Here is a 72089-nt window from a genome sequence, read left to right on the forward strand (position 1 = left end):
CCTGCACCAAAGAGCAGGGCCACGAGGTGTGGTCACATCGTACTAATACGACAGCAGGAGCTCTCATACACTGCTGGTGGGAATGCAATACGGTACAGCCACTTTGGAAGAGAGATGGACAGTTTCTTATAAAACTAAACATACCCTTCCCATACAATCCAGGAATCGTGCTCCTTGGTACTTACCCAAATGATGTCAAGATGTACATCCCCACAAAAACACTGCACGTGAATGTTTATAGCAGTTTTATTCGTAATTGCCAAAACTTGGAAACAACCAAGATGTCTTTTGGCAGGTGAATGGGTAAACTGTGGTACATCCAGACAGGGGAATATTGTTCAGGGCTGAAAAGAAAGGAGCTACCAAGCCATGAAAGGAAATGGAGGAAACTTAAATACATTTTCTAACTGAGAGAAATCAATCTGAAAAGCCTACATACTGTATGATTACAACTATATGACAACCTGGAAAAGGCAAAACTATGGAGACCGTAAAAAATCAGTGGTTGCCAGGGTTTGGAAGGAGGGAAGGATGAACAGGTAGAGAACAAAGGAGTTTTAGGGCAGGGAAACTATTCTGTATGATACTATGATGGTAGGTACATGTCATTATACATTTGTCCGAACCCATAGAATGTACAACACCAAGAGCGAACCTAATGTAAACTATGGACTCCAGGCGATAATGGTGCGTCTGTGCAGATTCATTGATTGTAACAAACATCCCACTCTGGTGGGTGATGTCAATAGTGGAGGAGGTTATGCGTCGGGGGGGGCGGTGCGGAGGCTGTATGGGACCCCTCTGTACCTTTTGCTCAATTTTGTTGTGAAATCTAAAACTGCTCTAAAAAGTAAAGTGTATTAATTTTAAAAATTAACAACATCCTGCTTATGGGCTGGATGTGGCCTGAGGGTCCACTGACTGCCAGCATGTGACCCCTGAGAAACTGACCCTACCTCTTCAAACCCAAGCACCACTTGGTTTCAAGACTTCATCTTTCCCAATCAGTGTACATATTAGGTCAGAATGTGTAGGTTGTAGTCATGTCAGAGATGCCTGTACCTACCTATCAGATGCCCTGATTGGCACAAAGTAACAAAAGCAGCCTTAAAGAGGTGAAACAGTTCTGGGCCACAGCCCAGGCACCCTGTCTGGGGTTAAGTGGCCAGTCTTAGGCTTCCTGGAATAAAGGATAGATCAAGACCTCATCACTGCCTTCTTGGACCCTGGAGTGTCTAGACTGGAATGTTTGGGGTAATTAAGGAAGTAATGGGACACCTGGGGCAAGCAGGGACCATCGTCCTAGTCTCAGGGATGGAGACAGGGGGCCTGGTCCTGCTGCCTGGAGCCTGTGGAGTGAGTGGTGTCTGGTGGTCCATGACTCAGGGGCGTGAATGCTGCCCCGAGGACCAACATGAAGCTGGCTGGAAGGTTTTGTAGAATCCCGAGCAGAGACCAACAAATTCCACCTCCAAGAGTTCCTTCTGCGTGGGTCTCAAAATCACACCAACATACTACTTCATCTATGCGGTCGAGGTCAACATTAGCTGTCATAAATCATGTTGATAGTATGCCCTCTTGATAGGGTGTGATGGAAATGGTACTTTACCTCCATGATCTCTCTCCCCAAGACCTACAACTCCAGTCTAATCAAGAGAAAAATATCAGACAAATTTCAATAGAGGGGCTTCCTGCAAAATACCTGACCAGGAATCACAAAAACTGTCAAGTCATCAAAAACAAAGAAAGTCTGAGAAACTGCCACAACCAGGAGGGACGTAAGGAGACATGGTGACTAAATGTTATGTGGTGTCTTAGATGGGATCCTGGAATAGAAAAAGGACATTAGGTAAAAACTTTAAAAATCAGAGTAAACTATGGACTTTAGTTCATTATCACGTATCGGTATTGGTTCATTCATCGTAACTCATGTGTCATAGGGGAAACCATGCAGGTGGGAGGGGGTGGTGTAGAAGTCTCTGTACTATTTGCTCAGTTTCTCTGTAAGTCTGAAACTGTTCTAAAACAATTAAGGTTATGAATTAAAATCTATTAATTTAAAAATTCACACACACACCATGAGGACTTTGGGTCTGATAGCTTGGGCTTGCATGCTGGATTTAATAATACAACTTTTGGCCATGTGACCTTGGACAAATCGTTTTAACCCCTTTAAGCCTCTGTTTCATCATTTGCAGTGGAGGACTTTTCAGCTCACTGGGCTGTTTGGAGAGTAAAAGAATACATTGCCCTTGAAGGGCTTGATCAATGTCTGGCACATATGTGGTGCTCATTAAATGATAAGGATTATTGTAGACAGATATTCACTTACACATGTACTGGAGTTTTATGGGGGTGAGGTTTGTTTTTATTATTCCATTTTATTATTTTTTAAAGCAAAAACTGTCATTTAAAAATTGTCATCCAGTTCTGTTGCTAGCAGAAACAGTCTTTTGTGTTCAAGCCAAAAGCACTCGAATTGTCTTCCTGATTATGTGGACGTCAGACAAATAGACACTCACTCTTGGGGTTGACTTGGGACTTTGGTAGGGGGTCGCTATTTGTCTTCTTTGTAGCCTGGGCTTCATTTTTTTTTAGGGGACTCAGTTTCCCCACCTACCTTATCCACTGTGCTCACCTGGAAGAAGGTGAGTCAATCTGCACACAGGCCAAGAGGACCTCTGAAAGAAAGGCGATTGAGACCCAGACACCTCTGAGGTTCAAAGCTATGAGAAGGCCTCTGATGGGAGTTGAGCACTTTGATGAGAAGCTCCTCATCCAGAAAGGAGTTCTGGCCTGGGAATCAGGGCACAATACTGTGGGTGAGGAAGGTGGTCAGGGTGCCAATTCTGGGCATAGTCCCTTCTGGCCCAGCCACTGGTATCACCTCCTTGGGCACAGAGACCCATAGTGGCACATACCACCGGAAGCATGGGATTTCCTGTCCCCATCCCACACTGAGAAAGACTGACTGGAGGGGCCTGTGCTATCGAAGCGATCGATGCAGCCGACAAAACTGGACAGTCCTGGTTTCCTGGGTGGTGGGTGGTAGCTCCTGCCATGCTACATGGGGTGAGAGGGACTTCGCATCAGAGTCTGTCTGTTTCTGCAGAAACACCATGTGGTGACAGCGGCAGCTGAGGCCATGGTCAGATTTCCTTATTTCCTCTTCCAGAAGACAGTACTCAGGTCTTACCTCCTGGACCAAGTAGGTCCTGGACCACTTGCTCATAACAGAAGGGCCACTGGGAAAGAATGGCTTTTTCTTAATGAGCAGAAGATGCTATAATTTGACCATTAAGAGAAATGTGACCTCATTTTGTGCCTTGAGCTGGAGAAATGGACACACTGGTTACCTGCATGACTTTCCATACACACAGATACTTTTTTTTTTTAATCTTATTTATTTACTTTTGGCTGCTTTGGGTCTTCATTGCTGCACGTGGGCTTTCTCTAGTTGCGGTGAGCGGGGGCTACTCTTTGTTGCGGTGCATGTGCTTCTCTTTGCGGTGGCTTCTCTTATTGTGGAGCACAGCCTCTAGGCACGCAGGCTTTAGTAGTGTGGCACATGGGCTCAGTAGTTGTGGCACATGGGCTTAGTTGCTCCGTGGCATGTGGAATCTTCCCGGACCAGGGCTCGAACCTGTGTCCCCTGCTTTGGCAGGCGGATTCTCAACCACTGCGCCACCAGGGAAGTCCTACACAGATGCTTTTAAACACATTTATAAACATGCACATGTGCGCACAGAGAAATACATATGTACACATACTTACACACGCGTGTACATACATATAGACACATATATGTATGAACATATATATGTATACGTACATACATATACACACACACACATACATATATACGTGTACACATACACGCATTCACAGACACATAGACACACTTCACATCCACACATGCTTACACACACATCCACATCAACACACATACATAAACACATAACACACACACAGATGCAGACACATGCTGCCCACTCTGCTTATTGTCTTGGCAAGAAAAGTTCTTGCCTTTTCTGCACTTGGCTTTTCTTTCCAAGTCCTGGATTCTTGGAAAGGGCTCTCAGCGTGAGAAGCTGGGGGATGGGGAAGGAACTGGGTAGTGGCAGGCCATGTGGAGAGAAGCTAATTTGTTTCTGCAGTCGACAGATGGGGTGAGGACAAATTACACAGCGGGTATTAAAACTCCTTTCTAAATTCAACAATATTTGCAAACTGATATGAGCCCCCCAGAAGCAATAAGAGAAAGTGTATAATCTGAGACCCAATTCCAATCTCTCTGAAAAGTGGGGCTATTTAAAAATCTTTATGCATGCCTTGCCTGGAGTGCATGTGTCCCCAAGTGTATATTGGCCACAACCTGACTATGGCCACTAGGAATAAAGGATTGATACATCATGTTTGTACAGAGAGTTTTCTGCCACAAATAGATATGAGACTTCAGCTATCCTGAAATGACTAAGTGTAAGGCTTAGAGAAGAAGCAGCTATTGGGTTTTCTTGTCATTGTAAAAGCAGTATATGTTTGTTGTAAGAGACTTAGAAAAATGTAAAGAGTAAAAATAAAACTCTCTCACTCAGAGAAAACTGGTGTTATTTTAAATAAATATTTATAAAATATTGTTATCATTTAAGTGTACAAACACTTAATATATCTATATCTCCACGTAGATATAGCTATCTGTACACTTGCAAATACGGTTTTATAATTTGTTTTTTCATTTAACAATAGATGCTAAACATTTTCTCATTGTGTTTAATATCATTTCAAGTAACCAAGACGACACTCTCTGCAAGCACAAGCACACAGACCTTCTCAAGATCTCAAGATTCAAGAACACTTAGGAAAGAGAATCAAACTAGCTTCCCCGCGCCCCCTTCATCTAACCACCTCCATCCCCGGAGAGGAGGAGGCTGCCACAGGGAACGTGGGCGTTCGGCATCCTCAGAACACGTGTGTACATCTGGAGGAATGGTTATGAAGATTAATGTCATGCTCAGTGTCAGAACTCCCCTTGACGTTTCCTCAGTTTATCCAAACAATTTAGGGGAGCCCTCTGGGGCTAAGGAACCACATTCTGCAGTGCAAGGCCAGCACTTAACCTCTTGAATCCTCATTTCCCCGGAGACACACGTGCAAGTTTTATTCTTTAATTGCTAAAACACTGAGGTCCAGTACAAAACAGATACAGCAAGAACTTGGAAGAATTTAAAGAAAGAATGCAAAAATGGAAAATCTGGACACACTGGGTTAATGGGAATTGTAATGTCTCTAAGCAGGTTTCGAGAGCCAGTAGAAAATAGAAGCTAAATAACAAAGAAATTAGAGTCTTTGAAACCATTATGCATATTAACCCAGATCTTGAACAAAATGAAGTACTTTCAGTGTGACTCAGAAAATATTTTGTTATTTTTCCCCCTACTATCTGAGATTTAGTTTGGTTTCAAACCAATTAACTGCTATTTAAAAATTATTTCTCTCTGTGGATAATGCATGTCATGTAACTAATGTGTCTTCCATATTGCTTTGGCTGCCAGGGGGCTCAGGAACTCAAATTACTATATAGGTCTTACATATCTATGTCGTAATATTCCCTCTGGTTTTGAGTTTTTTACCCCGATCCTGGTTTTTATCTGCTTAGATTTCTTTTTTATTGCATGTATTTCTTGTAAGCCCCCTCAAATCTTTTGTTAGATAGATTTGTAGATCAAAACAACTTGGATTTGTTTAAGAAGAAATGAACATTTCGGTTTGGTTTTGGAGTTCAGCAAATTAGTGTGATTAGCTCTGATTTGAGGTTTACAGTTCTATTATGTTAAAGTCCTTGGTATTTAATACATCAAAGAGCCTGAGAGCTTGACTTAACCTCCTGCGTGTTAACACTACACAGTGCATCGCCTGTCTGTTTCCAATGATTCTGGGGTAAGACGCTCTTGCAGATTCTATCTTGGAATCTTGCTCACCCCTCAGGCATGGTGGGAGGGATGTGTGAGCACCGACTTTCAAACACAGATGCAACGAAGAGTTTAGGAAGGAAAGTTATCCCACTGACTCCAACCTTTCCCTGCATTTTTGCTTTTAAAGAGACGAAGGCCCAAGTCTTCTGTGGACAAGAGGCATCCTTCATTGCAACGCGCTCCACGCCGCGTGACAGCGAGGTGACGTGGAGAGGTTCTTGCCTCCTGCACCTGTGCACCTTTTCAGGGTCATGAAATGAAGAAGGTCTGGCACAAGAGGCAGCAGAATCTCCCCAAGGAAGAAGAGAGATGAGAAACACAGCTTTGGCCTGGATTCCAGAGCTTTGACTTTCCACATTGGCCCCGGCGGATCCTCCAGGGGTCCTCTGGATTCTGTCAAAGACCCCTAGTTTATGCTGATGTCTAGACAGAGGTTGTTTGTGGTGGTGGAACCAGGTACCCTGGGTTCTGGGTGCTGCTAAAACACTCACTCTTAGTCTAACCTTGACAAACTCTTTACCATCTCCGTGTCCCCACTTTCTCCCAGGCCAGCTGAAGGGGAGGAGGCTGAGAGAGGGGAATCTACACACCTTAGACCTCCACTGTTTTCCAAAGACCACATTTGCCATTTCCCAGCGTCATCATTTATTAGCCACAAGACCTTGACCAAGCGACTTCTTCTCTCTCAACCCCAGTTTCCTCATCTGAGAGTGGAAATGACGTATTTCCCATGGAGCTAACGAAGCTAAAGTGTCAGGGTCTCTCCCTTGCAGAGGTCTCCTCTGAGCCCAGGAAGGAGCCCTGGCAACGTGTTCACATGTTTTAGTAAAATCTGAAAAGTAAGATATTTCCATCACAATTGGTTAAGGACTACTGTCTCCTTCCACTTGATTTCCTCTCTGTCACCGTGGTCATTTTGGGGATCAGGCTAAGGTAAAGATGCATTGGGCTACATTCGCCTTGAGTTTAGGAGAATATATTTGTGCAGGTGCCTTCTTAGGGTAGGAGTGGCTTCTAAAAATACTTCTACCTCCCCTTGAATACTCTTAACTCCCAAGACCAGGAGTCTTGGCACGAAGGTGCAGAGCCAGAGGCCTTGTTTCCTAGAGTGCTTCACACTCGAAGTGTGTGAGTAGCAGAAGAAAAACAAAGTTTGAAACCTATGGAGCAAGAGCTAGCCTTCCAATCAGCCATGTAAAACTGTAAGCAGGAGATTTGGTTTTCATAGATATCTAATTAAAACAGAAATTCTTTCTCCTCAGAAATGTGCTCGGTAATGTGGCATATACGATTATAAACTCACTATTTTTTTTTCTTCTTTCGGTGGGAACTGTGAGAAATATCATTTATTGAATTTGTTTGTACAGCACAAACCTCTAGCAGAGCTACAAACAGCTAATATGGTCTTACCTGGATTTGCATGTTTTTGCGTTTCAGTTCTCAATAAAAATAATAAATTTTGCCCAACCATGCTAGAGGAAAGACTGAATTATCTTTCTGTTCTCTCCATAGGAAATAATATTACAACCTTGTCATATATAAAGATGATCAAATATGCAGCCAAAAAAAATGAGGGGTTAAGTGTATTACAGAGAAGTAATAGGTAGCTAATTAATTAAAAATATTAAGTAAAATTTTCTAACTTTTATGATCTCTGTCAGCTTTTTAAAATGTGTGTTGTTGCTTTTCTTCCACTGAATAAATACTCTTGTACCTCATTTTTATTTCTAATTTTGTAAGCTTCAGGTCCCTCTATATCTGGATCTTCTTGGAAAATTGGTATGGTTACATCTTCTTTAAAAGCAGATGGGAGATGTTCATATGAGATTTGTGTAAATGGCTCTCCTGACCCAGGATTGGGCTGCTTATAGATAGCAGTTATTATTATGATTGTCATCACAAGAGATACTGCAGGGAAGTTTCTTTTTCCTAGGAGCCTGGAAAAATGCTTCAGTACTCACAGTGTATCAATGACAGGGAATTCATTTCATTTCACTTTAAGAGAAGCACATCTATCTGGAAAATATCAAAGAGTGCCTAGCTGCACTAGACATCTATAATTTTGTGACCACTCATCCCCCTTCATTATTTTGAGAAACGTTTCTTTCTCCACACAGCCTTGTAGTTCTAGAAGAGCAGGCTGTGTTCCCCAGGAATCTTCCCACCTAGTTGTCATGATTGACACAAACTGAACCAATTATTGCTCTTTCTTGAGATTTTTGATCTGGAGACTAGAGAGAGCAAGTCTTAGTCTTTCTACAATAGAAAATCTTGGAAATGTGCTCTTGGGAGTTGCTAGTGACCATGTTCCCAGCCACATCCTGTCTGAGAGAGTAAAGACAGAAAGCAGAGGGAAAGAGGCATGCCAGGTGGAGAAGCAAGAGTTCAACCCCCTGGTTCTTGAGGATCAGATGCACTCCTACTTTCCCACAGTAATAATGCTCAACTAATAAATCCTACAGGGCTTCCCTGGTGGCGCAGTGGTTGGGAGTCCGCCTGCCAATGCAGGGGACATGGGTTCGTGCCCCGGTCCGGGAAGATCCCACATGCCGCAGAGCGGCTGGGCCCGTGAGCCGTGGCCGCTGAGCCTGCGCGTCTGGAGCCTGTGCTCCGCAACGGGAGAGGCCACAGCAGTGAGAGGCCTGCAAAAACAAACAAACAACAAAAATAAAATAAAATAAATCCTACATTTTTTCCTGCGCTAACTTGAGTTGGCTTTCAGATGGGATTCATATCAACCTATGCCCTAGGAGTAAAAGTGAACTGGAAATAAGCCAGGCCTTACAAAGATTAAAAGTCATCCTTGAATTATCTCAATCTCTGATTACATCAAAGTGAACTTCTACTTAACAACCTTCCAGAAGCTAAAGAAAATCCTCTCTGGAGGAAAACAGCATCAACTTCAGCCTCTGTAATTTTTTTATACAATTTTTCCAGTATTTAATAAAAATTTATCAGGCAAACCAATAACAGGACTATGAGAAAAAATATGTAAAAGAAACAGACCCACAGGTGATCCAGATATGGGAATTATCTGACATGGTCTTTAAAAAACTGATGCTAATATATTCAAGAAAATATATGGCAAGGTGAAAATTTTCACCAGAGAACTAGAATTTTGAAAGAGAATCAAGTGAAAAAAATCTAAAAATTAAAAATATAATAATTAAAATTGAAAATAGGTGATGGTTTTAACAGCAGATTAGACATAGCTGAAGAAAGTTTTAGTGACCTGAAAGATGGGTTTATAGAAACTATTAGGTTGAGGTGTGAAGATTAAAAGAATGGAAATACAGAAAAAGAACATAAAACACACATAAATATGGTGAAAAGTTCTTACCTACATGTAATTGGTGTCCTACAAGGGTAGGAGAGAGAAAAAGAGTAATCTTTAAGGAGATAATGACAGAATATTTTAAAAAGCTGATGAAAATGTCAAACCGCAGAATCACTATGATCCCAAGCAGGATAAATACAAGGAAAAATATAAATAAAACTGATGAAAGCTAAAGATGAGAAGTTATAAAATCAGGCAGAGTGAAAATGACACTTTCCCATCAAAGAAGCAAACTAAGACTTAAACTGAAATGATGTAAACCAGAAGACAATGGAATAACATACTGAGAATGCTGGAAGAAAATTACTGTCAGCATAGCATTCATACTCAGTGAAAATATCTATTAAAAATGAAGCCTAAAGACATTGCCAGATAAACAACAGCAGAGAATTTACTTTCAGAAGACTTGCACTAAAAGAAATAGTAAAAGGAGCTTTTTCAAGGAAAAGAAACATCATCCCAGAAAGATGCCCAGAAATGCAGGAAGGATTGACAAGCAATGGAAGGGATAAATACGTAGGTAAATCTAGATGAAGTTTGTATAAAATAATGATAATAATGATGTCCTGTGACGTTTAAAATATATGTAAAATCATATATTTGACAGCAATAACATATAAGTTCAAAGAGGGTAAAATTTGACTTAATTTGATTTAAATAAATTTAAATGAAAGGATTTTAATTTTATTGTCCATAAATGGTAAAAGTACTGACTTATATCAGGCTTTAATTAAGTCAGTCAAGGATGCCTATTGTAAATGCTAAGAACCACTCCTCAAAAAATAGTGCAAGAATGTAAACTAACAAGATAACAGAGGGTACAATTTAAATAATAATAATAAAAGATTAATCAAAAAGAAGGCACTCTAACGGTCACCAGGGGCGCAAAAAAAAAAAAAAAGAGGCAAAAAGGTCAAGACAGAAGACTATAGACAAAATGGGACAAGTGGAGAATAAATAATATGATGACACATCCATACTCAAGTATATGGGTTAATCACATTAAAGTTGAATGAACTAAACATTCCATTAAAAAGATGATGGGAGGTGGGGGAGGGGGAACTGGATGAAGGTGGTCAAAAGGTACAAACTTCCAGTTACAAGATAAGTAAGTCCTAGGGATGTAATGTACAACATGATTAATATAATTAACATCGCTGTGTATGTGAAAGTTGTTAAGACAGTAAATCTTAAGAGTTATCATCACAAGGAAAAAATATTTTTAAAAATGTCTTTGTATTAAATGAGATGGTAGATGTTCACTAAATTTATTGTGGTAATCATTTCACATGGTATGTAAGTCAAATCATTATGCTGTACACCTTAAACTTATGCAATGCTGTATGTCAGTTATATCTCCATAAAACTAAAAGAAAAAAAAGACTATGATTGTCAAGCTAGGATTTTAAAAAGCAACAACTCTGTGCTGTTTACAAGAGACACATCTTAAAATATAAGGACCCAGAAGTAAAAAGGAAAAAAACACAGGCCATCCAAATGCGGCTAAACTATGCTATCAGCAATGGGGACTTTAAAGGAGGAACCATTACCAGAGATTCTTCATCATGAGGATAAAATGCATCATTCCACTGGAGACACAATAATTTTAAACGTGCAGGCACCTAGTAACAACATTTTTAAAACAAAGCAAAAACTGTGAAAACCAAAAAGAGAAAGGGACAAATCTGAAATCACAGTGGGAGGTCTTAACACAGACTTCTCAGTAACTGGTTGAAGAAGCAGACAAAAATCATTAAAGACAGAGAAGATCTGAATAACGTGATCTCTGTCTGCCATCTCTAGAACATTGCAGCAAACCATTGCAGGGAGCACCTTACTTTCCTGTCTCAGATTCTCTTGGCTCTAATTTCCTTGGTTGGTTTTATTATTTTTGGCTGTTTGTGTTTCCACTAGTTGCTTCAAATCTTTTTGAAAGGCGAGAGTATCAGTAAAGAAATGAAAAACAAACAGATAAATGGAAAGGGGAGGTTGTGAGTTTAGAAGACTGAAAACATAGGTTCCCTTTCCAGCCCTGTCACTCATAGCCGTGTAAACTTGGACTTAACGGTTCATATCAGAAATGAGAAGATAATAGCTGCCACAAGGCCCTGGTGAGACTTATACAAAACAGTGCATGTAAATGACAGCCCAGAGTGAGCTTGGCATCCATGGTAACTGTAATTGTTGTTATTTTTATTATCATTATGTTTGAAGAGAGCGGGTCTTTTAAATGATGAGATTCTGAACTTGAAGCAGTCTGCTGAGCCAGCATTTTTGGCTGCACGTGTCTGAAGAACAGGAAGGAAAAATGGATCAAGCTGGCATTTTCTCACAGCACAGCTCAGTGAAAAGCTGTAAAAACAGCCTGCACGTGCCCTTGGGTGGGGCAGAGAGGCAGCCAGGACAGTATCCCCAGGGCAGGGGTGGGGGAGGGGGATGGGAGCTCACTGCAGAGCCCCTGGGGCCAAGGCTCCACTGATAACAAGGTCCTTGCAGGATGTCCTTAGCTAAGTCCCTTTGGACCAGGTCCAGAGAGACCTGCCTTCCTCTGAATTTCCCCAGGGAAGCTTCAAAGACTGGGGTAAGAGTGGGGTTCTAATCACACCCTGCCAGGAGGAGCTGTCACATCCTGAGAGCCTGTGAGGTATTGGGGCCAGTGCCAGGCATTTTGCTTCTATGTCCTCTGAATTCTCAGTCTGTGGGGTAGAAACTGAGGCTCAGAGAGGCTAGGTGACTTGCCCAAGGTTGAACCATGGCAGACTGAGATTCAACTACTCATGTGTCTGACTCTTTAAGACAATTCCACTGCTCGTTTCACTAATGCAATATGTATCACACTGTCCTTCTCACACAAGATGGGAATCTGGCTTAAAAAAAGAAAAAAGCAGAACACATCCAACACTTTGTTTGGAAAACTTCTATTCATTCTTCAAAACCCAAGGTCAATGGGAAGCCTCTAGGAAGTCTCTTTTAGTGTGCCAACTTCATCATCTCTCCATGAAGTCAATCACCTCTGCCCCAGCACCTATGTCTATTGTTGGCTTTTTCATGCCGTTTTAGAATCATCAGTTTATACATCTGTCTCCCTCATCAGGCTGGAGGTTTCTCACTTGTTTTATTGTGTCTGGATCTATATACCCAGCCCTGCCAAGCCCAGTGTAGTGATGGCACAAATAAGTATATGTACAAGGGAATGAAAGGAAAGACATTAACTTTATTCAGCAAAGATTTATCTAGTCCCTACTCTGTGCCACACACTTCTAGCTAGATGTGAGGAATAAAGCAATGAACAAAACGAAGTCCCAGTTCTCATGAAGCTAATACCCTAGGGAGAAACAGGCAGTAATCAAGTACACAGATAAATAAACAAAAGAACTGCTGTTTGTGAAAAGTGCCACCTCTGCATGCCGGGACTCTTCAGATGATTAAAGATTCCTACCTTCAGGCAGATGGCTGAATTAGCAAGAGGACGGTTTGGATATTACTTAGGCATTACATTTAAAGGGTACATAGTGGAAACCCTTCAATGTCCCTGATTCTTTTGTACCCTAAAATTTTCACTGCACTACAATCGAAATAAAGCACAGTCTTATTAGAGAAGCAGGTAGTCCAGAGTTAGCAGATCCCAAAACACGCAGGACAGGGAGGGCAATTACGTGGCACTTATACCTCCACTTCCTACTGCTGGTCCTGAGACAGACATTGTTAATAGATCATGGCACTCTTTCTAGCTGAGCTTGAGGTCCAGTCTCAGCACAGCACTCTAGGCAGCCACAAACAATCAACCTGAACTGCTGAGCAAGTTGAAACTTCTGTGCTCTCTTGTCTGGGGCATTGCATCTCTGTTTTGGCTGAGAGAGTATAGTGCTGTGGCAACAGCTTCCAGGGAAACCAAATCCCTGAACCGATCTTGGCAGTGGCACTTAAAAAAGAGAAGACTGAGAAGAAGAATTGCTTTTCAAATATTTGGTCTCCAAACATATTTATTTGCAATTCCAAGTCTACTGACCATATGCATTACATCTGTTCTGGATTGGGATTCAAACAAGGTTTATGATTTATAAGCTTTAAAAAATACATCTCTAGGTACCTCCACACAAAGATGCCAGTGAAAGAAGCCTCGATTTCACCAAGACAGAATTCCCCCTCTCAGAAGCAATCAGGGTATTTAGGATCCCTTGCCATGGACAAATCCCATTGCCTGATTTGAAAGAAGGGAGAAAAAAAAAAAGCTCTATTTGGAGCTTGCAATCCCTTCATGTGAATTACACACCCTGGCTGATTTAACATGACCCACTGAGATTTCACAGCTCAGCAGAGGTTGCGCGGCTCTCCTGAGGCTGTGCCGGCTTGGATGAATTTGCCAGGTCCTCCTAGGTGGCCCCTCCTCTGCAGTTTCCTGTGAGTCCATGGCCTTTCCCCTTCAGCCCTTGAATTTTCTCTGGGGGTCCTCTGGCTTTGGCCCATAGCTGCACACAGTCCCTCTCATGTCCTGCCCCAACCATGAAAGGGAAGAGGAAGGGAACCGGCTATTATTGTGTCCAGGCCAATGGTTACCCACCCAACTCACACAAGTGTCTGGTTTTCTGGCATTCTTAGTTGTCTCATCTGTAAGATGGGAATGAAAGTAGTACTGTCTCTCACAATGATCCGATAAACTGATTCAGGTCAATAGTGCAGCTCCTAGGGACTGCTCCGTAAATCATGGGTGTGCCCCATGCCGGCCTGTGGCTGATTTATTGAATTTTCCCAAGAAGCCAATAGACTGGGCTCTCACGCATTGGGGTGCATCAGACTCACCCCCAGAACTTTGTCAGAGGGCACATCCCTTGATCCCACACACAGAGTCTGCTACTGACAATCTGAGATGGGGCCTGGGAATTTGCCTTTTTAACAACATCCCAGGTGGTTGGGACTGGAGATATATTGACTCCCTGCCACACACCCCGGGGGAATCAGTCTATAGAAAGAGAGAATCCTGTTCCTCTCAGCACCCAGCCTGGGGCTCTCAGCGAAGCCAGCATCTATACATGTTTGCTGTTGGATGAATGAATTCAATTAACCACCCATCGACTGGGATGGAATGTTGCAGAGACCCTGTGTTTATGCAAATCAGAGTCTTTCGGGGACTCCACAGCTGTCACCAAGTCTTAGTGGCTTTTCTAGCGACACTGATTTCCCCCACCTACTGCCTCCACTCTGTCCTCACAGCTGCCACCACCACAAGTTTTCTCTGTGGTTTTCCTACCTTCAGGCTCACCGTCTTCCAGCTACCTCAACACAGCCTCCAAAATCATCTTTGCAACGTAAATCTGATCACGTTGCTCCTGTTCTAAACACCTGTCTGTGGCTCCCCACTGCCTACAAGATTATCTCCAACTTAACTCCCAACCCCTCAGCATGGCATTCCGAGCCCTTCCCCATTGGACCCTGTGCACCCATCCCCGCTCATCAATCCTCACATTATGCTCCAGCGCCCCCAAATCTTTCCAGACCCGCAAACACACCTCCATCATTCTCATCTCCTCCCTGGAGGGCCCGTCTGCAATTCTGCCCAATCCCAACTCCCACTTGTCATTCAGGGCTCAGCTTAGGCTTCACCACCTCCAGGAGCCAAATTGCTCTCCTCTGAGCTGAGTTGGTTATTTCTTCAGGGCTCCCTCAGCTCCTTGTGCCGGTCTCTTTGGAAATCCGTCATTGTCTGTTTACCTCTTGTCCCCTCCATGCCAGGCTATAAACTCTGAGTGAGCAGGTCATATGTGATGGCCACATCCCTGGCTGTAGGACACGATAGAGTCTCAACCCATGGCAGGCAACTTCCTCCATCAGCCCGGCCCCTTCTTCCTCTTTGGCCTGTCGTATCCTTCCGAGTGTGTATACCCAAGTCCCCAGTTCTTGAGAAGCGACAGGATGCATCCATTTGGTGGTAGGGCGGGGTGGGAGGCACATATTTTTACCTATGTTATGCCTAGATTCTTGGAGAGCCCAGACAATGGCTTGATTGAAAGCCATGTCATTTAAACACTAAATCGAAACATATTCTTCCAAAGAGAAGCAGCTGCTCATTGGAATCTCAGAAAATCGGGGTGTCCTCCCTGTGGGTCCAGCCCCTTGGGTTGATGGTGATGACAGGAGTCGCCCCAGAAACCTATCTTTGTGCTGAGATGAGATGACGACTCACCTCTCAGTGATTTTTGCTTTCCTTTCTCCGTGAAAGGCAGTGTCAACCACCGCAGAAATGCCAACGGACACAACTTGGGTGCCCGGAGGATAATCTAGACTCTCAGGGAGGGTCAGATGAATTCAGGGGCTGGAAATGAGGGAAGGGGGTTGTGGTAGACGGAGCAGGCAGGGGTCTGAGGGGGGGCCTACTGCTCACTTCCAGCCTTTGGTACTAGGCTTTCACAAGAAAACAGTAATACAGATTTTTATAAGAAATCTCCTGGGTTTTTTAAATGTGGGCAATTAATTCAAAAACTTTGAAGTCCTTTTCAGGTTGAAGTCAGCCCGCTCAGCCTGGGTCTACCACCTCTGCTCTTCTCTGTACCAGACTCTTTACACTTCGTTTCACCTTTAATCTTCTAACCAGCCATGGTTGTTTTTTTTTCTTTCGGTTAGACCCATTTCACAGATGAGGAAATGGAGGCTAAAAACCACATGCCCAGAGCCACTGGTAAGGGGTGGGTCCTGATTCAAACCCAGCTCTGTCTGATTCCATGGCCCTGGTCCCGCCAGCCTCCGGGGCCCCTCCTGGTGGCCGAGGCTGTGGCAGGGCCTGTACTTGGGTCTCAGGCATGGAGCGTGGACAGTGGTCTGCGAAGTGAATCGAAGCTCCCAGCCAGCAGCCAGGCTGGAGAACCCCTTTGTGCGAGCTCAGCATCTGGTTGTCAAACGCAGGCTGGCTCGCATCCACCATCTGGCTCCACTTGAGAAATGGGCATTTAAACATTACAGCCGGTGGGGCAGGCAGGCCCCGAGACAAGCTTCGAGGTCTGAAAACGGAGGACGTCAACCTGTCGTAAGTCAAGGCAGGGTCAAGATGAAGGGGGATGGGTGGGGCCCGCTCCATCCCCCCTCCCTTCGTCTGTCTGTCCTGGGGCTCTGAGCATCTGCCAGTCTCTCCTCTCGCCTCCTTCTCTTCCTCTCTGTCCCCCTTCCCTGCTCCTCGTCTCTGCTCTGTCTCCCTCCTCACGCCTTTCTGGCCCTTCTCCCTCTGTCTTCCCTGCTTCCATCTCTTTTGCTCTTTTTCAGTCTGTCTTTTCTCCTCTTTCTTCTTTTCTCTTTGCCTCCTCTCTCTCCGTCTCCCAGAAGAATCTGCATAAACCTTTTACTCCTGACTTTCTTCCAACGTCCTCACACAAAGAACAAATAAAGAGATGTTACCCACAAGCCCCAAGCACTTTGTTCCAATAGAACTTTTTCTCTTAGGAGAAGGATATGCAAATCTCTAAAATTGACTCTCTCTCTGACATAGTCACGACTTGGCATCCCATGGCAAGTTAAGTATTTTTCCAAACACAGCTAAGCCGGTGTTAGAAGGCAAATGAATCCAGCGAAAAGAAGCTTTCATCTGCAAGTCACTAAGATGTTCTGTTGCTTATTCCCAACTATGGCTTTATTTCTCCATAACCCTCTCCTACACACACACTCACTCACACACATTGGCACACATGCACACCACTCCCCATACACACACACACTCACACATTTCTTATTGCCATTTCTTTGAAGAAAAGAAATTCTGTACCTTGACTCTCTGGCAAGATTATCCTACCAGGTCCTCGGGAAGAGGGAACCTGGACCTTGCTGAGTGACTTCTGCACTCCATATGACTTTCGACCTTGACTCTGGGCTTCATAGAAGCCCTGTCAGGAAGATAGTCATCTGGTCATACAGGTAAAGAGCCTGCAGGTCAGAGAGGTGAAATGACTTGGCCAAGGTCACAAAGTCAGTCTAGCCTTGAAACCTCCAGTACGGAAGCATCCCACACGGCAGTCTGAGGAAATCTGCAGGTAATTTGCTAGCCCCAGAAATAAGCTTTCAAAGACTCCATTTGACAAGTATCTCCTGCCTCTTACAAATAATGGCAGGAAGGGTGATCTTACCCAAGCCTTAATTATCACACACTCACTGTTTCCCTCATCTTTACACAGCCCTTTGATATTGGGAGGATGGGTTAGTTATTATGTCCATTTTGCAGACAGGTAAACTGAGCCTTAGAAAGGTAAAGTGACTTTTCCAAGGTCCTCGGTTGGTTGGCAGGAGGGCAGAGGCTAGAACCCATATCTCCTGTGCCTTACTGTATGTGTGTGTGTGTGTGTGTGCGTGTGCGTGTGCGTGTGCGTGTGTGTGTGTGTGTGTGTGTGTGTGTGTGTGTGTGTGTGTGTGTATCAAGATTCCCATGGGAGATGGTAGGCAGTGGCAGTTTTCTGGAGTGATACTACAGATAATTTTAAAAATCTAATCTTGTTTTATCAGTTGCTTACATCATTCATTTGATCTCTGGCCTCAGTTTCCACATCCATCAAATGGAGATGATAATTGTCACAGGATTTAACACCAGGGATGTGGAGTCACAGGACACCATGTCTGAGGAGATTATAGATGCAAAAAATTGCTTTGTAGCATGTAAAAGTTGAGAGAATATTTTTCAGACCCAGTTCCTGACTTTAGAACTTAGATTCTAGAAGGGAGATAGCAGAACATGGAATGCTCTTACTACTGCCTCCTAGTCTGTGGCAGACATTACAAATCAATCACTGCACTTTAAGCAGGCATCTCCAATTGATTGATATCAAAATGAGAGGTACAGCCTATTTGCCATCCTGGCTACAGAGGGAAAAACAAACTTCCCAGTTCCAGGCACCAGATTAAGTACCTTCTTGACCCCCCAGGTCAAACCTCAGTGACAACATGGAGCCTAATCCTTGCCCCACATTATCTCATCTAATCCTCGAGACAACCCTGCGAGTAAGTCAGACATAATTATTTCCATTTCACATGCTAGTCTGCAAGATGGCTGGGCTGCTTACCCCAGTTCACCCAGTTTGCAATTAATGGTGTTTCTATTTGAACCAGGGTCTGTGTCTCGAGGGCACACTCTTGCCAATGTTCCACACTACCCTCCCCAAACAGGAATCTAGCAGGAAAGGCAAGGCTCAGAGACTTCACCGGGGCCACCCAGAGGGCTCTGGGAGAAGTAAAACACAGCCACCCCCTTTCCGGTGGAGAGTTCTCGTTACTGCTGGAAACAGAGGGCCTGCCAGGACTGGAGTCCATCTCCCGAGAGAGGTGGCATACACTATTTTGATACTGAACATGTGCCCACGGGCCCAGTGATGGACAAACCTTTTACACATCTCAGAAATAAAACTCACAGAGTCATTTCCATCTTGGCACGAGCTGTGAGCACAGCCCCAGGAGGCCCTGGCTCTGCTAAGTCTCTCATCAGCCTAATAAGAGAACAATCATCAGAGTCAGGATACAAATTTAGCTCTAGACACTTTTTTGGGAACTCAGAGGGTTTGTGACTTATGGCCTCATTTAAAAGAGGAGCAGATTGTTGACACGAACTCCGGGTAGTTCCCGTTTTTCTCAAAGAACCAAATGGTACACGCAGTTTACGGGAGAACCATTCGGACGTGGCTGAAGTCCATAAGTGGCTAGAAAGATGCAGCAGCTTGGTCACAGGATGACCCATCTATAATTATCCTAAGTGTTTGTTTATTTAACTATCTCAATTACAGGCTTATTTAAATAGCATTAAAAATAAAAGATGAGCCCCAGGAACAGAAGAAGAAATAGAAGGTGCTCTTTTGTCTAGGTATAACGGGATGCCTGACTAGCCACTGGTTGGGAGAACAGCCATCAGATAAGACTTGGTGAAGCATTCAGAGACAGAAAAATGCTAACGTGAGCAAAACTGACCCCTTGTATGCATGTTTTGTAGTGAAGTCAGATGATCAGGGTTTGCATCTCTGCTTTGCCGTGCACTATATGTGACCTCGTGCAGGTCAGGTGACTTTCAGTGTCTCTTAGAAGCGCTGGGGAAGAGGTCTGCTGATACTGATTACCATGCACTTGCTACATGCCAGGCATTATTCTAAGCACTTTACTCACTTAGTTCTCATAATTGCACTACCATGTAAGTACTATCATCCCCTTCCATTTCATAGACGAGGAAACTGAGGCACAGAGAGTTGAGGTGGTAAAGTAATGCTCAAGGTAACAGAGTGTGTGTGGAGTGTGGAAGCTGGACACACATGTGTGGAGTGTGGAAGCCGCATCCGGGGACCTGGCCCCAGGGCGTGTAACATCTACCCTGCCCTACGGTATCTTGCGAAGAACTTGCACAATGGGGAGTCCTCAAACATGATTAGGTTGAATCCAGTTTTTTCTTCCTTGTCTTACAAAGGTGGCTTTCTGATGGTTATGCACATTTTTCTGTCTGATATAAATAGCTTTTTGATTTCTCTCCCCCTGCCCCCCTCCAAATATCAGTCAATACTGGCGAGAAAATAACTGTCTGGTTCATGGTGACAAGGTCAAGGCTCCTTTGGAGAACACTCCAGCCCGGGCTGAGAAATCATGGCATTTATTTTAAGCCGAAACATTCTTATATTTAATGCTTGTCATCAGGCTGAAGTTTGTTTACTGCATTCCATAATTATGATGAATATATTTTAAATAGAAAAAGATTTGAAATGTGGGACAGCTGCAAAAAATATGGTGTCAATCACTGAGAATCAGCCCACATCTGGAGTTAGAACTTGGGTGGGAATGGCTTGTTTTGCATTTTTATGACCAGATGCATCCAGATTAGATGTACCTTATAAACTTCACCCAGACAACTGTCAGGGCCAATCAGCCTTAATCGAATGCGACATTTTCTCCACCAATCTGCCCTGAGCCCAGGCCAAGAATCCCCCCTGTATCACGGGCCCTGTGTGAGCTCTGTTAGCGGTGCACACAGGATCTGTCAAACACAGGCCAAATTAAATACTGGACTTCGTTCCACAATGACTTCCAATTATAGTGAGTGAAGTCTGGAGGGCTTTGAAGCTCCCCCCTCCCCGGCCCTGTCACTTGGAGACCCAATCAGTGGAAAGAGGGGAGCCAGGGTCTGCGGATGCTAGCTTACGCCGTGATGTGCCTGCCACCTCGCCGCCCCCCACCCCAACCCCAGGCTCTGGACACTTGCTCTATGCCAGACTCACACCAGACACTTCCCATATACCCTCCCTCTTAGTTCCCCAACAGCCCAGTGGGATGGGTATGACTTACCATTTAACAGGTCAGAAAACTGAGGTTCAGAGAGATACATAGAGGGTCTGGCCCAAATTTGCAGGCTTAGGAGAGCTTGCATATTCTCATCAGGTTGTTCTCAAACTCCTCTGAAGACATTCAGATGCATGGAAGGGCATTTTTGGTTGTTGCAGTGATTGCCATTAGTGCCAGGGGCCCAGGAGTGCTAAACCTCCTGCAATGTGAGAAATAGAGCTGAGGATTGGAGAATTGTCCCCTTAGTGTGCCAACAGTACTCCCCATTTACCAACTCTTGATCTGACCCCAGGCAGGCAGCACCCACATTTAGAAAGTGTATGATTTGATGTGCAAATCATAGGCTTGGAGAATGTTTTCTTATTCTAGACTTTGAAGACATCCCATGTTGATGTACAACTAACGCACCAGTGCCAAAGATATTGATAGAGAAGGGGAGACAGACCAAAAGGGGAGAGGGGAGGAGAATTCTATCTGTTCTGGAAATATCCAATAAATACTGGCCTTCAGAATTATAATCAAGCTCATTATTATTACTTCTAAGGTTTGCAGATCAAGGCAGGATTCTACAGGTATGTGTGAACAATAAACTCTCCACAATCCGTATTTCTACTTCCCGAGCTACAAGAAAGGCAGCCTCATAAAACAGTAAGCAGTCATAATAATAATTGTCTCTGGTGTCCTGGCTCCTATGCCAAAGCTGAACACAACTCACCTCGCATCCCTACAGCAACCCTGTGATATGAAGTTATTACCCTGATCCTCTTAAAGAAGAGGAAACGGAGGCTCAGAGAGGTTAAGCGACTGCCCAAAGTCACACAGCTAGCAGGAGGCAGAGCCAGATTTTGAGTCTGATTCCATAAACTGGACTCACTTTCTAAACCCTGAAGTCCAAGAAAATCATAACTAGTTTTGGTGACAAAATGCAAAACCAAAGGTGCTGTTTTTTCCTAAAAGTGCCTTTTGAACTAGTTTGAACCAGAATCCAAAATGAACGTTTACTTAACTGTTAAACCGGAGAAGGACTGGAACATCAAAATCTTGGCAAGAACAAGCCTAAGCGTAGGTCTCTCTCCACCAGCATGCCTGGTTTTAACAAGTACCATCATTTGTATCTAGTTCTGGGTAACAAAGAGATTTCCACAAGTCAGAGGCCTGGGATTAAAGGAGGTTGCTGATCTGGTTATAACACATTCTATTAAGGAAAAAATTCTGTCTGACAGAGGTTTTCATCAGTCCCTCTCCCTACTGGAGACACTCTCCTGAAAGAGAATGCTGGCTTGGGATCTCTCTTTTGTGAAACAGAAATGAACTTAGCAAACCGTGTACAAAAAGCTCTCCCCACACTGAAGTTACAAACTCAGCTGCCCACAGGAGCCAGTCAGGTGAGAGGAATGAATGAAGCGGGGAACCTGCAGGTATTATAGGAGGGATGAGGATGTGGGGAACTGAGGCATCCATGCTGGGCCAGCCAATTATTTCATGGTGACATTCGGTTGGCAGGTTTTTGACTTCTCAAGCGCACCTGGGATCTTTGTGTGAAGTCTCCTGGTACTTGAAGCTTGGTAACAAATTTGAAATTTTAAGAGAATCGTTTGGGACAAACCAAATATGTCTGTTGTCCTGAAGTGGTCTGTGAGCTGTCCAACCTCTGATGCCCCACGATTCCTTGACCCTCATAATGGCCCTGGCTGGTGGGCGCCATGGCCATCCTTCTGTAACTGTGAAAGAAACAGGTTCAGAGAGGGCAACCATCATGTTTAAAACCACACAGCAGGCCCGCCCATGTAATGCTGAGGCCTACTGTGGAGAACAAAGTCCTGACTTCAGAATAGCTAAAGTCTTTGAGAAGTGTAGCAAACATGTGCTGGCCTTTGTTCTCCAAAAAGCAGTCCCCACTTTTTGTCTCCCCACTTCTCTGTGAGTCTCAAATCTCCCTCTGTGTTTCTCTTATAAGGACGCCTGTTGTTGGATTTAAGGCCCTTCTGGATAATCCAGGTGGAACTCACCTTGAGATCTTTAATTTAATTACATCTGCAAACATCCTTTTCCCAATTAAGATCACATTCACACATTCTCAGGGTTAGACCATGGGCCTATCGTTTGCGGGGTGGGGACCGGGGATTCAACCCATTACATATCTCTTCTCCACGTATCTGCTTCTTAAATTTGAATTTGTGTTTAAAATCAGGAACCCCAATCTTCCTCATACTGGTAGCACCCCAATAGCAAGTAGCCCTCCGGGAAGGTGGAGTCACCAGGAGAGGGGAACCACTGGCCAAGATGACTAGTTGCTGCCCTTCTGTACCACTGATTGTCTTAAAGGAATGAGAGTGTGAAATGATGGTGTCTTCTGTGCATTTCCCTAGAGAAACATCCTCCCAGACTCCCAGGGAGAAAAGCCGTGACACTAGGGCTCTGGTAAGATCAATAGGGGTGGAGGGGGAGTTGCTGCATGGGACACAGACCTGTCCAAATTAGGCTACGTAGCAGAGAAAGCCAAGTCACTTGCTCACGTCTAATGGTATCAAATGTCAGCAGCCCGAAGAACAACGACTGAACAGCTTACAAGTTTTATCTTTAAAAATTGCAGAGTATGATATGAGTCTGAGGAGAAAGCTCTCTGCTAGGGCCTGTCTTTGTGGAAACATCAGAATAGCCAAGTTTTTTAAAGACGGTATTAATGGGTTTTCTTTTCCTCTTTCTTGCTGCTCCTACTAACGGAAGGAGCCAAACAGGCAATAGAAAACGGTGCATTACAGACAACCAACCAAAAAAAAAATCACCTCTAAAATAATAGATTTTTTAATTGGTGGGGAACACGTGGGGAACCTAGCATTCTGGGAGATGGCCTTCAGGAATTTTGGCTCTGAAAGGATAGAAAATGGAGTGAGAGTGGGGAGGTGTACTTCCTGGCACCGGCTAAATCCGGGGTGGCGGCAGAGCAAGGGGAGGACAAAGCCAGGCAAACTAAGAAGTGGGCATCATTACTGTCTGCAAAGCACTTTCACAACATTCCCTCATTTCAGCCTAAAGCAGACTCTGTGGGAGCAGCTTGCATTGGTGGAAAAAGCCCTGGGGTCAAACCCAGGGTTGAAGTTCCACCTACCTAGCTGTGTGACCTTGGGGAAGTGACTGGCCATCTCTGAGCCTCAGTGCCCTCAACTATGAAATGGGAATGATAGCTGGACTGTACCTTCAATAATGATTTTATTTTAAGCTAGGAAATATACTGTCACTTTGTGAAAGGATTTTTCACTTTATAAAGGGAATTGACACAGAACCCATGAACTTGACCTCCATTGGTAACACCTGCAATTTCTCAAGCATGTAGTCATTGCATGGACACACGAGAAGACCTCCCACACCTGGAGAGGGCTCTCATCTGTATCCAATCCCCAAGCTTCGGTTTGCGCATCTGCAAAGTAGGGATGTCAATAATAATGGCTAGCTTTCTGAGTTGTATTAAGATTAACTGAGCAGCTTAGATACTTCTATTAGCAGTACAAGTAGCAAAATCCCCAACTCAAATTGTGGAGTGGCTTTAAATTTCCTTAAAATTTATGGTCTCACGTAAACGGAAGTTCAGAGGCGCACTGATTTCCAGGTGGGTTGGGTCAGTGGTTCAATGTTGTCATCAGAGGCACAGGTTCTTCCAGACCTTCTGCTCTGCCGTCTGTACTGATGGCTCCATTCTTCATTCCCAGGATGAAAACAAGATGGCACCAGGAGTCCCTAGCATCACCTCCAAACATAGAAACATCCATCGGAGGACTAGTGCCTCTCCTGCAGCTCAGTTTTTAGGAGGGAGAAAACTATGGCTAGCAGCAAGTCTGCCCTCACATCAACCTGTCCAGAGCTCCGTTATCTGACCAGTCTGAACCAGTTATCGTCAAGGCCCATGAGGCTAGCACGGAATTGGGGGAATCAACCTCCTCAAGGTACAGGACTCTCCAGGAGGGGAGATAACTGATCCAAAATAGGTTTTTCCTGAAGGGTATCTCCGTTGGGTTCTTCTAGAAGCAGAATTTGAACTGCTAAGGAAACACCAGCAGGAGGATGAGGAAATGGGACAGAGATGGGAAGACAGTCAGTGAGGGTGCTTTATCAGGCCAGTAGCCACTGTGGGTAACTGGACTTTAATCCACTGAGAAACCTGCGTGATAATGTAGAACGCACCTCAGGGGTGCCCTGACCGAGGGCTGAGGAAGCTGTTTCTCCATCAGCACCCCTTTCCCCACTGGTTCAGGGCTACTAACAGTGCCATGAACCCAGCGCGCTCGCTGGCCCTGAGCACAAACCTAGCAATTTCCAGTAGTTTGGAAAAACCCTCAGGCAGAGGATCGCAGGTGGAGGTGAGCCTCCAGGGGACTATGGGAGAGGCACTGACAGCATCTGAAACAGAGGGATGAAGCCTGGGTTGGCAGCCAGCAGCGAGAGCTCTTTTCATCCAGAGAAAAGGGTTGACTTTCTTAGCGTGATCAAGACTAGGCAGCTCTTCTTGACATGAGCCACAAGATGTCCAGCAACATATTCATCACTCGGATAAAGCCTAAGGCCTTATCAAATGCAGTCTTTCCAGACCTTTCTTTCTGTTTCTGGGTCATCTCTCTTAGGAGTGCCCTGAAATCCGTGGGATTCTAAGGCAAAGAAAATAATAACATTAGTACTACTCTCACGACTAGCAGCTACTACTTTTAGCATCTACAAAGGTCCAGGAATTATGCCCTACATATATTATCTTATTTAATGCTCACAGCAACCCTGTGAGGAGAGTAATGTTATTAGCCCCATTTTACAGATGGGAAATGAAGAACAGAGCAGGGAATTTATTTTTTTTTATTTTGTTGAAGTATAGTTGATTTACAATGTTGTGTTAATTTCTGCTGTACAGCAAAGTGATTCAGATATATGTGTATATATATATATTCTTTTTCATATTCTTTTCCCTTATGGTTTATCACAGGATATCGACTATATTTCCCTGTGCTATATAGTAGGACCTTGTTGTTTATCTATCCTATATAAATAGTTTGCATCTGCTAATCCCAAACTCCCAATCCTTCCCTCCCCCACTCCCCCTCCCCCTTGGCAACCACAAGTCTGTTCTCTATGTCTGTTAAGTCTGTTTCTGTTTCATAGATATGTTCATTTGTGTCATATTTCAGATTCCACATATGTGATATCATATGGTATTTGTCTTTCTCTTTCTGACTTACTTTGCTTAGTATGATAGTCTCTAGGTCCATCCATGTTGCTGCAAATGGCATTATTTCATTCTTTTTTACGCCTATTATTCCATTGTGTATATATACCACACCTTCTTTACCCATTCATCGAGCAGGGCATTTCTTCAAGTCACAAAGTGATGGCTAAGATAATTCACATCCATGCCTAGGGCTGCTATTCCAAATCCAGGAACCAGTAGGCTCATAAAAAGTGGTGAGTAGGATGTCATGTTCCACCAAAACATTCTCTTTAGCAATAGAGAGGCAGGAAAGAGGACCCACTGAGTGTCAGCACACTATGCTAGGCTCCTTCTGGGTTGTGTGCTGCCTTATTGCCAGAGCCTAGAACAGTGCCTGGCACACGGTACGTTTGCTCAAAGCTGGTTGAAGAAAGGAACGTCTCCGTATGTTATGGAGTTATTTCCCCGTGTTGCGGATAAGGAAACTGAAGTGGAGAAAGTTTCAAGTACAAGAAAATTCTGACGGAAGAAGCTGGGATTCAAACCAAGGTCTCTCTGATCCCAGGTTTTTTCCCACCGCACTGTGGGGTCTGTGGTTGGGCACTGGCTGCTGAGACCAGGGCCACAGGGCCTGGCTGACTCCCTTGCGGTAGCTGAGAACTGAGCCCCCCACCCTGACCACTCCACTATCACCGCCCTCTGCCGATCGTAAAGGGCTGTGGGTGAGAGAGTTTGGATCCATGCTGACCGGTAGAAACACAGCACGAGCCACTAATGCAAGCCATATGTATAATTAAACATTTTCTAGTAGCCGCATTTTAAAAAAGTAGTGAGAAACAGGTAAAATTAATTTTATTAATATACTTTACTGAACCTAATATATATCCAGATACTGTAATTTCAGTGTGTAATCAATATAAAACATCACTCGAGATTTTTCTCTTTCTTTCTCCCTTCCTTCCTCCCTTCCTCCCACCCTCCCTCTTTCTTTCTTTCTTTCTCTTTTCTTTCTTTCTTCCTTTCTTTCTTCCTTCCTTCCTTCCTTCCTTTCTTTCTTTCTTTCTCTTTCTTTCTTTCTTTCTTTCTTCTGTTCTTTCTCTCTTCTCTCCCCCTTCCTTTCTTCCTTATTTCCTTCCTTCCTCCCTCCCTCCCTCCCTTCTTTCTTTCTTTCTCTCTCTTTTTTAAAAATTAGTCTTTAATTCAGATTTTTTATTAATTCTAGTATAATATTAATTAGTGAAGTTTAATCTGCATTGACTTTATGGGGCATAAGGGAGACTCCATGTCATCATATAGAAATCCTTTCTCTTTATAAAATATGTTAATAATGTAGATGGTGAATGACTTGACTTTTACGGAGAGGAACCCCGGTGTTCACGACGGTTCTTTGAGTCAGTGTTTCTGAACTCTCTCCGGTTCTTCTTTGCTTTGGTGTTAAAGAATTCCTTTTTGCACCATAAATATTAATACTAAGTTTTTGCTTACTTGTAATTAAAAGACTTCATGATGTAGACTCTGTAATGTCTTCAAATTCAACAAATGTTAGTGTCTGAAGGAAAAAGCAATGATTCTTCATAATCCAGTACCTCTAGATCTTTAAAAAGTCTTTCTCTTCTTGGTACTAGGGATATGAAATCCAGTGTGTATTTTATACTTACAGTCTATCTCAATTGGAGTAGCCATGTTTTGAGTGCTTAAGAACCACCCTTAGCTAATGGCTACCATATTGAACTGGGCAAGTTTGGATGAATAAGAGAAAACATTTGCCCTTCTCACTCTCCTCTCCCTCATCTCCTCTACACACACATGCAGGATCCACACACACAAGAAAATCAAGGCAACTCCAAATACGTGTTTTACACTAGTAAGAGCCAGTATTTACTGAAGCAAGGAAACAGGAATCCTTAAAATCTAATGATGAATATGGGTAATGATGATTATGGGTAATTAGCTTAAAAGCTAACGATGAAGTTTAAATGGGTACCAATTTGGGTACCTACCTTTTTTTTTTTTTTTTTTTTTTGAGCTACGCGGGCCTCTCACTGTTGTGGTCTCTCCCGTTGCGGAGCACAGGCTCCGGACACACAGGCCCAGCGGCCATGGCTCACGGGCCCAGCCGCTCCGCGGCATGTGGGATCCTCGCGGACCGGGGCACGAACCCGTGTTCCCCGCATCAGCAGGCGGACTCCCAACCACCGCGCCACCAGGGAAGCCCTGGGTACCTACCTTTTGACTCACCAGTTTGAATTATAGGATTTGATCCTAAGGAAATAGCTGGGAAAATATGCAAGGATTTATGTATAAGGATATTTATCAGAGGGTTTGCATTAGCTTCTTCTTGCTGCTGTAACAAATTATCACAAACTTAGTGGCTTAAAACACCACAAATTTATTATCTTACAGTTCTGGAAATCAGAAACTAAAATGGATCTCAATGGGTTAAAATCAAGGTGTGAGCAGACTGCATTCCTTCTGGAGCCTCTAAGAGTCTGTGCCTTGCCTCTTTCAGCTTCGAGAGACTACCCTTCTAGTCAGTGGCATCATCACTCCAACTACTGCTTCCGTATTCACGTCTCCTGCAACTTGCCTGGCCCACTCTTTTTATATCTTTCAAGTTACTTGAGGGGCAAATACTTTTAAAGTGCTTGCTATGTCCTAGGCACTGTTATAAGCACTTTATTTTTTTAATTAATTTATTTATTTATTTTAATATTTATTTATCTGGTCATGCCGGGTCTTGGTTGTGGCAGGCGGGCTCCTTAGTTGCAGCACACGGGCTCCTTAGTTATGGCATGTGAACTCTTAGTTGTGGCATACATGTGGGATCTAGTTCCCTGACCAGGGATGGAACCTGGGCCCCCTGCATTGGGAGCATGGAGTCTTAAGCACTGCGACACCAGGGAAGTCCCGACCTGGCCCACTCTTTCCCACAGAAAGACCCCTGTGATTAAACTAGGCCCACCTGGATAATCCAGGGTTATCTACCCTCTCAAGATCTTTAACATCATCACATTTGCAAGATTCCTCTGCCATGTAAGGTCACATATTCACAGGTTCTGGAGATTTGGGTGTGGATATCTGTGGAAGGACATTATTCTGTCTAACACAGGAATGTTTTTAAAGGAGAAAGAGCAGAAATAATCTTTGGGACCTGAGGCTTGGTGAAGAGTTCTTAGACATGACACCAAAATCTTGATCTATAAAAGAAGAAAAATCAATAAATTGGACCTCATCAAAATGAAAAACTTTTGGTCTGCTAAAGAAGATGATAAATTACAGACTAGGAGAAAATATTTGCAAACCACATAACTGACAAAGGATTCATATCTAGAATATATGCATATTCTAGTATATTTAATATATATTATACGTATGTATGTATAGACCCAAAATTCAACAGTAAGATCACAAATAATCTTATAAGGAAACAGTCAAAAGATATGAAGAGACATTTCACCAAAGAGGACATATGGATGGCTAATAAGCCCATGAAAAAAATCTCTCCATCATGAGCCACCAGGGAAACAAATATTAAGACCACAAGATACCACTACGCACCTATCAGAACAGGTAGAATTTTAAATGGGGATGATATCAAATGATGGTGAGGTTTTGGAGAAGCTAGATCTCTCATAACATTGCTGGTGGAAATGTAAAATGGTCCAGCCACTCTGGAAAATACTTTAGCAGTCTCTTAAGAAAACTCAACATACACTTACCAAATAACTCAGTGATCGTACTCTGGACATCTATTCCAGGGAAATGAAAATATGTCCATACAAAAACCTCTACAAGAATATTCAGAGCAGTTTTTATTTGTAATAACTAAAAAATCGATACAACAAAAATGCCCTAAAATTGATGAATAGGTGTGGTCCACCCATACCATGTAATACTACTAGGCTATAAGAAGGAAAAATTTCTATAAGCAATAATTGGATGGATCTCAAGGGCATTATGCTGAGTGAAAAAAAAAATGTGTGTGTGTGTATATATATATATATGTGTGTGTGTGTGTGTGTGTGTGTGTGTATAACATTCTCAAAATGGCAAAAGTACAGCGATAGAGAATAGATTAGTGGTTGCCAGGAGTTAGGGAGGAGGGAGATGAGAGAGCTGGGGGTGACTATAAGGGATAGCATGATGGGGGAGTTCTGTATCTTGGCAGTGGTAGTGGTTACACAGATCTGCACATGTGTTGAAATGACACAGAGCTATACACAGATTGTGCCAATGTCAATATCCTGATTTTGATACTGTACAATTATTACATAACCATTGGAGAAACTGGATGAAGCATACACAGACACTGTTTGTACCATCTTTGCAACTTCCTGTGAACCTAGAATTATTTCAAAATAAAGTTTTTTAAAAAAGAAAGAAACAGAAATACCTGAAGTGTCCAACAACAGGGGGTTGGTTAAATGAACTGTGCTCTCTCCATACAATAAAATGATGCAGAGCCATTTACAGCAAGCAAGTAAAACTACATGGGTAGACCAAGAAAATCAGAACACAAAACAACGTACCCTGTAAGGTTCCCTTGTAGCTGGGTTGGTACATGCATGGATGAACTAAAATCTGAAAAGACACACCCAAATGTCAGCAGTGCTTTCTTTTTCTGGGTGACTTTTGTCCTTTGAACTTTTCAGAAATGCCCCATTTCTTACAACGCACGCGTGTTACTCTGATAATCAGGGAGAAAATGCTATTTCCATTTTGGAAAAAAAAAAAAAAAGAATTTTAAGAAGGCAGCCAAGGGGCAGCAGACTGTGTTGCCATCCCATCTTTCTGCCCCAAATGCAACTCCATGAACACATGCAGAAGAAGGCCTGGGGAGAAATTCCTCCTCCCAGGGAGAGGGGACCGTGAAATATGTGCTTTGCTTTCTGGCAGGAGCCAAAGGAAAGGAGATGGAGTGAGTCAGACCAAAGACCACAGCAAGTTGGTAATAAAACAGCACCTGGTAGAGTCACTAGGGTTACAAGCCCACCAAAACATCTGTGTGGACCAGGGAGTTTGCACTCAGAAAGCAGAGAAACTGGCGGTTGAATCTGGGTGAGGAATTAAGTTATGTGGACTCCCCTCTCTCTCTCCTCTTTCTAAAATATTCTTTAACATTTTTGCTTTGTCATCATTTCTGTTCAGAGAAGCACCTGGTTTTGCATTTGCAAATCCAAGCCCTAAATGCTTTTCTGCTGGGCTTGTCTTGGTCTGGACCCAGGGAGGCCAAACCCTGTGCAAATCACCACCAAGGTTTGGCTGGGGAATAACAAGCAGAAATTTCTGTGAAGGCGAGGGTGGCAATTAAGACCTGCATGAATAGTCCAGACAACGATCATCATAGTAATATTCCTTTTGTTTTTAAGCATGTATTGTGCTCCAAGCAGTGTAGTCACTGCTCTGTGTAACTCTAAAAGTTGGTATTGTTCCCATTTTACAGATAAGGAAACCAAGGTCCAGGGGAGGTGAAACCAAGGTCCAGGGGAGGTGACGAGCCCAAGGTCATGTGGCTAGTCTGTGATGGCACTGGAGCGAGCCCCAGTCCTGTCTGGCTCCAAAGCTGTGCTCTTTCCACATGGGGCCATGCCCCTCGTTTTCCTTGGTTCCCTGGGTGGATAAATGAGGAGGGGGCAGCCTGCATATATCCTCCTGGCTACCCCCCAACCAGGGCAGGACACAGTGCTCAGGGCAGACGCCTGCAGGTGCCACCCAAATGGCCACTTCCCAGAGCCGGTCCCTGGATGCCGCGGCCCCTCTAGCCGAGAGGAAATCTCCTGTGCACAAGCTCCCCCTTATGGAAATGAGGGACATGCTGCTGAACTCCAACCTGCTGCTCTACCCAGGCGGGGATGCTGGGAAGGGCCCACCCCACCCTGCCCTGCGCCTGGACCCAGCTTCCAACTCCTGTCCAGACCTGCACTTTGTGCTTGGAAAGCCCTCCTTCCTGATCCCCCCAAAGCACACATCTTCTCTGGTGTCCCACTTGAGGACATATTCTTGGATCCACCCCTTGTGGAATGTTGATAAATAAAGTAACATAAGCTGACAGGGCCCCGAGGAGAAGTGATGATATTTACAACAGCCTTCTTGGGGGGAGCCCTTCTCCTGTTTACACACCAGAAGGAAAACATCCTCTCTTTAAAAAAAACATAGCATGGGGAATGTTTTATTCCTAGGGTGGCTGAGAACTGCTTTCTAGCTGCAGAGCTTTGAGCAAGTCTTGCTCCCTCTGTGAGCCCCGGTGTCCTCATCTGTAAAATGGGTGTGATGACGCTGACCTCATAGGATGGCTGTGAGGAGACTGTGGGCATAAAGGGCTTAGGTGGGTGCTTATCCATTCCTTCAGGTCCTTCTGGGCATGAAGAGAGGCAGGTTACTTTCCCACTGCTTACTCATTTATTAATTCAGGAAGTGAATGTTTAGCGGGAGCCCACTCTGTGCCAGGCAAGCCCAATGATGAGCAAACCAGATGAACCTCTGAACCTTTAACAAGTAGCAGAGAACCTGGCCCTCGGAGGACTGTTTGATGGAAGCAGTGGGTCCAGGGAGGAGGGAGAGGAGAAGGGGCACTAGTGGGGTCTCACTGGACCCGCAGCCCACTGGCTCAGCTGGACTGACACTCAAGACACCTGGTTCTAACTTGGTCCTTATTCCTCTATAACTTTGTTCTTTGTGCCTCCTTCTTTCTCTCTGAACCTCCATTTGCCCAACTGTGAAATGGGGGAGCAAAAGGGAATGCTTGGTGGAGGTGCTATTATTTCACCAGCCAAATTCCTTTGGGTAAAAAAGTGGTCCTACTCCAAATTGTCACCCTCCTCCATCCCCTCGTGCCCTCCCTGGGCCTCCCCACCCACCACGATGCCCTATGTGGTCCTCCAGCCTGTCTGCCCTGAGTCCCGGCACACCGCCCCTGGCCTTCTAGGCCAAGTTGGCCAAATGGGGACCTGGCTCTGGAAACCAAACTCAGTTTCCTCACCTGTAGAGGGACCCTTAACATGGCTCCTCGTGGCATGATTGTGAGGGTTTGACTCTGGGGACTGTACAGTGAATGGGCGTGAGAGCGCTCTCCACAGGCAGTTTTGTTGATCTCATTATCCCAGGCATCCCTGTGGACGTGCATCCTAAGAGAAGCCCCAAGAGGGGAAAGGAAATGAGTCTCAGCTGTGGGGTTTGCCAAGAAAATACCCTTGGGTTTCTGGAAGGAGAAGATTCCAGAGCTGAATACTGGGCCAAGCATGAGTTTACAAGTTGAATGGCAAGGGCTGAGTGTGGGGAGAATTCACAGAGAGCAAGTGCATGTGTGGGAGTTCATGCAGTGAAATAGCCTGGAGTTTGCTTTTGCCCCTCCTTGGGGCAGAACTGCAAGCTCTTCAGCATGTGAGGGGGTGGGTAGCCCGTGTGGGAGTTGGGAAGAGGAGGCTGGTGAGGTAGGCAGGACACCCTGGTCATGGGGGCTTTGAAAGCCAAGATGAGGATGGGATCGTGTACTTCAGACCGAGGGGAGCCACGTTCCTATCACTTGGGCAGAGCAAAGAGGGGAATTGTAGCAGGAGAAATCAGGGTGGCAGTAATCCAGCGGAGAGAGTGAGGGCTGGCTGAGGTCAAGGCCATGGGGATATGGAGAAGAGAAAGTATTTGAGAGACGTTCCCGAGATGACACCAACAGGGCTTCGTGATGGAATGACTGGGGTGTGAGGCAGAGGGGAGATCTTACCATCTAGCTGCAGGGCCCAGACAGACACCCAGGGAACAAGAGTGAAGTAGACGAGAGAGGATAATTAAGTGCTAAATTGTGCAGCTTAATTTATTGTTTGGGCAGTTGCCTTGTACAATAAACCCCATTGCTCTAATGAGCGCATGACATCAGCCAGCAGGGAAGGCATGCCTAGCCCATGGCCGCTCACAACTAGAACCATCTGTAGGCACTGCCCAGATGCCTATCTGCAAAGCTGGCCTTTGGGCTTCTGGACTTGATTTGCAATTGGGGGTACGAACAAGCCCCAGACCAGGGCACCCCTGACAAGACCCTTTCTTAGAAGCTCCAGAATCTGAAAGGCCCGGGACTCACAGGAGTTTTAGTCATGAGGCAACTGTCCTGCCCTGGAGTCCATCCTGCTTTGGGGACCTTGGGAAGGCCCCTGGTCCTTCTCTGGGAAGTGGACATAATGCAAGGATCCAAGCAAACAACCGGAAAGTGCTCTGTGAACCTCAGTTATCATGAAAAGATGCTCCCAATTTAAAGGATGTTAAAACAATACATACATAAGAGCACCCACCAGCCCCATGCCATATCCCAGGGCTGGTGCTCCTGGGGGTACATAGGACTGATCCTGACCAGCTACTGTGGAGGGGAAAACCAATTCATCCTTGATTACATCACTGTACTTATCAAAAGAGAGGTAGTTATCTTCAGGAGCCCAGAAGCCTTTTTGGAAAAAGTGGAATCCAGAGTGGGCCTCAGATGATGTCTAGACCTTCTCACCAGACAAATAATAACCCCTTGCACTTTTCTCCTTAACAAGAGTCACGCTAGGGGCTTCCCTGGTGGCCCAGTGGTTGAGAGTCCGCCTGCCGATGCAGGGGACACGGGTTCGTGCCCCCGTCCGGGAAGATCCCACATGCCGCGGAGCGGCTGGGTCCGTGAGCCATGGCTGCTGAGCCTGAGCGTCCGGAGCCTGTGCTCCGCAACGGGAGAGGCCACAACAGTGAGGGGCCCACATACTGCAAAAAAAAAAAAAGAGTCACGCTAAATATCTTTGTTGGAATTTAGGAGAAATCTGGTGAGAAGGGTTAGTTGCTGGGGTGAAATGAAGCTGCATTTATGGAGCCCTTTATGTAAGATCGAGAAGGGTTGATTTTCCATGCCAAGGAAAGGCAAATCCACTAGAGATTATGGAGGGACAGACACCCCACTAGCCCATCCCCCCTGGCCACCATTCTTCATAACACTGATTACAACTATAATGGAGAGATCATCTGTTTGATTTTCTTCTTAAAATCATGCCCCCCCCCCCCCGCCCCCTGCAGTAGAGGCACAGGATAGGCACTCAATACATTTTTTTTTTGAGTGAAGGAATGAATAAAAAAGCTCAGGCAGCAGAGACATTCACTTGGAAACAAGGTACTATTTTCACCTGTCAGATCACCAAAGGTGAAAATGTGATTGTTCCTACCCAATGTTGGCCCCAGGGAGGGGAAACAGCTCTCCGGGCACTTCGGTTGATGGTATCGTTACAGATCTTCCCAGCAGATAGCATGGCCATCGAAAGCATCCAAAATGCCCGTGTTCTTCAACACAGCAATGCCGCCTCTCAGAACGGAGCCTCGGGAGGGGCTGCACCAGTGGGGAAAGATGTCTCACCACAAAATGTTGGAAACAATCCAAATGCCCAACAGTGGGGGACTGGTTAAAGAAGCTAAGACAGTCCTTGGGAATGTTATGTGAGCATTTAAAATCACGATGGGGATGGACGTATGCAAAGACACCCAAGGCATGTTAAGTGGGGGAGGCAGCCTCCGCCCATCCCCGTGTGTGTGCCCCCATGGACTCTGGACGACAGTGGCTATCTTTGGGTACCTTTATTTTCATTTTTCCCACCTGTATTTTCGACACGAAAAAACATTTATTATGTATTGTTATAAAACAATAAAGCCGTTTCCACACTGATCTTTTAAAAGAAGAAAGGAAGTGTGCCAGACTCTCTTGGACTTCCCTCTCCCACGTGTCCTGAGCTCAGCCAGGGAGACCTCAACTCCCCCCTACCCCAGACTGGAGCAACTGGGGCGGCTGAGGGCAGCTGTGGGTGAACAGAGGCCTGGCACTGTGTGCCCTTTGCCAGCTGTGGCACCAGTCTCAGGACAGGTCTTTGGGAGACCTCTCAGTTGGGGCCCCGAGGACCCATCTCAGTCGGCGATGACCACAGGCCATGCCAGAGGCCCCTTCTCAGCCGCTTCTAGGCCTGAGGCCTGGTCTAGGGCCCTAAGTCAGCTGGGGCTGGGTACCAGGCTCTGCTCAGCCTCTTATCAGCTGCATCACGTTGCCCCTCCTCTTGTGTGTAACCAAGGGTCACCGTATCTAGATTGTGGGATGTGGGAAGGATTCGATGAACAGAAGGATGTAGGTGGTGTATGATCTCTTGCGCCGGCCTCCAGCCTTGGAAGAACCGAAGGTGGTACCGCATCTCGTTCTGCTCTCCACCTGTTCCTCTTGACCTGGCATGAGCTCCTCTCTCCTGCTTTTCAGCTGCTTACTGGGGAATCGGCCGGCGAGGTAGGCCCTCCTCTGTCCTCCACCTAGGAAGCTGCTCTCAAGCAGTCAGAGGGCCCCTCTCAAGCGGTCAGAAGGTCAGGCCACAACCACACAGAAGGGGTGCCACGAACTGCAAGAACAACTTTGATGAACACTGTGTTCCGTTTGCCCAGATCTGCCCCTTCTCCAGATCCAGAGAGTGGAGGGACTATGTGTGTGTGCGTGCATACGTGTGTGTGTGTGTGTGTGTGTGTGTGTGTTTTCGGGGGAAGTAGGTGATGAGGGTGGTGTGGAGGGTCACAGCAGGTGTACTGAGTGCCTGCCATGCACACGTACATCAGGCACTCGCTAGGGTCTTTGGGTCTCATTTAAATGGCTCTGTATCCCGGCAGTGTGTACTGTTATTGTTCCTATTGACCAGAAGGGGGAAATGAAGCTCAGAGAAGCTTGATCAGAAGATTCAGCTGGGGCAGGCTTGAGAGAACCTGGGCTTTGGAGCCAGGCGGATCAGAAAGCTGGCTCTCCCATCTGCACATAGGATGATCTCAGGCAGGTCATTTGTCTCTGTGACGCCAGGGTTCCCGATGATCTGTCCGATGGGATTACTAATCTCTAAAAGTGTCACCGTGAAGATTAGAGATAATATAATCAGATCACCTAGTCCCATGCCTGGTATAGTGTGAAAACACAATAACTCCAGATTCTACTGAGAGGTCGAGGTGAGAGTTGGGTGTAAGTGGGTATAATACAGGGAGAAGCATGTCATCTTCCTTTGAGATGGAAACCACGTAGGCACAAATATTAAAAATCAAAGGAAACCATCCTCTCCCTGTTCTCTGATCAAATGAGAGCGATCTAACTGATGTCTGCCGACTAGGCTCTCCACCTGCCTCCATGCCGGCCAGGAAAACAGACACGTATTTTTAGTGAACTGTCTCAAGAATGCAGTCACCTTAGCTGTTGAAAGACAGAACAAATTCTTGTGAGCACCTACTGGTGTCAGGCATAGTCTTGCCTTTGGCAGAGGAGAATGCTGAGGTCCAGTGAGCTTCAGAGACCTGCCCCAGCTAACAAGTGGCTAAAGTGGGACTTGGATCTGAATCCGTCTGCCACCGGCCTACCAGAGTCTGCCTTCTTTTTCTCTTTGCCATTATCCCTCTGACCACACTGACTTTTTGATGTGAAAAAATCGTGCTTTCAAACATAATCCTGTTTACAAAGTTGCAGCAGAGTAAGGTATGTGTGCGCGTGTGTGTGTGCGTGAGTGCGCGTGTGTGTGCACGCGTGTGTGTGTGTGATGTATAGTGTGTTTCCCATTCTGCGCTGGGCCTGTGTGCATGAAAGAGAGAAAAAAAAAAAACAACCCCAAACCCTCCTGAGTTGTCTCACATCAGGACAGTGGCTGCCTTTCCCCCCACCCCAGGGTGGCTGTGGCATTGTGAGCGAGCGAGCTGCAGACCCCCCAAGCAACCAGAATATTCTGTACCTTGGGGCAATTAGTCCCCACTTGGCTTAAGGACTCCAACATCAAAGGAGGCCTCCGCCTGCTGCCCAAGGGGGACCAGGGGAATGCTTCAGAACAGCCCTTCCCCTCATTAGGGGCTCCAGCCACCAGCAAAGCAGACTCCGGACAACAGACCCGGCCCCATCAAAGGCCCCCTTCCCCCGGGGAAGGCCTCTGTAATCCGGGGCCTGGCTATGCCCTGCCCCCTCCCTAGACCAGCTCAAAAGCAGCCGTCTGGGGACACCTGACTACTCTCCAGTTCAAAGCCATGTGAATGCATTAACAAGACAAAACACCATTTTCCTGTCTCAAAACTCCCAGGGCCCTGCCTTAAGCCGCCTGCCGTCAAGGCCTGAAGCTCACACAATCCCTGCCCACTTAGCAGTGGGCCCTGACGTCAGACCCCTCCTCTGCAGTCTCCCCAGCTTTTGAAAGCCCTGAGCACAAACAGGGGCTAACTTAAGCCACTCAGCAATGCCTCTTCAGGCCTAATCTGCTCCTTCGTAAGGTAGGTGGCCAGTCTGGAACCAGCCCTCCTGAGAGCCAGAGCTGAGAGGGGAGACGGCAGGCCAGCTCGGAGGTTGCAGCCTTCCTCTGCAAGCAGAGACCACTGCTTCTGTACCAGGGTAAAGGAAAGCTAAGCAAGAGCTGCCAGCAGTCTCCTTTCAGAATCCAGGATTCGGGAGCAAAAGTGCTGGGTTTAGTCATTACTCACCCATGCACCCACCTGTTCACCCATCCATCCACACATCTGTCCATCCATCTGCTTGTCCATTGATACAGCCATCTACCTGTCCATCCATCGATCCATCCATCCTTCTGTCCACCCACCCATTCATCCACCCATCCCATTGCATGCTAGATCCTATTCCAGACCCTGGGGATCCAGAAAGGAATTAGACAGAGACCCTACCCTCAAGGAACTCCCAGTCTATAGGAGGAGTAGAAAACACCTCTTGGGAAGAAAAGAATGTCTGAGAGGCAGCAGGGGGCCCAGAGGGTGGAGTCTGAGGTGACCAGGAAGATAGAACAGAAGGTGTGAAACCTGGACCTGGAAGATGAACAAGAGTGTTGCCAAGCAGAAAGGAAGGAGATGGCGTTCCAGGCAGCACCTGCAAAATCAGAGAGGCCTGAAATAGCCTAGAATGTTTCTGAAACTACTGTTTAGCTTCTGAAGTTTGTATGAAGGGATGAGGTTGGGGAGGGGGATGGTAAGAGATAGGGCTGTGGTCAAAGAAGGGGGGAACTTTATTCCATGAAGTCCACTCCCTGGTGAGCACGTGCACGCACACACTCCCCCCCCACACACACAAGTTTCCACACTTGCAAACAGCAAGTACAAATACGCAGATGTGAATATCTTTGCACCCACACATGCTCATGCAAACGCCAATATGCTCATCCATGTGCGAGCACACACACAAACAATAACATGTGCACAAATGTGCTCACATACTCATAAACGCATCTACCCACATGCAAACACACTCACACATACACACAAGCAGGCTCACACACTCACACGTGCCAAATGTCCTACTGTGTATGCTCAACCCTGACATACACACAAACAAACCCATGCAGAGACCCACTTATGACATCCATGTTCACTCATACAAACCATGTGTATGTGTGCGCGCACACACACGCACGCACACACACACACACACACACAGACACATGCTGTACCAGGGAAAGGCCAGGGCTAGGATGCCTGCCTCTCATTATTCCTCAGTCATAAAAATGTGCTCCAGGCAGTGAAACTTGGCACCGCCAGTTCCATCCACTGTGCTTGGGCTGGAGCCGGTGTCCCCGGGCTCCGCTCAGCTCTGCCAAGATGAAGGGACTCCCTGTCCTGAGATTGGCCTCGTTTCCCAGCTGTTTCGAGCCAGTGCTGGTCTCACTGGGAGAGCTGCCTTCCCATGCTGTAACTATTACTTTGTTTGGGTGGTAGGACAAATATGTCCAGCCCCTACCCACATGGCAGGGTGGTCAGAGCCAGCCCTCTGACGTTGCCTTCCGGGCAGGCACCCAGCCAGCTCTGGGCAGGCAGCACTCTTCTAGGTGCAAGACCCCTTGGGCTTCACCCTGCTCTTCCGGTTCCAACCCACGGGCTTCCCCCAACCTCTGCTACAGCCACGCTGGGTCTGCCCTGCTCCCTGCACTTCTTTCCTGATGTGCTTGGTCGTCAGTATGAGACCACAGCTGGAATGCCTCTGAGACTTAGAGACTGGGGACTGCCTGGAGCAGTGGGGGGGTCACGGGGGTGATATTAGCCGAGCTCATGTCAAACGAGGCCACTCTTGAGGCTCTGCTATCTAAGCCATAGCGCTTCTCTTCTCCCAAACCTGGTCATTCATCCTCCTCCTATCTACCTGCTCATCCATCTACTTATATATCCCACCCCGCTAACCCCCATCTACTCATATCTCTATCCTTCCATTCAGTCATAGACACAATTTTTAAACAGTCTACCCATTTACCCATACACTCAATTTTTCATCCATCCATCCATCCATCCACCCATCCATCTATCTACCGATTCCGCATCTATTTATCCATCCATTACATATCTGCCCATCCACCCACTTAAACATCCATCCATCCATCCATCCATAAATTGCTCACCCATCTAACCATTCATTTCTTTGAACACCTAACCATCCAGTCATCTGATCATCTCTCTGTCCATCCGTGTCTATTTGTCCATCCATCTGTATGCACATCCATACATAGATTTTGAAATCCTGAAGACCTGGATTTGAATCCTTATTTCACCACTTCTTGCCAGTAGCTGATGCTCTTAATTCTCTTCCCACATCACCCAGTCCCTGCCAACTCAATGCACACAAGTCTGGCCTCCAACTGCTACAACCTAAATCTTTGTGCCTGAGGGCTTTTCCTTGACACTGAGCCTTATCTGTCCTTATGCGTGGAAGGCTGGAAGTGATGGGGAATTAACTCCCCTTGGGAGCAGCCTCCAATCAATGATTAGCCAGAGTTGGTGTATAAATAGCCCAGCTTCCTCATCACTGGATACGATGACTCTGAGTGAGAATTCTTCGTGGATCCTAGACTCCCCCTCTCTCCCCGCGGGATTAAGCTCCATTTCCCCACAAACGTAACTTGCTTGATAATACACCCTTCACTGGCTGCCTTTCCTCCCCTGTCTTACTTCTCCATTTTGCTATTTCACCTCCCAAATGAGTTACTTGCATTTGAAAACTTGTTCCAAGATTTGGTTTCTGGGGAGTCCAAACTAAGACACTACCTAGATGACCTGGATCTAGACACTACCTAGATGACCTGGATAGATTACTTAACTTGGTATGACACATAGCCTCTGGTAAGCATTCCAGTAGTATTATTGGACTATATTATCGCTTTTATTATATAGTACTATTAACAACAACAATAATAAGTATGGATGTACTCTCGTCCTCATAAGGCACTGTCTCCGCCATCTAGCTACCAGTCAGTGTCCCCGCCATCCAGCTGTGGAAGCAGAAACCTAGGCAGCATCCCTGGCACCACCCTTTTCTCCTCACTCCCAAAGCTAAGCCGTCCCCAAGCGCTTTTGATTTTCTCTCTTACAGATCCTCACTCTGTCTACTTCTCTCCATCTCCACACCCACCACTCTGGTCCAAGTTAGAGCCATCCCCACCTTTCACTCCTGGACAATAGCAAGAAGGTCTTAAGTAGCTGCCACACTCTTCTTGTCCCGAACCGCTATCTACTCATCCCAGCAAAGCGACAGTGATCGTCCGGAAATGCATGTCTGATCCAAGGCTAACGACTCTCCAAAAGCTCCCCTTGCTCTGAGGATACAGAGCAATGTTCTTGACGTCCTTACAGGGCTTGCCTGCTGCTCTGGTCACACCTCACCTGTGCTCCCCTGCACCCTGGTCTTAAGCTCCCCAACCTGCTTGCTGTTAGTTTCCAGAATGCACAGCTCTCCCTTCCAGAGTCCAGCTTTGCTCCTGCAGCTCTTCAATCACTTTGCTAACCCCCAGTCTTCTACCAAATCTCAGCTCTGATGTCACCCTTTTATTTTATTTTATTTTTATTTTAATTTTTCTGTTGAAGTTTAGTTGATTTACAATGTTGTGTTAGTTTCGGGTGTATAGCAAAGTGATTCAGTTATGTATAGATATACATATACATATACATATCTATCTTTTTTCAGATTCTTTTCCTTTATAAGTTATTACAAAATATTGAGTATAATTCCGTGTGCTATTTAGTAGGTCCTTGTTGGTTATCTGTTTCATATATAGTAGTGTGTATATGTTACCCTTTAGAGACACCTTCCTTGGCATTCGGGACTAGGTCAAATCCCTTATTATAGGCTCACATACATCCATTTATTTGTTCATTCATTTGTGTATTCATTCAGTGGATAATTTTTTTTTTTTTTTTTTTTTTTTTTTTTGCGGTGCGCGGGCCTCTCACAGTTGTGGCCTCTCCCGTTGCGGAGCACAGGCTCCGGATGCGCAGGCTCAGCGGCCATGGCTCACGGGCCCAGCCGCTCCGTGGCATGTGGGATCCTCCCGGACCGGGGCACGAACCCGTTTCCCCTGCATCGGCAGGTGGACTCTCAACCACTGCGCCACCAGGGAAGCCCAGAAGTCTTACTTTAGATAGAGTGGTCTGAGAAGACCATTAAAAGGAAGCAACATTTGAGCTGGGATTTAAATAGTAGAGGTGAAGTGAGGTGCTAGCAGGGATGGTGGTGTTGTTGAAAATAATGGTAATGATGGTGGGGGAATGGTGGTGATCCTGATGACGGTGGTGGTGATAGTGGTGATGGTGGAAGTGGGGTGGTGGTGATGATGGTGTTGAAGATGCTTGTGGTGATGATGGTGGTGATGGTGGTGCTGCTGAAAATGGTAGTGGTGATAGTGGTGGTGATGGCGATATAAGTGAGGTAGCGGTGATAGTTTTGGAGATGGTGATGATGATGGTTATGATAGGCAGAACAATGAGTGCCCAAAGATGCCCATGTCCTAACCTCTAGAAGTTGTGGATATGTTATGTTTTATAGCAAGGGTTAATTAAGTTGCTAGTCAGTCCACCCTGAGATAGGGAGATTATCCTAGATGAGCTGGGTGGGCTCAGTAGAATCACAAGCGTTCTTATAGTGAAAGAGGGAAGCAGGAGTGAGAGTCAGAGTGATGCAGCATAAGAAAGACTTACTGGCTTTGAAGATGGAAGAGGGGGGCCACGGGCCAAGGAATGCAGGGAGCCTCCAGAAGGAACATGGCTCTGCCAACACTTTAATTTTAGCCCAGTGAGACGCATTCCAAATTTCTGCCTCCAGAACCGTAAGATAATATATTTTATGTCATTCTAAGTCACCTAGTGCTATGGTCTAAATGTTTGTGTCCCCCACAAATTCATATGTTGAAATCCTAATGCCTAATGTGATGGTATTAGAAGATGGAGCCTTTGGGGGTGATGAAATCATGAGGGTGGAGCCCACACGAATGGGATTAGTGCTCTTATAAGAGACCCCACAGAGCTCCCTAGCCCTTTCTGCTATGCGAGGACACAGGAAAAAACCATGATTGTCTGTGAACCAGAAAGGTCTTGGACCGATAGGACCGTGATCTTGGACATCCCAGCCTTCAGAACTGTGAGAAATAAATTTCTGTTATTCATAAGTCATGCGGTCTGTGGGTATTTTGTAATAGTAGCTTGAACCAGAGGTTCAGTACACCAAGTTTGTGGTAATTTGTTACCACAGCAAAAGGAAACCGTACAATGGTGGTATAATGGTGATGATGGTGGCAGTGGCAGTGGTGGTGATGGCGCTGGTGGTACATTTTGTCTCCAGTCACTTCTGTGGTTGAAAACCTTCTTGTTTTGATCCTCCCTTGACCTCACATTTCCTGAGCAGAAGATTGAAGAGGAGGACGGAGTGAGAAGGGGCTGGGGGGGTTGAGAAATGGCTCCCAAGTCACAGAGAGGATGGAGAGGCAGGGCAGGAGCAGAGGCCAAGCTAACAGGGCTTGAGCTTGTCAGTAAGAGGCACTTTCACACTTTATTTATTTTCTTCTTTAAATCCCTTTCCACTGAGAGCCCGGAGCTGCTCTTCAGGAGTTCTCTGGGTGGAGACAAACAGACAAACATTGTCTCCCGAGCTCCTCACTGTTCTGGGATGACCCGGGCATTGGAGCGTAAGGGGCCAGCAGGGCCCTGAACTGGGTGCAGCAGGTGTGACCAGCAGCTTGAGGCCCAGAGAGGGAAGAGGACATCCCAGAGTCCCCCAGCAGAGTTGGGGCCAAAACTCAGTCTCCAGGCTTTCCATCCTGGCTTCTCCATCACACCACAAACTCTTTGACCCCTGAGTCACCCAGAGGCAGAGAGGAAAGAATCAAAGATGCAACCGGCCAGTACAGAGAGAGAAAAAGACAAAAGGAGACCAGGTGCCCCAAGCCTTGGGGCTCACACTTCACCACCTCCTACCTCCCTGGACTCCCCAAGCCCCACGTGCCCCGCCCAGGGATTCCAGAGTGGGAATGACTGCCATCCTAGAGAGACAGGCTCTGGATCTCCAGGGCGGGGTCTTGGCAGGGCCCAGACACATGCAGGGCCCCCCAGGCCACCCCAGAGTTGTATCAACCACCACCCCACGCGGGGGAGAGCAGACAGGCAGGGGCAGAGTGGCGCCAGGCCCAGGTCTGGCCGCCACGGGAAGACCTGCCAGCACCTGTGGACAGAACTCCTTCCCCCTGCCTCTCCCAGCGCCGGCCTCATTAACACCCTCCCTGGGGCTGGGCCGGAGGGCAAAGAGAAACCGCTGAGGCCGCAGAAAGAGTCCTAGCTCGCTGGGGAACTTAACTGCTTGCATGGCTCTGGCAAATCATTTCTCCCAGCCTCCAATTTTTCATCTGTAAAACTGGGGCAATTTTTCACACGAAACAGAGCCCATCAGGGGGAGCTCACGTGAAGTACCTACAAAATGCCAGACACACAGTAGGTGCTCAGTCACCCACAGCTGTAGGGGTGCATCTCCAGGCCTTCCCATGGAGCCCCTTAGCTCCCCAACTTCACAGCTCTGCAGGAGACCTGGGCCACATCTTCAGACTTCTCCACGGGGGTGTTTCCATGCCCAGCTCACCAGATCCCAGGCAATGCCATGTCTCTGAGATCTAGAAAGTGAGGTAGTGTCCTGGTGCCAGGAGAAGCTCAAAACACAGCAGCTGCTGTTATCACGCTTGGCTCTGCCACTTCTAGACCATGTGGCCTGTCAATTAACCCTGTAGAGCCTCAGTTTTCTCATCTGCAAAATGGGATCATAATAGGGCTGCTGGGAGAGAGAAAGGGTGTGATGCTCAGAGAACGGACACCCCCTGTCCCCACCCCACCCTCACAGGGGACTGGTTCTGGGGGAGACTCGGAGCTGCTGCTGAGAGGGCTGGATAGTCCCTGGAGGAGGGAGAGTGAGGGGGAGAGCAGGATGGGGTGGAGGGAGCATGCAGAACATTGCCAGGCCGGGTTTGTGGTTTGTGTCCTAACAGAAGTGAGTCGAAGCTTTCTTGTCATCAGACTTTCCAGTCACCTGCCTGGGAACCTGAGGAAAAGATTAGGGAGCCAAACACATATTGTTTCTTTTGTTCGAGGTGCCAAGTTTGATGGGATGAATTGGCCATCTGTTCCCCCAGCTATGATCTGGCAAGCCGGAAACCTCTGCTTTCCGAGTTGCCACTTTCCATCAGTTGCTAACAAAAGCCGAGGGGTGGGGAGAGGGTGAGGGCTACCCCTCCTTGCCCCCGTGGCCTGGCTGACTCTGCATCAGCCAGGTCCCCTGTTCCAGGCCCAACGTGTGCTCTGGGCCTCAGACGCCGAGAGCTGAGCGTGAGCTGGGAGAAAGCCCGGTGCCCTCGGCTGACCCAGCGAGCCCCTCTGAGCCTCGGTTTCCCTGCTTGTAAGATGGGACCAGCAGAGCTCCACACGTCCTCTGGCTCTGACGTGGGGAAGCAAACATGTCCCCAAGGTCGGGGGGAGCGGAAGGCCTTCGGACTGGAAGGCAGCCGCTGGGCAGGATGAATGAGTGTTGGCCCTTCCTGGGGGTTGCCCATCAGAATTCCTGACCCACCTTTACTGGGGTCTGACCATCTAGCACCAAGCCCCTTCCGTCTCCCTGGGGCAGGGCTCAGAGCAGGGATTTTCCAACCCAAGGATCGACTCTCTCTGGCGGGATGGGGTTCAAATCCTTGAGCAGGGATCCTCTTGACTTAGGGCATCTGTCAATAGTCAGGGCAAGATAGGCCTAGGTGGGCGCTCGGCCGCCTGGGGAGGGAAGCAGCTTTGGGGACTGGGGTAGGGGTGAGGGGCTCTGCCTGGATGACACAGATGTCTCTTGCCATGTCAGTGATACCTGCAGACCCAGGTGACGGTCAGGAACTGCAGAAAGCCTGACTTGCTATTTAGGCCTGAGTTATGCTGAGCTGATAGCCTCAGCAGTCCAAGCGCTGGCTTTGTGGCCTCACAGTTTCCAGGCAAGGGGCCCTGTTTCATCCCCCTTCCCCACTCCCCCAAAGGGCAAGGGAGTCCATGCCAGCAGACTGCCTATCTGTGCTACGCCCTCTGTAAGCTTATTTAACCTTCACAGCCAGGATATGCATTAAGGCCCCATCTCACAGATGAGGCCAGTGAGGCTCAGAGAGGTCAAACAATACAGCCAAGGTCACTCAGCCAGCAAGGGCCCTGTAGGCCCTGGCTGCAGCTGGAGCTCCAGGGCAGCCTCTTCCGCCCCTCCCCCAAGTCCCCACCCAGCACTTCTGCCCACCAGGATGCAGCCAGCATCAGCATCTGCATGCCCCTCCCGCTCAGATGGGCCTGCAAGCTGCTGGCAGGTAACAAAACCCCCAAATGATTCCCAGCCCCAACTGCTCCCCACACATCCTCCCTCCCAAGTGTGTCTGCTGTTCTCCATCCAAACTGATTACAGCCCAGAACAAGAAGGCTGGGGGGAGGGATGGGAGCAAGCAGGCCCTGAGAAGACTTGAAAGGAAATTCTGAACGCACGTGTGTCGCCTTGGCTCTGGTAACCCTGAGCCCTCAGCCCGTGTGGTCCAGTGGTCCCCCCTCCCTCTCCTCCCCGCCCCACCTGGGTCTCCGAGGGGCCTGCTTCACACACTCAGCCCCCGCAAGGGGAAGCTGCCTGGGTCTCCAAGACCCGAAGAGCTTGGGGCTGGGAGACACTCCCCACCCCACCAGAGCTGCTCTGTCTCAGAAGGAGGTGCTGAGGCCCACGGAGGGAGCCCGGCTTGCTGGAGGAAAAAGGGCCAAGTGGGAGCTTGACCCCAGACTCCACAGGCAGCGGGAGGGGATCAAGGCCAATTGGAGAGCAGCTTTCCCCCAACTGTCTGGCTCTCTCTCCCCCCATCCACCCACCCTGAGGCCCAGGAGAACCTGTCTTTTCTCTGCCCTTGCACCTGCTGTCTTCCGCTTAACCCTTTCTCGGCCAGCCAGAGCTCAGTGCCCCTCAGCACTCTGGAGCTGACATTTGGGTAGGGGGGTACTTGGCAATAGCTGGCCCTGGGGGCTGGAGCCTGGGTCAGAGACCAAAGGTGAGGCCAAGTGACAGGTTCTGCCTCTTGCTGTTTATAGGGGATGTCCTTCCAGCAATCAGCTTATGGCCTCCAAACATGTGGCTTCAATCTCTCTCTTGAAATATTGCTGGGGCGGGGGCGGGGTGGGCTCTGCTGCCAACACCCACTGGATGCGTCTTCTGGAGCTCCGCTGAGCGCTTGCTGTGTACTAACAGCTCCGAGGCCTGCGTCTCTTGCCAATGGCACTGAACACTCGGTTTGCAAATTAGTTTCATATTTGGGAGGGTGTGGTCCGGGAACAGGGCTGAAGGGCTGGAGAGGTGGACAGGCAGGATGGAGAAGGCACGGGGCTTGAGAGGCGGGCGGAATTGGGTTCACATCCCAGGTCGGTCACTTTCGAGCTCGTAGAGTCTGAGCAGGTGCCTTTACCCCTCTTTATCCTCTGAGGCTTTGTTTCTGCATCTGTAAAATGGACATACACAGTAGTGTTGGCACACGGTGTGCTCAGCGTATGCGAGCTCCCCTCCAGTCCCTCACCTTGTCTGCCCACCTCTTCTGAGGCCCATCACCTGCTCTTTGCTGGTGTGACTCCTGCCCGTGGCTGCTTTCTGGCTTAGCACGGTGTGTTCTAGGAGTCAGGGGGCACGCATTTAAAGCAGAGCTTTGTCAGGGATGTGTTTTGGGACAAGAACCCTCCCCCTCTTACGGGGGGCTTGGATGGGGTTAGGGTAGAGCTGACATGGTTGGGGTCCTGTGAGATGGGTGACAAGAGGACCGAGCTTCCCTGAGCAGCGGTGGAGGGAATGTCCTCCTTACCCCGGCCATCCCCCACTGCCACCTCCCAGCCACCTTCCCACCTCATCCACAACTCTTCCTCCTTGTGACAAATCACCAAATGACTCAACTCACAGACCCCTGAGGACGTGCTTCTTTGGGTGAGAGGAGCATGGTGAGAAGTGACATTTCCCCAACACAACTGCTTTAGAAGCTCCAGGGATGCTGTGAAAATGCAGCATGTGGGGCCCCAGCCCAGGCCGACCACATTGCAATCTTCAGGATGGGGTCCTGGAATCAGTATTTTAATCAGCTTCCCTGGTAACTCTGGGGTGCATCCAGGTTTGCAGATCCATTACTGGTGAGGGGCAGGAAGTACAGGTTTGGGGGTTTGCTGGGCCAGGTTTTATAAGTCACAGATCTTCCCTGACTGGCTGTGGGACTCATAGCAACACATTTTTTTTTTCCTAAGCTTCAATTTTCTCATCTGTTAAATAAAAATAGTTCCTATTTCATAAGGTTGTAGCAAGGATTAAATACTATCTGTATTAGTTTCCTAGAGCTGCTGTAACAAATTTCCACAAACTGGCGGCTTAAAACAATTGAAATTTATTGTTACGTCCTAGAGGCCAGAAGTCCAAAATCAAGGTGTCAGCAGGGCCACACTCCCTCCAAAGTGTTCAGGGAAGAATCTTTCCTTGCCTCCTCTAGCTTCTGATTGTTGCCAGCAATCCTTGGCATTCCTTGGCCAGTAAATACATCACTCCAATTTCTGCCTCTGCCTTCACATGGCTTTCTTCCCTCAGTGTGTGTCTGTGTCCAAACTTCCTTCTTCTTATAAGGTCACCAGTCATGGGATCAGAGGCCACTCGGATCTAGTATGACCTCATCTTCACCTGATTCCATCTGCAGACCAGTTCCAAATAAGGTCACACAGGTACCAGGGCTTAGGACTCTTTTGTGGGGACGCAACCCAATACACCATCCGTAAAATGCCTGGCCATGGAAGGTGCTCCATAACTGGGGCTGGTGGGTGAGGGGAGAGATACAGAGTGAGACAGGCAAGGAAGAACGCTGTGTGCCCTTGGAGAGAGGCATGGCTGCTCTGTGCCTCAGTCATCCCACTTCCCTGGGTGTTATGAGGATTATCTGAGCTAATGTCTGCAAGGGACCCGGTTCACAGAGATACTCAAGAAATGTCAGTTTCCTCACCCTAAAGAAACAGTGATGCCTTGAGGATCCTAGGTAGCTGATGTCCATGGTGGCTTTCTCTTGTGACTGGGAGGGAATGGGGAATGCTGATGGTCAGGAGAGGGTACAGCGCACAGGTTGGTGTTTTTCAAAAGCTCCGAGGCCATGGAGGGAGAGGGAATGGTGAGCCATGGCCTTGGAGTTCACGTGCCTCCACCCCTGCAGGTCTGAGCTCAAGGCCAGGCGCTGGCGTTCAAGGGCAGGAAAAGGCAGCTGAGACGGATCTGGCGGAATGCTTTGTATTGGAGTGATTGGAAGTGACGGGTGGGGCTGGGCGGGGAGTGAGCAGGGTGAAGGAGCCAGCAGGCAGTCTGCAGGCTCAAGCTGCAATGTATTAGGCCAGGGTCCTGGCTGGGGTGAGGGTGGGGTTATGCTTCCAGGGGGAAGCAAAAAAGTGGGAACTCTAGGGTAAGACCCTGGAAGGCAGGGGTTGGGCTGACAGAGAGGTAAAGAGAGAACATGGCCATGGTGGTAGCTGGGCTGGGCCCCTGGGTGGCACAATTCTGTAATATCTTCGCAACCCCTAGGAGTAGAGGCTCTCATATCCCCATTGTACAGAGCAGGAAACTGAGACCCTGAGAGGGAAAAGAATCTGCTCGAGGTCCTCCTCCAGCTCCTCATTTCTCCTTTCATTTCCACCATCACATCCTCCTATATCTTTTCCTATCTATCTTTCCTTCTTCTTCTTTCACGTCTATGGTAGGCCAAATAATGGCCCCTAAAAGCCACACTGTAATCCTCAGAATCTGTGAAGATTACCTTATATGGCAAGAGAGTCTTTGCAGACAGGATTAAGTTAAACATCTAGAGATGTGTTACCCCATGTTATCTGGGTGGGCCTGATATTATCACAAGATTCCTTACAAGAGGGTGGCAGAAGGCTGGAGGGTCAGAGGCAGCCAAGGCCATGTGTGTCTGGAAAGAGACCAGAGCTTTGAAAATTGAGGAAGGGGCCACAGGCCAAAGAATGCTGGTGCCACTAGAAGCTGGGAAAGTCAGGGAAGCAGATTCTCCCCGGAAGCCCCTAGAAGGGACCAGCCCTGCCACCACCTTGATTTTAGTCCCATAATTCTCATTTCAGACTTCTGACTCCATCACCATAAAATAATAAATTTGTCTTGGTTGAATCCATTGAGTTTGTGGTGACTTGTTACAGCAGCAAGAGGAATACATCCTTCCCCTGCTCTGCTCTCCTTTTCTGCCGTCTCCACTCCTCTCTCTCCTGTCTTCTCCTCCACTGTCCCCTCTTCATGTAGTGCCTTCTCCCTTCCAACTCCATCTCATTCTCCTTTTCCTTTTCCATCCACTTGTCCTACTCCTCTTTCTCTACCTCCTATTCCTCTCCCTTCTCCACCACAGATTTTTAGCATCTCTAAGCTGGGTTCAAATCCCGGCTGCACCGCTTGCTGGCTGTGTGACCGTGAACAAGTCCCTTTGCTTCTCTGAATCACAGTGTTCTCATCTGGAGTCAATGCCAACTCCCTGACTCGCTGTGGGGAGTTAGAAGAAATGGAAGTAGTGCATGGTGGCCACTTGATAGATGTGTATTTCGCTGCATGTCCCTTCCTGCCCTGTAATCCAAGGGTTTGCCTGATCTGGGGCCGGGGATAGGACCCCCACCTGGTAGGATGCTAACCTGCCCTGAACACTGAGACAGACACAGACCTTCAAGTGGCTGCCCAGGCTCTCCGGTGACCTGGGTTGGGTGAAGCGGGGCATTGGCAGACAGACACAGCGATGCCACTGCCCAGAATCTATCTCTTCCTCTGGGATTCTGTGCAGGGCCAGGCAGAGTGTGTGTGACAGTTTCCCAGGAGCACTTGCTAAAGATACCCTCACACCTGGGAAAATGACAGTTGGTCTTGGAGTTGTCAGGGCTCTCAGATGCCAGGTGGGCAGGCCCACAGCAGCAATCCACTCTGAAAGAAGATGAAACATAATTACCCTTTCTTCTCCATGTCCGAGGGAGACCTCGCTCGCCGCCCCGTCCTGCGAAATCAAGCCTTGTCTTCCTGGGGCTATTCCCCAACAGCTCTCCAGTAAATTAGCCAGCAGAAAGCAAGTCTCCCATGGATTCATCAAAAGTTTGCCCAGCTCTTAGACAAACTTCAGGAAGAATACGTCTCCAGCTGTTCATCCTCCTATCACAGTCTAAGGGCTGAATTATCAAGGTAATAATTTTGTTCTTTTGTTCTCCCATTAAGTGCTGGTACTATTCAGAATGAACATCACGTATCCCATACTTCAGCTGAGAAAGCCAAGGCTCAGAAAGGGGAAATGATCAGCACAAGATAACAAAGCTTGTTCCACTGAAATGGAATCAACCACCATTGTTTCACTGCAGCAATGCACTTGGATATCCCGCCACGTGTCCAGGCTTTGCAAGAAATGATCTAATGGAACCAGTCACTGAGCGGACTGAAGGGATGTGGCTTAAAGGCGTCATTTACTTTTATTCCTCAGTGGGCTTGCCACCTGTCCCAGGGGACAAATTTTCATAAGAAATCTGTGCCAGGGAAAGAGTTTTGATTCTCTTAACAAAAAGGGGATTTTTTTTACTTTATTGGCAATGGAGAATTAAATAAATATTTGTGTTTCCATTTTTGCTCTAGCTGCCAGGAAGCTCAGGAACACATTTACAGTTAAATTGCAGTAGATGGCTTTTCAAACTGCATGTCCCAAATACCTTTCACTTTCTCCCACATTGGCCTCCTGTTTCAATGGTCATTTTTCTGATCCTGAAAGTTAACTTGTGATTTTTCTCCTGTGAGTACTAGTCTACCACAGCTACTTTCCAGAATAAGATGAAATAAAAACAAACAACTATTCATTGGCCATTATTATTATTGTTGTTTAATTTCCATACCTTCAGTGAGCTAGGTGTACTCTGATCAGAATAGGCCTCAGACTGATGGCCAAGTCCCTCAGGCAAAAATTCACCTGAGGCTGTCCAAGCATCCAAAAGCATCACCTGTCAACAAGTATTTGCTGAGCACCAACTATACGTCATGCATTGTTCTAGGTGCTAGAGACATGGCTAAATAAAACCTACGATGTCTCTTACCTCACAGAGAGACAGGCAATAAACAACTACTGACACAATAGTATTATTTTAGATGGTGACAAATGCAAAAAGTAATGGGACAGAAAGAGAATCTGAAATGGATGTACTTAGAGCAGGCTGGAGTTTCCCTTGAAGAGGTGACACTGAAGGTGAGGCTGGAATGATAAAGAGTAACTGTGCAAAGACCTGGAGGAAGAGCACTCCAGGCAGCAAGTTCAAAGGCCCTGAGGCCAGGAGGAATCTAACAGATGTGTTGGAAGGAACGTGCAGAAGGAACGTAGGAGATGAAATCAGAGGAGAGGGCAGGGGCATCATCAGTAGGATCGGAAGGACCATAGTGAAGGGCTAGGCTTTTTCTTAATGCAAGAGGAGACATTAGACAGTTTCAAGCATGGGGTATGATATGAACTTTTCACTTAGCACTCACACAAATGAGTTTTACTTTCACTAAGTAGTTAGTTAATATTTGAGAAGCCAGCTGTCTTCCCGGAATGATAATATTAATAGTTCTTTTTGAGTTCTACAGTTTCCACTTTTGCTTTGTGGCACTAACCAAGACCACTCTCAATAACGTTCTTCTGAATGAACTTTTTAGGATTTCTTCAAAATAGGGTATCTAGAGCATTACTGGAATATTTATTTTTCCAGAGTAGCAAATTGTCAATACTGCCGACCAGAGCTTGTGAACCTGTTACTATGGCTGTAACCCTGGATATCTGTTAGTGGTCATTTTTTTCAAAGACCCTAAATTTTATGCTCATCATCTTTTATTATTTACTTTCTCAAACTACATCTCAGAGACAACTTTGCCACAGAATGAAGCCCGTTGGTAATGCCTGAGTAATAATAAAAATCAACGCTATTTAGTGAGCACTTACAAAGTGCTGGCCATACTGGTAAGCATTTTGCAAATACCATTTTATGGAATTCTCACCATTTTATGGATAGAGAAACTGAGGCTTAAATAATTGCTTTGATAAGCATCATATCATCGTATGCAGTAATGATATGAATTTTTCTTTTCAAAAAAGATGTATTCAGCCCTCTCATGTGTAAGGCACTGTGCTAGGATCTAGAGACCCCAAAGTGAACAAGAAAGACATGGTCTCTGCTCCCAGAAAGTCCCCAGTCTAATGGGGAAATAGCCTAGAAAACAGACAATGACTCTACAGGGTAAGGAGAGGGGAAAGAAGAAACACAAGAGGAGTTTCCTGACTGGGACTCAGGGATTAGGGATGGTTTCCTGATTGACAAGACATGTAAGATGAAAAATCCTGGAAGATGAGAAGGAGACATTCTGGGAAGGAGAGTGAAGAGCACAGTCTCTCTTCGACAGGTAATGCCCTTACTTCCTGGAAGATGACCTCAAGTTCTGTCCCTATCACAGAGAAATGACAACTGAGCAGGCTCCTGAAATGAGCTGCAATTGTCTAGTTAAGGCAGCAGTTAAGAAAGGCTTGAGGCAAGGGAGTTTGAGAGAGCCTGATGTTATCGAAGACCTTCCAGCTAAGTGTGACTGGAATGTGACAGGTTGGGGTTGGGGAGGAGAGCTGACTGAAGGTATTGCTTCATGTTAATTATTCCCACTTCCCAGGTGACTTTTAGGAGACTCACAGTGTGTAGGATCATCCTGTCTGGATTGAATTAATTTGTAGTGAAGTGATTATATCACACATGACACTTTATTACCAAACACATCAGCTGGATCATGACAATTTGTTAAAATCTGCCCATACAAGAGCTGAGCATTAGTCGCATTTTTTTCTTAACATCTTTATTGGAGTATAATTGCTTTACAATGGTGTGTTAGTTTCTGCTTTATAACAAAGTGAATCATCTATACATATACGTATATCCCCATATCTGCTTCCTCTTGCGGCTCCCTCCCACCCTCCCTATCCCACCCCTCTAGGTGGTCACAAAGCACCGAGCTGATCTCCCTGTGCTATGCGGCTGCTTCCCACTAGCTATCTATTTTATATTTGGTAGTGTATATATGTCCATGCCACTCTCTCACTTTGTCCCAGCTTACCCTTCCCACTCCCTGTGTCCTCTTTCCATTCTCTACATCTGAGTCTTTATTCCTGTCCTGCCCCTAGGTTCTTCATGACCTTTTTTTTTTTTAGATTCCATATGTATGTGTTAGCATACGGTATTTGTTTTTCTCTTTCTGACTAATTTCACTCTGTATGACAGACAGGTCCATCCACCTCACTACAAATAACTATTTTGTTCCAGTTGCATTTTTGTTATTTGAATGATTGATACCTTTCAACTGTATAAAACCAGGGAATTTGTAGACAAGCTATCAAACTAAATAAATTTAAGAAAAAAGTTAACTTGGAGGTAGTATATAATCTACAGACAAGGAATTTTAGTGCCAAATAGTTAATTGGGTTGTCTAATAATACAGGAGAGAAATGATGAAGATCTAAATAAAGGCAATTGAAGATAGAGAGAGAGAACATACTCAAGTTGTTTACATGAGTAATAGAGAAATATTTACCCTTTTTAATATACAGCTCTTTATTTGACTCTCTGTTCTCCTCAGACAACCACTCTTTCCATCAACTAAAAGCAGAGAGGATTTATAATGTATTTGACAAAGGATCTGTATCCTTAATATATAAAGAGCTCTTACAAATCAATTACAAAAACCAGATAAACCATACACTGGGTCATAAAATACGTCTCAAACTTTTAAAAAAATTTTATTTATTTATTTATTTGTTTATTTATTTTTGGCTGCATTGGGTCTTCATTGCTGCACACGGGCTTTCTCTAGTTGTGGCGAGCGGGGGCTACTCTTTGTTGCCATGCGCAGGCTTCTCACTGTAGTGGCTTCTGTTGTGGAGCATGGGCTCTAGGTGAGCAGACTTCAGTAGCTGTGGCTCAAAGGCTCTTGAGTGCAGGCTCAGTAGCTGTGGTGCATGGGCTTATTAGCTCCGTGACATGTGGGATCCTCCCAGACTAGGGCTTGAACCCATGTCTCCTGCATTGGCAGGTGGATTCTTAACCACTGCACCACCAGGGAAGCCCCAAGTCTCAAACTTTTAAGTGGATTTAACCATATAAAGAATGTCCTCTAAGAAACAGTAAGTATAGCAAAATATACATCATTATAAAATAGTACAATAGAATTGAGATCAAACCTGTCAGTTATTACAATAACTGTGAATGAGCTTAACTCACCTTCTAAAAGAAAAAGATTTTAAATGTGGCTCACAAAAAACCCCCAATTATATGCTGTGTAAAAGATACACACACAAAACAAAGGAATTCAGAAAGGCTAAAAATAGAGATGGATGAAGGTATACATGGCAAGTGAAGACAAATAAACAAACAAGAAATCAGAGGAAGTGATACTGATATCAGACAAAGTAGAATTCAAGCATTAACAAAGCATTAATAATGACAATGAAGGACATTTATTAACACTAAAACTTCTATCTAAAATGAAGATATAACACATGAATATTTATGCACCAAATAACACTGCACTCATTTTCATGAGCAAAAACTAGAAAAGATACAAGGAGATAGATATAGAAACATACTAATGATAGACTGTAATACACCACTCATAGTACAATATAGGTGATATGGGGGAAAGAAAGAGAGAAGATCTAAAACAACATAATTAATAGGGCAGATCATATAGACATAGGTTGAAGTCTACATTCTGATAATAGAAAATTATTGTGTCCATAGCACATTCACAAAAAGTTATCATAGGGCTTACCTCATGGCGCAGTGGTTGAGAGTCCGCCTGCCGATGCAGGGGACACGGGTTCGTGCCCCGGTCCGGGAAGATCCCACATGCCGTGGAGCGGCTGGGACCGTGAGCCATAGCCACTTAGCCTGTGCATCCAGAGCCTGTGCTCCGCAACGGGAGAGGCCACAACAGTGAGAGGCCTGCATACCGCAAAAAAATTTAAAAAAAAAGTTATCATAAAGAACACTTCAGGAGATTTCCCTGGCAGCCCAGTGGTTGAGACTCCACACTTCCACTGCAGGAGGCATGGGTTCAATCCCTGGTCGGGGAACTAGGATCCCGCTTGCCATGTGGCATGGCAAAAAAACAAACAACAACAACAACAACAAAATACACATCAGTAACTTCCATAAGGTAGAAATATTACAAACAACACTCTGATCAAAATAAAACTGCAATATTAACAAAAACCACACAGGTCCTTCTACCTGAAGTTTAAAAATCTCCTGTTAAAAAACTGCTAGGTAAAGGGAAAATAAAAACTGAAATTACAGAGTTAAAGTAATGATAATAATGACAATGAAGACACTCCATATCAGAATCTGGGATTCATTTAAAGCAGTGATCAGAGAAAAACTCATTATTTTAGCACTTTTATCAGTAAATAGGAAAATAAAATAAATTAAATTCCTAGCTCAAAAAACCATAACAATAACAACAAAGCAAACCAAAAGAAAGCAACAGGAAGGAAATAATAAAGATAAAAGCAGAGATTCATGAAGTAGACAATAGAGCAAAGACCTAATGAATTAATCAAAATCTTGGTTTAGAAAAATAACAAAACAGACACAACAGTAGCTAATTTAATTAAGCATAAAATGAAGAAAACACAAATATACAAAATGTGAAGTGACAAGGGGGAAAATAACCATGGAAATGTTAAATTTTAAAAAATCATACACAAATGCTCTGCAGATTTTTATGCAAATAAATTGGAAAATACAAATGAGTATGAAAACACAAATATTTTTTAGATAATGAGAATCAAGTTTTTCATTATTGGAGAAAGAAGCCATAAATAAAAGGCAAAGGCTAAAATGAACCCTAAGATGTTAGCTTGCAGTCTGAATTATCAGTCTATAAAGTCATATTTTAAATGATGGATGGATGAGTGGATGGATGGATAGATAGATAGATAGATGATAGACAGACAGATAATGTGAGTATATGTGTGGGTTAGTAGACCTGTCCCCACTAGAGGGCCTAGAAGCAGCGACACCCAAGTAGTAATGAGCACACCTAGTAGCCAGATCTTGGTTTCTAAAGAGCATGTTGGAAAGAAAAAAAAAAAAACACCAGGGTTCCTTAGATAAGTGGTTGAGACAGGAAAAATATAAAATGAGGAGCTGAGCCTGTAACATCATTTGATGACACAAAATCAAAAATATGTAGGTTTCTTAAAAGAAAAACAGGACCCAAACTGAAGAGCTTCTAATGTCCAACACTGGAGCAATTTGAAAAACTAAATAAATAATGATATAATTATTCTATGACTTATAATTGAATATAATCAAATATTTATATTCAATTCTATGCGTTATAATTGAAGTATAACCCATAGAAAAAAAAATATGCAGGGACTTCCCTGGTGGCGCAGTGGTTAAGAATCCACCTGCCAACGCAGGGGACACGGGTTTGAGCCCTGCCGGGAAGATCCCACATGTCACAGAGCAACTAAGCCCGTGCGCCACAACTACTGAGCCTGTGCTCTAGAGCCCGCAAGCCACAACTACTGAAGCTCGCGCGCCTAGAGCCCGTGCTCCGCAACAAGAGAAGCCACCACAATGAAAAGCCCATGCACCGCAACGAAGGGCGGCCCCCGCTCGCCGCAACTAGAGAAAGCCCGCTCACAGCAACGAAGACACAACGCAGCCAAAAATAAAAATAAATAAAATAAAATATATTTATAAATAAATAAATAAATAAATATTCATGAGTCTTACTGATATAAGTAATTGTTTAAAGAAATAATAGAAGAGATGGCACAGTTCTTCCATACTGGATAATTCCAATTAACAAATGGAGAAGGAAAAAGGGAAATGGAGAATTACCATTAGATAAACGACACAGTAATAATTGTTGTGGACAAAAGTGGTGGATGCTAAAATTAGTGGTGAAAGCTTGGGGCAAAACAGAATTTGCCTAGTCTCAAAATATCTCCCCCAAGCTATAGATTAACTACAAAGAAAAAGAAGTAACTACTTTACAGTGGAGAAACCTGGCAGAAATTACCTTAGTCAAGAGATCAAGGTCAACATCACCAGTAATAAGATATATTAACATTATGAACGAAGGCTCCAAAATCATCCCTGTGTATTCTTGCCAAAATGCAAAACCTAAGTACAATCGTGAAAAAATATCAAACAAACTTAAATTGAGGGACATTTGACCAAAAAAGTCTGATCCGTTCTCTTGGGAAGTGCAAAGGTCATGGTACAAGGCAGGCGAGCTAGTGCCTGGACCCTGGAGACAGAGACCCTAGTGTAGGGACTGTGGCGAAATCTCAGAGTTTTGGCTGGGGCAGCGGCAGATCAAAGATGGCTCAGGGGCATCTCTCAGGATGCAGAAAATAAGGGGCTATGTTTTCTGTAGGGAACTGAAAAGCAGTAAGAAAACTGACTACAAGTCGATCTGCTTTTTATTATCCCCATGTGCTGGCAAGTCTAAACAATGACACTGATAAAACACTGCTCCCCCCCAAAAAAGAAAATGATGTTGGTCTTAGTTCCAAACAATTGCTGCAGTTATTGTGGAGTTTTAACAATAAGTAAATATGAAGTAAACTTCATATTAGCACATTTTTATTACTTGTCCTTTAATAAACTTTCTATTCTACATGGAAGTTGGTTTAGAGAACACCCCTGATGAAGCTACGTGGGTTCATTTTGAAACTAAACCCCTAAAGTTTCAGAATCTTTCGAATTCATTTCGGGCGCAGACCATGTCTCCATCCCTCGTGGCACTATATGTTGCTGCATTTAAATAGTGGTAGCAGAGGAATTAAAAAGGTGAAAAAACGGAATGTGAGCTGCTCTGATTCTGTCATTCTAGGTGACCACTTAGCATTCAAAATTAAAACATGAAACTGAGGGGAAATGGAGAGATGTAAGTTTTTTTTGTTAAGTGCAAATTTTAATTCATACATGAATTAGTCTACTGAATTTGCATACTGTTTTTAAAAGCAAAATTTATTGTTGCTAATGATGAAAACTGAGAACTGAAACAAGAAAATAGCAATTATTACTGATTATTATATAATTATTACTGAAGATAATCTTGAAATACAGAGAAAGGGAGTATTTTAAAGTGATTCTCACCAAGTGCCACTGGTGGGGGCCTGCGGACCAGAGGCCAGGACTCAGCGGGGAGGTGGAAGAGTGAGGATGGGTCAAGATCAAGGGCCTCAGAGTGAGGCATGCCTGGTGAATCCCGTGGGGTACCTCCCATTACCCTGCTCCGTCTCTTCATCCTCAACTACATCTTGCTCTCTTCACCTTGAAAGTAAGCAGTTCTCAGCTCCCTCCACCCTCATCCTTGGAAACAGCCCCCGCAGTAGGATGGATTCTGTTGGAAAGGCTCTGCATCCCCTAACACCTGTGATGTCCCCTGCTGGGCCCAGCAGGAAGACTGGTCACCAGGAAATGGGATGGAGGTCAGTGGAGAGCCCTTGTGAGAATAGGGTGGAGGGGCCCTGAAGCCAGTCAGTGAGGCCCGAGGGGCTCCCTGGAGGAGGGGTAGAAATGGACTTGACAAGCAAGGCAGAGAGGTAGGGTCATAGGGGTCATGTTCTCCAACCCCCTCCACATGGCATGGCGTGGTGGCTGAGGAAGAACCTGCCGCAGGCACCAAATTCTGCCCCATCTCTTGCTGGTGTATGACCTTGAGTAAGTCACCTCTTGAGCTGAGTTCTACAACTGAAGAAAGAGGATAGTCATGATTCCTATCATGAATGCAGTGCTGAGAGGACGAAAAGAGCTCAGCCCAGTGGCTGGCACGAAGAAAGCTGCCAATAACTAGTCACTAGAGTTAGTATTTTTCAAAAACACAGAAACAGAGACCCAAAGAGGGAAGAAGACCTCTTCTAGGTCACACAGTAAGTTGATGACAGTGCTGGGACCAGAACCCAGGACTCTGGACACGCAATCTAGTGCTGTTTTTACTGAAGCCTCTGATTAAAGATGTGTTCGGAGCCTTCCAGAACATGGCCTACATCTGGCATCTTCCATCCTCAGAAGCCATTGGGGCAAGTCCTCTGAGCCACCCTCATCCCCCTTCCCCAGTGCCGGTCTGATTTCCATATTGCCCCCTCCCCTCTTTAGACATACTTCTGCCCCTGAAATCAAGAGGGGACTTTAAAAAAAAAGAGGGGACTTTTGTGCAGATAGAGAGAGAAAGAGAGGTAGGAGGCGTTGGGATCATGCATGTGTATGGGAGGGGTGGTGACTGTTGGATGTCTGACTTTAGACGTCCAGGAGAGGACCCGAAAGCCATATTCATGGAGAGCCTATCCACCGAGCTGCAGAGTGAGGTAGCCCCCTTGACCCAGGGCCCAGGTGAGGTGCATTCGCTCAGGGGGGGCAGTCTGGATCCAGACAGTGGGCCGGGCTATGAGTAAGTTGAAGCTGAACATTACAAGTCAGCTGGTTTCCTGGGTGGAAGCAGGCAGCCTGAGCCAGAAGTTTCTGATCGCGGAAGGAACCAGTCCTCACCTCCCGACACCAGTCTTCCCTGTCGTCAATTCCATCTTGCATTCATCAGCCCCAACACGCGTCAGGCCCTGAGTGGGGCCTCTAGCAGATCGGAGACCCCTGAGCGTATACCAACCCCCATTCAGGGTACCAGGGGGTTTTTCCAGTGTTCATCGAGCAGCTACTGTGTGCCAAGTGCTGGTGATAAAGCAAGACTCCTGCCCCCGTAGGGTGGCCATGTAGGGATTCGGGGCCTGTAAGGGCCTAGCCTGGCCTGCCTGGAACAGTCAGCCTGGGGCGGGCTCGGGGGACAGAAACATAGAAAATTATTTCACTGACTCAAGAGAGTGATGGCCCCCCAAGAAGGCATGAGCAGCTCTCCCTGAGGGTCTGGGAAACATCACCACGGGCATGCCCATGGGTCAGGTTTTGGAAGGGAAGGCTGTTCTTTCAGTCCGTGGGGACAGCGTGCCCAAAGACAGAGGTGCAGAGGAACATGGTCTGCTTGGGGAGCTATGAGGAGCTCTGTGTGGAGGGGAAGGGAGAGAATGGGGGGAAGGGTGGCTTTTATCCAGGTGTGGCAGGGCCCAGAGGAGCCCAGGAGAAGGTCAGGGCAGTGCTCAGTGAGAGACCAGGGAATGTTGGCTGCTCCAGAAGCTGATGCTGGTGGAGCCCGTGGGTGTCTCCCACCCACCCCGGAACCTCCGAGAGCCCAGGCTGGGGCCCCCTGTCCTGTCCCCGCGCCCCTCGGTCTGTCACCAGCTCTGTGCCTCTCCCTGCTGCACCAACATTTTCCTCTTGTGATGGATGGAAACTTCCCTGCTTGGGTCAAGTCAAATTTCTCCTGATTTGTTGTTTTACACACACTGAGGCCGGAGGCAGATCCTGCATGATTCATAAAGAAAAACGTGCTGCCTGTGAAGGAGAATAATTTATAGGAGACATGTCCCCAGCCTCCAGGGAAGAAGCTCACCGTGGCAGAAGAGGAGGACAAGAGACCTTCATCCACTGTGAGTGGCCATGTGGCTTCTGAAGTTCCTGGTCAGCCCCTCCAGCGGTGGCATGCGACTGTCGGCCAGACCTGAGCGATCAGGAGACAAGAGGGGCCTGAGGCTCCCAACACCCTTCTCTGCTCTCCCGGCGCCCCCCCCCCACCCCCCGCAGCCCTCCCTCTTCTCTCTCTCTCTTCCCCGCCCCTTTGTCTCTTACGTATGAAAATAAATGAAATCAAGCTTCCCAGCCCTTCTCGTCTGGAAGGGAATGGGGCAGGCAGCCAACTGACACCCACCCGACCCAAGCCATACATCACGAGGGTAACAAGGCTGCTATGGACACAAACGCTGGGGACAGGCCTGATAGTGGCCACCAAGACTCCAGGGTCGGACAGACTTTTGCCTGGGGTGGGGATCGGCTGGGGGAGGGGATAGACTTCACAGAGAGAGGAGGAAAAGCCAAACAGAGTCTGGGGAAGGAAGGAAGGAACTGAGTGCTTACTCTGTTCCAGGCACCGTGTCAAGCGCTTCACCTGTAAAACCTCATTTCTGACCCAGCTGAGGCCGCGATAGCGGCCTTGGTTTCAGCGATGAGAAAACTGAGGCTCCGGGGGAGGAGGGAGTGGCATCCAGAGCTGTGGGTTTGACCACATGCCCAGAAAGTGCCAGTGAGCAGAACATAGATCTCCTGGGTTAGGTGAGAGAGGAGGGGAGGGGCAGAGGCAGGAACCCAGAGGGGTTTAGGGTGCGTCTAAGAACAGTGGGGTGTGAATGGGGCACCAGGCAAGAATGAGCTGAACAAGGCAGCCCCTTCCTGGCTCTCATGTCCTTATCTGTGAAATGAGAGGTCAGCCTGGATTTGAAATCCAGTAGCTTCGGGGGGGTGATGGTCAGCTGTCACCCACCCCATCTCAGCCATGCCTTCCTTCCCACCATTAAAACGTACCTCTTGAACCTGGTCTCCAAAGCCACACAAGCCCCATCCCCAACTCTGACAGACTGCTGTTCAGTCCACCATCCTGCAGGGCCCTGGAGACTCTACCAGCCTCGCTCTGTAGCCCACACTCTTTCTTGCTGCAGCTTGCTCTCTCACTCTCTCTCTCACTCATCACTCACAATATGCTATGACTCAGGTCGGACTTTCAGAGGTGTATTGCCATGGTCCTTGCCTCTGAGAGGTCCCTGGCTAAACAGAAGCTTACCAGGTGGCCTGTCCCAAGATGAATGGATGCAGGGCTCAGCGAGTTCCAAGAAGGTAGGGCCATCTCTGCCCAGAGCCTTTGGGGAAGGCTGGAGCTGGGCTTTGACAAATGAGTAGGAGTTCACCAGACTGGACAATAGAAGGGTATTCCAGAACAGCATGTGCAAAGCAGAAATGCAAGTAGCCATTTCTTCTCACTGTTCTATATATGCCCCTAAGGCTTGACCTCACTCTCTGTGATCCTGACCATCGACCATCATCTTCTTGCTGTTACTCTCTGGCCTTTGCTGCTGTAGGAGCTGGAGCCCCTGCCAGGACGTAGCCAGGGCCACAGGCCCCTCCAGGCTTCCCCACGATGTCCCCTGGTAAATATGCTCAGGGATACATGGGTGAACCATAAATTAAGCCTTCTGGGGATGGATTCTGCTGAATAAAAAGCACATTCAGTAGCGAGAATATTTGTTTTTGTTTTCCTTCTCCGAGTAGATGGAAACATGCACTGACCTCACTTTTCTCACAAGTACAGTAGCTTTCCTGAGCGGCCGTCAGGCCTGGGGTGCCAGGAAAAAGTGGTGGAACATTCAGCATCAGGAACAAGGACCTCAGTGGCAGCTGTGGCCAGCCAGTGGAATACAGCTGTCAGGCCGCTGACATGAGTTTCCGAGGGGTGGAGAGGATCCGGCCTGGGCCTCCCAGGGGGCCCTGAGCATCGCCAGGATGGGACTTTGAGACCGCTGTCCTCCCAGTTCATTTTCTGACTCTGCAGACACAGGGTCCCAGGCAGCAGACTGGGAAGAGAGCCCACAGAGAAATTTTGGCATCAGCCAGACCTGGGTTTCCATCTCGGCTGCCACTTTCTGGCCGTGTGACCTTGGCTAACTATTATACCTTTCTGAGACTCAGATTCTTCATCTTCAAAGTAGAGATAATTATACCAACCTCGTGGTAAAGGTATCAAGAAATACTAGTCCTTAGTTTTTTCCTGCATATCTGACTCAATCCCTACCTTATCTGTGAAGCCCTCCAGGCCCAGTGGTCTCTCCCACCTGGAATCTAAAGTTCTTTTCTACTTCCATTGCCTTGTGATGATGAGCAACTTTCCTCAAGAGAAATATACCCATCCATTCACTCATCCACCCATTCACCCATTTTCCCCATCCATCTATCCATCCATCCATCTATCCATCCGTCCATCCATTGACTTATTTACTCAGTGAATATTTTGAACAGCTTAGTACTCTCCCACTGTTGGGAAGGTGTGTTGTTTTCTGTCTGTGATCTGATCTTCATCAGATGTGGACACAGTGCTTACTGCCCCCCTAGAGACTGGCTAAGACTGTCCTCAGTTTCCTCTACAGCCAGCACAGGGCTTGGCACAGACTCTCATTGGTTGCAAGAAAACCCAGACAAAGTAGCTTAAGAAAATGGGAATCTAACGAGTCATGTAACTGAAAGTTCGGGTATAGTTCTGGCTTCAGGTGTAGACCTCAGATGATGGTACCTGTTAGGATGACAATTTAAAAAGACAGTGTAGTGAGTGATTAAGGGTGAGCGACTTAAAATAAGCGGTCAGGGATGGCCTCTCTGAGAAGGTGACACTAAGTTGGGAGTTTGGAGATGCAGTAGGCCGTCGGTGTTAAGGTTTTAATCACGGAAGGAGGTGATCTGATTTGCTTTCATTCTTTTTAAGATCCTTTTAAAAAAACCTTTTCCTTGAGGGATAACCTACATGAGATAAAGTAGAAAAGCACATTCATCCCACGAATACAGCTCAGGGTCTTTCCCTGATGGAGACACTCATGTAATCCCCACCTACATCAAGAGACAGGACCTTATCAGCACCCATGCCCCTTCTAAGTCAATCCCCCCTCCAAGAGGTGACTTTGATCACCATAGATTAATTCTGCCTATTTTTGAACTTTATGCAAATGGAATCATGCAGTATATATTCTTTTGTGTCTGGTTTCTTTCGGTCAACATTATGTGTGTATGATTCATCTGTGTGGCAATAATTCATCCTTTTTTCTTGTTGTGTAGTTTTCCATTTCTTCCATTCTCCCAAGGCTGGAAGGTGGTCATTTTCTGCCTGGGATCTGATCTTCATCAGACATGGACACAGAATGCTCGGTGCCTAGACCGTGTGCCAGCACCGGGCTTGGCCCCCCCTGGCCACGTGGGGTTGTGCTGAGAATTCATTCGGGACACTTCAGGTGGTCTAGGCTAGAAACTGCTAAACCCCTCTCTTCCAGGCCTGACATCTTCCAGGCTCTGGACGACCCTCCACCCACCTCCCTACTAACCAAGTTCAGGTGCTTACATTTGGCTGGGCAGGGGTTTGGTGGTTGCCGAGCCCAGAGTCCCTGGTGGCTAGTGTGAGGGACGTCGCGGGAAATGAGAGGAGCTGCGCTGGCCGCCAGGCAGTGACTCTATGACCGAAAAATGTGCTCTTGGCTGGGCTCTCCTTCCTCTCTGCTCTCGGCCCTTCCAGGCAGCGAGGAGTTGGCAGGCCCGGGTGCAGATAACGGCGAGAGCCCCAGGCCCTCTTCTGTCATCGCCTCCCCAACGTGAAACCCAAGATCTTGTTTATTTATGAGCAAATTCTGTTCTGCTGCCCGACAAATGGTGTATGGGGGCCAGGGCACATGGAGCGTGGAGCCAGCGCAGACAGGCCTTAACGTGCTACTCCTCTCTGCTGATGCAAGCTCAGAAGGAGAGCTGGCAGCCACTGGAAGGCCGGCTGGACACTCCTCGGATGGGGGCTGGTGGCGGGGAGGGGGCGTCCTTCCTCCCTCCCCTCCTTCCCCCCCTCCCCCGTGGCTGAATCCCCCTGCCTTCCCTGATGGAACTGTCGGTGGACTGATCAGGAAACCACAGACAATAACAGCCTGGTGGCCAGTCTTAGGAACCTGCTTCAAGGCCAGCATCAACCCTTCTGTGGGGCTCACTTCCTGCCTACCTTCCTGGGAGGGTGAAATGAGATTGTGTCAGCACCCCAGAGATGCGAGAGGGAAAATAAAAGTCCACCAAGGGCCCACCACATGTCAGGGGTTTAGATAAGCTATCTGGTTCAATTTGCCAACAGCTCTGTTAGCTAGCTGCCAGTGTCCCAGTTCTATGATGAGGGCCTGAAGTTCAGAGTCATCCAGTGCTAGTAAGTATAAGAGATGTGACTCAAGCCCAGGGCTGACCGACTCTCAATCTGCCATCTGGGTGGGGTGGAGATGAGCGCCCACTCAGCAAGAGTGAGTGTCCAGCTGTGGCAAACTATGTATGGAATTGTTTTGTGTCTGTCTCAGAATCTATGTTCTTTGCATCATGCCTCCCTGCCTCTCCGAGTGAAATGTCCTTTACCAGTATGTTTGATGGGGTCCCAACTGGTGAGACAACATCCACTTTGAGATGAAGATTGCTCATTTTAAATTCCACTGAGATTTCAGATGGATCTGGTTGAAAGGCCTGGCACTAGCACAGCTCTTATCACCCAAACAAAGGTCGCTCACTGACCCCAAATCTTCTGTTGACGTTTCATGTGCGTGGGTGGAGCTCGTGACCATGGAGTTGTGAAACAAACATGTTTGTGAAATCTATCCATCACTCATCTGCACTGCCTCCAATAAGGGGGAAATATTTTTAATCAGCTCTGAAGTAAATATAAATGAGTTAAATGCCTCCATCAAAAGACAAAGACTTGAGTCTCAGAACAACTTTTCCTTACAAGTTTTCAAAACGTACCCCCACTGAACCCCGAATCTTCCAGGACTCATTCCCATCCTTCCCAGTGTACATGAACCCCTACATCTTGGATTTCTCTGAAATGCCAGCTTGCTTTATTTTTCTTATACAGTATTTCAGACGTATTTAAAATGATAGAAAATAACAAGATACCCATTGATCTACCACGGAGATTTAATAGATGCTGACATTTGTCCTATTTGTTTCTGATCTTTTTCCAGGACTTTGTCCCTTCCCTCCCAGAGGTAATCAGTAGCTTGAAGATGACATGTATAACGATTTCCATGCAAGTTTAATACCTTTTCTATGTATGGGTGTGTCCACAAATTATATATAAAATTGTTTCGTGTTTTTAGAATTTAAATAATGTCATGTAATAGATATCCTTTTGCGTCATGTTTTCTTGAGACAAATTGAGACACAGAGATGTCTCACACTAATTTTAACTGCCATGTAGTACTCACTAGATAAGTAACAGATCGTTTATGCATTTACCCATTGATGGACAACTGTTCCCACTTTTTAAAAAAATCACAAACAGAGCTTTGTCCTATTTCCTGGTGTACTCAAGCTAGTATTTCTCTGGAAGTAGAACTTCTTAGTTGGACTGGTCTTAACGCTTATCTGATATCTGTTATCTGCTCTCTACTTTCCTCTCCAAGGACGCAGTTAAACAGGATTTGAGTTGGGGCTTGAAGAAAGAAAAGTTGCCCTGCTAGCAAGGAATCAAAACCACCAAGACTGAGTCACACGGTGTTGTGCCCTGCCACAGTTTACCATTAATTAATCCTGGGGCCAGATGCATGCCTCTGTTAGTATAGCTGAGGACTTGAGGGAGTCTTTCTTTTTTTTCCAATCACACACTCAGGTTTGTTCTGTTGTCACTCTTGATTCTTTTGCCAACTCCCATCTCAGAGCTGAGAGCCAGTGGTTTCTAAGTCTGGTTGTGCATCATAATATCCCCAGGGGAGACTTTAAAAATATACAGATTCCTGAGTCCACACTTAGAGATCCAGATTCAGTGGGCCTGGAACGGGGCCTGGGAATCTGTACTTTTTAAAAACTTCCCCAGGTGATTCTATTGCAGCCAGTCTGTTGCCCCAACACTGGGGAAGCATTGATCTAAACCATCAGTGATGCCCGTTGGTAAAGCTGTCTTTGCCAAGAGGATGGAGCCTCTGATTACGTGCTCATGGCTAACCTTGCCCACTCATTCCCTGCCCATCACTGTGCACCTGTGAGCACAGTGGGCATGGTGGGCTCTGAGAAGCCTGCAAACCCCTCATTGCTCCTTAAATAGAGTCTTGCTTCCTGTATTGAAGAGCCTGGCAGAGCCAGGGAAGGACCCAATTGATCTCTTTGACCAAATGTAGTAGACCCTTGCCTTCTTGTCCTTCTCACTGTTTCCACTGCACTGGCTGGGCCATGTGAGAGCCAGTCTATGCTGCTGCCCATAAAGAGTGATAAAAACAACACAAACAGCACTCTCGGTGAGGAGGGAATTATTATGATCCCCATTTTACAGACAGAGAAACCAAGGCACAGCTAGGAAGTGGTGGATCTGGGATTCCACCAGGCAAACTGACTTCAGTCTCCATGGTCAGAATAATTCTGTTAGACCTTGCCTCCTCATTCTGGTGGGGGAACTCTCCCAGGGGTGCTGTCGCAAAAGGTACCCATATCTGCTCCCTCCCATTCTGGGGTGATGTGGGGAGTTTCTAGTTTGTGTTTCACCTTTTCTTATCTCAGTCCTTGCATTGAAAATAAAGAGTAGCTGTTCGTATGGGAATGATAATAGAGCAACAACTGCTGTAGCCTGAACCCTTACAATGACTACATGACAGGTCCATAAAGACTCAGTTTACAGGTACACGGGTCATCTCGTGCAACACCCCCCCACACACACACATCCCACCAGACACATACACACAATACTGCAGGGGCATCTTAACAGTCCTCCTGTGAGAAAACTTAGAGGTGGGGTCACTTGGCCCAGGGTCACATGGCCACTCAACTGAGCTTGGAGAGCTTCTCACCCCAGGGCCCTGTTCTTTCCACCACTTCACATGTAGTCTAGCTCCCTCTTCAGAGTGAGGTCAATGCATATAATAGCAATAAAAGTCAGCAACAAATACAGTGCCTCCCTGGAGGGAGGGGAACCCTGTCCCAGGACTGGAACAATGACCAGTTTCTTGGGACTTTCCTTTAACCATCTCATCTCATTCTGAGTTGGTCACTGCAATGCTTCCTCCCTGCCCACTGCCCACTCCAGGCTTGTGCCCTCTGGTCTGTTCTCCAACCGATACCAGAGCCAACTGCCACGTGTTAATCTGATGCTGTCAGCCCCCTTCTCAGAAAAATGTAAGGATTCCCTATCATCATTTCCCTTTCTAGGTAAGAAAGCTCAGAGTGTGCCAGCTCTCAGCACATCCCAAGTCACTGAGCTATCCATGAGGCCATTCCTCCATAACATCGAGTGAGTCCCACCAGCCACTGGGGACACAGAGATAAATAAAACCAGGAATGACAAATATCAGGTCCAGGGGTGCCCGCTGCCCAAATACACCCCCAAGGCAGGCTTTGCCAGCTGATTGCAGCATTCTGCAGCTTCAGAATCCCTCCAGATCTGCTCTCTCACACTGCAGTCACTGGTCACATGTGGCTATCGAGCATTTCAAATGTAGCTAGTGCCACCAGAAAACTGAATTTTTAACTTTCTAATTAATTTACATTTAACAAGGGATCGCCCAGTTATTGGAAAACTTTACGAATGTTTGGAACAACTTGAAAATGCAAATCTACTTCAACTACAAATGTTATGAAATCCAAATAAACGACAAGTATTTCTGATGAAAACAGCATCTGAATTGAAATGTGTGTAATTTCCACATGGAAGTTTGAAGACTCAGTCTGAAAAAGAGAATGCAAAATATCTCATGAATAATTTTTATACTGATTGTATGTTGAAATGATACTATTTGGATATATTGGGTTAAATGAAATACACTTTTTTTTTTTTTTTTGGCCGCACCTCGCGGCTTGTGAGATCTTAGTTCCCCGACCAGGGATTGAACACAGGCCAAGGTAGTGAAAGTGCCGAGTCCTAACCACTGGACTTCCAGGGAATTCCCTGAAATACACTTCTGAGATGAATTTCACCTATTTATTTTTTTGAATGTAGCTACTGGAAAATTTTAAATCAGTGTGTCTCCCATGACAATGGTATTGGTCTGCCTGCTCTAGACAGAACACTCCAGGCAGCCACGACTAATCGATCAGAGCTGGCACGTTGAAGTGCAATCTGTTTGCCATCCCAGGATAAGGGATAGTCCTTGCTTAGTGGAACTCGCCAGGGTAATATGGGAAGAGCTGCAATAGAGATCTGCAAGGTACATGGGAGCAGAACACTGGATTGATTGGTTCTGCCTGGCAGGAAGTTCATGGGAACATGTTAGGCAGTGGCTTTTGAATGGATGTGTGAGCAGGGGGAGGGCTTTCCAAGCAGAGAGAACAGCACAAGGAGAGGCATGGAGGTGTGTGTGTGCAGAGAAGGTGGCCAAATGGGGAGCTGTTGGCTGTGGCAGGTTTGAGCTCAGTGGGAGCACCATTTGAAGATGCATGAAAAAAATAAATAAAAAATATATATATTTTATATATATATTTATATATATATTTTATATATATATAATATATATTATATATATATTTATATATATAAATAAAAATATATATATAATAAATATATATATATAAAATATATATAAATATATAAAAAAATAAATAAATAAAATGAAATATAAAAAAAAAAAAAAGAAGAAGATGCATGAGCTCTGTTCCTACGTGTTCAGAGGCAGAAAGGAAGAACCCAGCTCTGGCCCATAGCCCATGGCTGACACTTCATGTATCCCCCTTCCTGCTCCCCTTCCTAACTCCCAGGTCGTTGATGAGGCTGGAGACACAGATGGAAGTGCAGAAAGGAGAGCAAATCCCAAAGTTTTGAAAAACAAAAAAGCCCCAAATCTTGAGAGCAGGCTACCGCAGCTAGGGCTGGATCAGAGGTGGGAAGTAGTTCATTTGTAGGAGCCAAGCTGGAGTTCTCTGGAGACCCACACTTTGGTTCCATAGGTGGTTCATTATTTTGATCCATTGATCCATTCATCATTCAATGTTTATGAAGCAGCTACTTGAGGGGGATGAATTATGGAGGCTACAAAGGCAAAGTCAAAACATTCTTTACCAGGATTGGGAACTCAAGACATACTCATTAAAAAGTTAACTAATATTACCAAAGAACTTAGAATAAATCTGTTATGATGTTGGTGCTCCATAAATATTTTCCAAGGCATGCACAAAGATGTTCATTACAGTATTGTTTATAACAGTAAATCTAGAAACGACTTAAGCTTCTGCCAATGGGTAGCAGTTAATCAACTAGGCTATATCACCACTAAATGTTTGTCTTTTGCTAAGAAGATGGATGGATGGACGGATGGATGGATGGATGGATGGATAAATACAAGTTCAGAGCAGAGACAGTGAAAGTGAAACAGGAATATTAGAAAAAGCATCATGGCAGAGACACTGAGGGAGAAAATGCCTGGTACATGGTACATAGTCAGTAAATATTGCTCGTATGAACTAAGTTTCCCCCAAAGCAACTGGTAAAATAACTCCTCCAACCCAAGGAACTCCAGGAATATCCAGAGGACCCCTTGCGTGCCTGTGAACACATCCCTTCTGCAGGGCCCTGGCTGTTCACTGTCTCCTGCAGCTGCTACACGTAAATCCTACAGATGCCAAAGTTGCATGGGGGATGGTGGTAGCAGTGGGAGGATGGCTCACTCCCTCTTTGAGTCCTATAGCAGGATTGCTTGGACTCAAAGTATTACAGACCTTTCCCTTCTACTGACAGGCTGCTGCTAGCTTGTTACTCAACCCAGAGATGAGTCCAGGGACTCGGGCTGAAGACAAATCCAGGGAGCATCCCTGTGCCTTTCTCAAGACTCCCCAGGTCAGCCCTCTGTGCCCAAGTCCTTCTCTCTCCCAGGCAACTCTTCATTACTCCTGTCTGCTGAGTGAAAGGTCTTGTTACCTTTTAGAGGAGCCCCACCTTGGTCAAGTATTTTCAGCCTCAGAGTTCAGGGGTTCCATGATAATAAAGAGCTTTGACTCTGAAAGACTTTCAACAGGCATTGAGTTGCTTTACTTTTATTGCAATGCTGGGAGGTATCAAAGGGAGGATTTGTATGCCCATTTCATAAATGAAGAACTGTGAGGCCTTGGCCGGGAAGCTGTGTGCCTAAAGACACCATCAAGAGCCAGATTTGGAAAGAAGAACATGGGAGTATGTGCCCAGGATTCCCCACACCATTGCCAAGAGGGTTATGGGAGTCCTAGCTTGACCTTTAGGATCTGAAGGTTGTAATGACTGGTAGATAACTTGGGGTTACTCAATACTTATTTACCCTCCCTACTAATACAAAAAAAAATTTCTCAGAAAATAACCACTCCCCCTTTG

This window comes from Orcinus orca, chromosome 3 (genome assembly GCF_937001465.1).
Source record: "Orcinus orca chromosome 3, mOrcOrc1.1, whole genome shotgun sequence".
Classification (NCBI taxonomy): domain Eukaryota; kingdom Metazoa; phylum Chordata; class Mammalia; order Artiodactyla; family Delphinidae; genus Orcinus; species Orcinus orca.